General features: G+C 40.0%; 2 protein-coding genes across 8 annotated transcripts; both read right to left on the minus strand.

Moving 5' to 3' along the window:
- Window positions 1-19,537: 19,537 nt before the first annotated feature.
- LOC104090577 (rhodanese-like domain-containing protein 8, chloroplastic) lies at window positions 19,538-48,216 on the minus strand. 4 transcript variants are annotated; one of them, XM_009595704.4, is made up of 8 exons: window positions 47,701-48,216; window positions 25,475-25,528; window positions 24,409-24,558; window positions 23,231-23,393; window positions 22,039-22,130; window positions 21,461-21,564; window positions 20,447-20,722; window positions 19,538-19,987 (listed from the first exon to the last, which is right to left on the minus strand). In XM_009595704.4, exons 1-8 carry the CDS (start codon window positions 48,199-48,201, stop codon window positions 19,843-19,845), a joined length of 1,485 nt encoding a protein of 494 aa, XP_009593999.1. In that variant the 5' UTR covers window positions 48,202-48,216; the 3' UTR covers window positions 19,538-19,842. The 4 variants fall into 4 exon arrangements, with proteins under 4 accessions (XP_009593999.1, XP_009594000.1, XP_033510534.1 ...); XM_009595705.4 differs by lacking the exon at window positions 47,701-48,216 and adding an exon at window positions 27,154-27,620; XM_033654643.2 differs by lacking the exon at window positions 47,701-48,216 and adding an exon at window positions 25,622-26,604.
- LOC104090578 (uncharacterized) lies at window positions 27,376-46,753 on the minus strand. 4 transcript variants are annotated; one of them, XM_070187828.1, is made up of 6 exons: window positions 44,088-46,753; window positions 43,875-44,003; window positions 43,155-43,802; window positions 42,887-43,078; window positions 35,774-42,817; window positions 27,376-35,693 (listed from the first exon to the last, which is right to left on the minus strand). In XM_070187828.1, the coding sequence occupies exon 6, from the start codon at window positions 34,284-34,286 to the stop codon at window positions 33,693-33,695; it is 594 nt and encodes a 197-aa protein (XP_070043929.1). In that variant the 5' UTR covers window positions 34,287-35,693; window positions 35,774-42,817; window positions 42,887-43,078; window positions 43,155-43,802; window positions 43,875-44,003; window positions 44,088-46,753; the 3' UTR covers window positions 27,376-33,692. The 4 variants fall into 3 exon arrangements, with proteins under 4 accessions (XP_009594004.1, XP_070043929.1, XP_070043930.1 ...); XM_009595709.4 differs by having other exon boundaries at window positions 35,774-42,811; XM_009595707.4 differs by having other exon boundaries at window positions 44,088-46,751.
- Window positions 48,217-72,089: the final 23,873 nt, after the last annotated feature.

Raw genomic sequence — 72,089 nt, forward strand, 5'->3', positions numbered from 1 at the left:
GAGCTGGTGGAATCACCTCTTGGGAGTTAGAATCATCTATTTCTACATCTTTTCATCTTTACTCTGTATTTTAATTATGCAAAATATTTGGGATATTGTTACTATGAGTATGAGTAGCTAACTTCCTAATCTAGGGTTTTGATGGAACCTATTGAAGGATGATTTTCTTGTTACGTTAATATAGATTTGCCGTAGTATTTTCCCTATTTGTTCAACTATATTATTCTTGTGCTTGATTGAAGGGCCCTCAATTAGCTATGCCTATTTAGTATGTATTACTCGGGAAAGAGTACATATTTAGGTAGTTGTTGAACAACATCACTCTTAAATGTATATGATGGATCAATACGGAGGTTTAAAGGTGGGATTAGGGATAACGAAACCTTGGTGCGATCTGAGTGAGCTGTACTTTATGCCAGCTAGCGTAATTCGGGGGAATATGCCTAGTAAATTGTGGTAATTACTCGGGAGAGAGTTACGACAGTTAGAGTGCTCATGGTCGATAGAGAAGACTTAGGCAAATTTATAGGAAACGTAGCAGAAAGGATTTCGACAATTGGGTAAATCATAACTCTAGACCTCCTTAGTCTTGTCTATAATTTCATCCATGTTAATTGATAGTTTTACTGCTTTGTAATATTTGCTAGTTAATTAGATAAAAATAAATATTATAATCTTTATAATTAGGAAATTACTTGGACTTGTGTTTCTTAGCGATATTGAACAGCTGTAGCTAAGCCTTAGTTCTCTGTGGGATTCGACTCCGGACTTGTAAACCGGATTATATTTGCAACGACCGCTTAGTCCTTTTTATAAGGCATAGTTGGGCGTGATCAATATGCTCGATACCCAAAAGTCTTCTTGATCTGGTAAAGAAAGATTGCAATTGGGAAAACAAAAAGGTTGTGATACAGGCACCGAAGGAAGCGATCACTACCCACGTGGAAGGGTACCTGAGTGTTTACACTTATCCTTTCACGCTGGATCCCCTCGATCTGGTCATCGTTGATTTTTGCAAGAAATATCAGGTGACCCTCGGCCAAATTCACCCTTCTTTCTAGAGGATCGTGATACTGCTCTGTTTCTTTGTGAGCAAAATAGACGGGCTTCCCTTCACCCTCGACCACCTCATAAGATTATATAGCCCTCGACTCTACCGAGGTGGGCTGATAAAGCTTCAATGCCGGGCCACCAAGGCCTTCACCTCGAGTATAGATGAAGACAAAGATCGGGGCTGGATGGGCCGGTTTGTTCGGGTGAAGACCTCGTACCTAATCTCGGTTGAGAGTATGCCATTTCCTGAGAAATGGAATATGAAATGTAAGTATGATCCCGTTTTTATTTTTTTGTTGTTTTTACTTCTTCATCTTTTCTTATCATTGTTTTTCTCGACGCAGCCGTTGCTTGGATGCCGGGTGCGGTTCCTGTTATGCCCCAAAATCAGGTAGCGTGACCGGCGCTCAACCGAGTGAACCCGGCCGAGCAAGCCTATTAGATTTCCTTATACCCACACTCATCCTTGAATAAATAGGATACACATCTTCGTTAATTCTATAATAAGATATTCATGTCTACAATACCAATTCATTACCAATAATTCCATAATTTTACGGTCTTAAATAGAACAAGTAATACAACATAGTTTGACTTTTCCAGCACCAATACACAACCCACACTTATGTCTACAGAGCCTCTAAAATACCAAAGAGTACAGTGATAGTGCCGGCAACAAGGCTCCGACTATACCTCATAATATGATAACACATACAAATCAAAAGATGCACAACCCCGGAATGAGATGGGGCTCACCAAGTCAGCTAGGAAGAATGAGCACCGCTATCACTGATCGATATCTTCCGCTGTGGAACCACCTACATCTATTAAAGATGCAGCGCCCCGGCAAAAGAGACGTTAGTACTGTCGAATAGTACTAGTATGAAAACCAAACACCAATTTAAGAATTCGGAAATACAATATGAATATGATGAATCAGGGCGGCAATAGAATAATATAGATAACCGTTTAAACCAGAGCAAGCTTATTAAGAGCTATCAATAACATTTATAGGATTTAAGATAAGATCATCTGTAACCATCCTTACACAAAGCATCCCCGCCGCCTCACCCAATGTATGCAGGTGGAGGTGTAAGCACAATACCATAACTCTACTCAAGCGGCCCTGTCGCCTCACCCCAATGTATGCGGGTGGAGGTATAACCACAATACCAAGAACATATACAAAGCGGCTATGCTGCCTCACCCCAATGTATGCGGGTGGAAATGCATCAACGATACCAATACCTACACAAAGTGGCTATGTCGCCTCACCATAATATATATATATATGTGGGTGGTGGTGTAACAACAATACCAAAACTATACACAAAGCGGTCATACCGCCTCACCCCAATGTATGCGGGTGGAGGTGTAATCCCACAATACAAAAATCCCTACACAAAGCGGTCATGCCGCCTCACCCCAAAATATGCGGGTGGAGGTGTATCACAATCACCATATCTCCACAACTTTGTATAATATTTTCCTTATAAATCACGACTTGAATATAACATGTAGATACACAATCCATAGTTTGGAACACCTCCTCAATTTATATTACAATATGATAAGAGCATTTGAAACACGAATTGAACATATATCTTTATCACAGAACTTATCCGAATACTAGATTTGTAATCAACATCTTGGAACTTACAAGGATAATGGGAATTCCAATTCTTAAAGAAGAGTTTGGCCAACGTACCTCAATTGAGCTTTATTAAACTCTAAAATATTCTAGAATTCTTAGCAACTTCAATCTATTTTAGAAATATAACAAACTAAACCAAAATTAGGAAGATGATCATGGTTCTAGCTCGTTTGAGCACAAGTGCCCTCGTGAACTTCCCGTAGGATGTAGTGGTATCTCCCGGTCCCTAACATATTTCCAATGGTCCATCGAACGCCTTTCTAAACCGCGTTCTGTCTTCGGACAAAGTGAACAGTGCCGCCTTTGTGCGCAGAGCTCTCGAGTCCTTTGGATCTGATGGAAGTTTCCCGTTCTTTAAGTATTCAATGTACTTGTTTCTCCAATCCCAAGTTAAACTTGTGGAGTTTATCTCGGTGTGACCTTCTTTGATTACCAATATCATGAGTTGTACGACAGTTCCCGAGTTGAGTTCATCGTCTTTGACCGATGATCCTAAGTTTGCAAGAGCGTCGGCGTCGCTGTTCCGTTCTCGAGGTACATGTTGCAAGGTCCATTTCCTAAACCGATGTAGAGTCACCTGTAGTTTATCTAAGTACCTCTGCATTCGGTCTTCTCGGACTTCAAAAGTCTCGTTCATGGCCTCCACCCCCAAGCTTCTAGTTAGTTCGAGACCTGCAATCATGGCCTCATACTCGGCCTCATTGTTAGTCAATTTTGTAGTTCTGATAGACTGTCTAACTACATTACCTGTGGGTGATTTTAGTACAATGCCTAATCCGGACCCCTTCGCGTTCGAAGCACCGTCCGTAAAGAGGGTCCAGACTCCCGAAGATGTACCCGATTTTATCAGTAGTTCTTTTTCAACCTCGGGTACTAGGGACGGCGTAAAGTCAGCCACGAAGTCCGCCAAGATTTGAGACTTGATGGCGGTTCGGGGTCGATACTCAATATCGTACCCACTGATTTCTACGGCCCATTTGGCCAATCGACCCAAAAGCTCGGGTTTGTGCAAAATATTTCAAAGAGGATAAGTTGTTACAGCACATATTGGATGACATTGAAAATATGATTTTAGTTTCCTTGAGGCGATTATTAAAGCAAGCGCTAATTTTTCTAAGTGTGGATATCTAGTTTCGGCCTCACCTAAGGTCCGACTAACATAATAGACAGGGAATTGCGTACCTTGTCCTTCTCGGACCAGGACTCCACTTACATAATAGAAGAAGTCTCAATCCAGAATAAAGAAAAGAAAAGAAAAAAGAAGTGAATCAAAAATGATGAAGTGAATGAAAAGATGTGAACTGCTCAAGACATGACTGAAGTCACGAGCATTGCATTTCCCGTTTTTATCAGAAGAAGCCGTAGAAGAATGAACTAGCACCTGCAGCTAGCAATCATCAAGGTTCAAATCTAAAGTCTGCATGATTCTCCATTCAAGACTCAAGATCAAGTTTTAGAAGACTTAAAGATAGGAATCTTGTAACTCATAGCTGATAGGCTTATTTAGTTTTTTTATTTTTATTTTTATTTTGAATTTGATGTAATAACAGGACCACAGACCGGAGCCTCGACGGAACGTCACTCGACTCTCGAACCTCATTATTCCATTATTCTCCTTGAACTACAAGCGCCCTGATTCTCTTATAACTCGGGATATGTACGCTATCCAAAATCAGGACTCGGTTGCACCCTTATCTTTTATTTATTTTTCTTTTGAATAATAGTTTGATCAAAAATTAGTCACATGGCTCACCTTGTCTTTACCTGAAAACTCTTCATGTTTCCAAGCAAAGAGGGGCATGCTGTGAGCACCTAATTTTTGACCTTGCTCGATTTTTTCACCACCTCTTAGTGTTTAAATATTTATTTAGTTTAATCCTGATATTTTAGCCTTTATTTCACTTTTTACTAGGTTTATTTGACAATAATAAAAATCACACAAAAAGAGTCATATTTTAGATAATAGTTGTGTTTTATTTGCGAAAGAAAAGAAAATTCACAAAAAAATATGTTTCTTCTAATTTTGGTAAGACTAGTAATTTTATAACTTTTCTTTATAGTTTCTTCTATTTTTTCTAGTTTAAAATAATAGTGTCGTATTTTTAATTTTAGATTATCGTTTTTTTTAAAATAAAAAAAAACAAAAGAGAACCAATGCAAAAATGCCACTTGGCAAAGATTCCTTTTTATCTATATGTAACAAACCCACTTGCACATAGGGAGGGAGGGCACATTTTGGTATTTTTGGGGAATCATTTAGAAAGATTTTTATCTTACAAAATTCACAAGAAAAGGTACAACAAAAGTCACCAACGGAAAAATATTCCCTCACATCCTCTCCCTCATCCCTTTAGCTATATATATCACACACACAAAGGCCACATTAGAGGAAGAAGGGACGAAAAAAGAAAGCACAATAGCGCAGTCTCCCTCTCCACGAAATCAACCATCAAAGTTTCACCCTCTTTCCACCATCTTTACCCCCAAAAGCTCTGCTAAACAGTCCCGTCTCCTCCACCTAATCAGCAGCCTCAACACCATCCGAACACCTTTGTTTTTCTTCCTTAAAAATATACCAAGCTTTCACCAAAAATTACCCAAAATACTGCTGAAATTTCAGCTAAAAACCAATCCAAAACTATCCTGAAAACCAGCTTCAAAACATCCCCAAAACGTACCAGAAATCAGCCAAAACGCAGCTGAAATTACTCCCCAAAAGCAGCTCAATAACAGCCCGAAATTCCCTAAAAATATCCTGAAATCCAACCCCAAAACGCAGCTGAAATTACTCCCCAAAAGCAGCTCAATAACAGCCCAAAATTCCCTAAAAACATCCTGAAATCCAACCCCAAAAATCCTCAAATTCCAGCCCCAAAAATACCCATAAAACACCCCCCAAAACGACCTCAAAACAGCTCCAAAAACGAGCTGAAAATCCAATTTAAAACAAGCCACCATCTCCCATGAAAACTGACCTGAAACAGCCCCTTAAATCAATCCTAAAACCTGCTGAAATGACACCATTTTCTTCAGCTCAAAACCACAGTTAAAAGCTGTCGAACAACCTCCAAAATCAGCCGAAAACGCAGAAAAACAGCCTCTTTTTCGCACGAAAACAGCAACTCCAAAGTTGAGTTCGAGATCACCATCGAGGTCGCCATTCGATTCACTCCGGTTCGATGTTCCTTGTCCAACGAAAGCCACTCAGAAATTAAAGTTTCATTATTCATTCAAGGTCCATTTTTACTCCTCTGCCCATTTCTATATGTTCATCTGCCTTGTCTTTTGTTTTCTTTGCTAATTACTGTAAGCATGCTTATTTTAATGTGATGAGCTAATGATTGTATTTGTTTCCTTGCCTTTTCGTTAATTTGATATCTTAAATTGGTTGTAGCTGATAAGATTAATATAGGGAATTATTTGTTCCATTTAATTTATGGACTGTTCATCGAATTCTTGTAGGTTGGGTAATAATCATATTGGGCCATGTTAACGTAGTGTAGAAATATTAAAGCGGGTTGTGTGTTGGTTTAAGCCAGAAAAGGATTTGGGCCAAAAAGAATTCTGCCCGGCCCAAGAGTGATACAATTGAAGCTGGCGCAAATGTCAATAAGGCTACAAGATAGCCCACCTTTCTATAACTAATTTACTTCATCTTTTCCACAAATAATTTCATATCTATGGCCTTACAATAATCTCAAATTAGTTTTTTTGAAAAATGAATTATAAACACGTTAGTTGCTTTTAGGCACCTAAATAATTTAATTATCATGGTTATGGGTACGGCTCCCGTGGCATAACTATGATACCTAAATCCAAAATTCAAGTGTGCGTTCAAGCGACTTGACCAATCAACTTCGAATAATTAAAAATAAACATGTTGTGAATCACGGGTACATTTCATGTGGCGTGATTTGCGGTGTGTACAAAAATAACAAGTGCGCGACACTGCGACTTGTTTAAATTAATTTCATAATTGTTTTAAAATAATTAAAAACGGTATAAAAGCGGCAATACAAAAAGGTTCTAAAACATGTAATAATTCAGATATTTAAGCCAGGTATTAATTGTTAAGCGACCGTGCTAAAACCACGGAACTCGGGAGTGCCTCACACCTTTTTCCTGGTTAACAAAATTCTTTACCCGATCTTCTGTGTTCGTAGACCACAAATAGAGTCAAATTTTCTCGATTTGGGATTTTAAAATAAACTGGTGACTTGGGACACCATAATAATTATTCCAAGTGGCGACTCTAATTAAATAAATAATCCCATTTCGAATAATGTCACTTTAATTGGAAAAACTCCCATATCCCTCGGGAAAAAGGAGGTGTGACAATTACTATCTAATGATATATATAAAAAATTTGAGATAATCTTTTATTTAAAAAACCCTAAAATTTCTTTGGAAATTATAAAATAAAACCATCTATAATATAAAATAAAATAAAAAGTACGAAAAACACATTAAAAAGGTGAGAAGGTAACTCTCAATAATCATGATGGATAAATAATTGTGTAGAAAATGACCAATATAAATTTTAGGATTCACTCACTTAAGTAGAAAGAACAAAGAAACAAGTGAAAGAGAGTGCAAAAGTTTGTACAGATGCATTTTACTGAAAAAAATAAAATAATAATAATAATAATAATAATAATAATAATAATAATAATAATAATAATAATAATAATAAAAAGAAAGTGAAAAAGAGAAGAAATATTTTGGATAATTTTACTAGATAGAACAAAATTAAGAAAATAAAGAAATACTGTAAAATATAATTAAAAAAATTAAAACTAGAAAAAAATAAAGTAAAAAAGTGAGGGACTATTACTAGTTTATGGGAAAAAATAAAAGAAAGTGAAAAGGATAAAAACAAGAAAGTAAAAAATAAAAACAAAGAAAAAAGGGGGAATGGCCTTCGGTGGAGTCAGCATCAGAAGGGAGAGAGCAGGTAATAAAATCTTCAAAAAGGACATATCCTGTCATATTTTTAAAAGGGAAGTGTTTGGATCATAAAGTTTTTAGAGGGGGCTCTTAGCATTCTTTTCTCAATTAGGAGTACTTACTAATTCAGACAGTGAGTTTCTGTCAACAACAAACATATTTCAAAATTTTAAACTTATACGACGTTAAATTAGTTACTAACTTCATGACCCTTTTCTGAATTTGAAAACAACCTTCTTCTTTTTATAAGAAGTCAGTATCTTTAAAATAATCCACTATCATATAGCCTCAGCATATGGAACAATAAATAAGAAAGCAAATACTGAAGAGGCAGAACAATAAATAAATCAATTTACCCTTAAAATTTGATAACAATTAAACTTATAATGAAGTTCTAATGATACGCGATTTCACTTAACACCGATAGACAAATATGAAGATTAATAACAGAAATGAACTATAAAATAAAGCGAACCAGTATTGAAACGGAATTCAACCCTCGAGCTAGGGTGTCCTCGAACTGATTGATACCAAAATAGTTAAAAATAAAAGCAAGCTGATGAACAAGAAAGTATAAGCTAAAGAGAGAGCGTTATTGGCTTTTTAACGTGAGAACCATGTCTTACAAATAGTAAATACTCCCCTTTATATAGTAGAGGAGTTCCACTTATGGTATAACTCTAATTACAGAAGAAAATCCCATGATTAGCTAATTAACCGTTTCTGATTTGATCCGTTCCGAGATTTACGCTATGATCCTTGACCAGTCACCGAGATTTACGCCGTGATCCTCGACCAGTCACGAATATCTCGCATTTCTGTTATTGTGCTATCTTCGATCTTGCTCGATGTCTGTTTTGTTTGGCTTCTATCGCTACTAGCCTCGATCTTGACAGGTACCTCGGTTCTGAACTCGGTACCTTGTCCTCGTGATATGGCCTATTCCGTTACGAGGCCATCCTCCGATGCAAACTCCCGGTCTCGGTCAAATAGTAAAATCGAATGGGCCCGATTTTAACCGTATACAGATAGTCCCCTCGTATTTTTGGAGTATAATGACAAGAAACGAATTGAGCCTTCGATTTTCTATCTCGACTTGTCATGATGTTATCCTTGTGACGTAAGCGACGGAAGTGACTGAAACGTCCCGTCTGTACAATTACCAAGGCATTAAATGCACGTCAGTCGATGGTCGGCCACCGCCAATATTGAATCGTCGTTGTGAAATTTATAAATAGCCCCTCTCCACCATTTTGAACTTTTACTTTCAGATTTTCAATCTCCAAAACTTTTTATATCTTCTAATTTCTTCATCTGCAAATCTACGATTTTCACTGCTAACCTCTTCTCAAAACACCAAATCTTATCATCTCCATCTATTTTTAACTTCGAATCCATACAAAAATGGTAAGTCAAAAACTGTTCCTCAAAAGGAAAACGCTTCTTCATCGCGGTCTGCCGGCGACAAGACACCGACGGAGCCGCGCCCCGAGGAATGTGTTCCCGGGGGTTGTGTCCTCACTTCCGATTTTAAGACCGATAAAGCCTCGTCAGTTCCCGGTTGATACGAGCTAGTGTCGATGTATATATGCTCGATAACTGAGGGATACCTTAAGTAGGTAAAGAAAGATTGCAACTGGGAGGGCAAAGAGGTGGTGATCCCGACCCCCGAAGAGGACATCACTACCCATGTGGAAGAGTTTCTAAGTGTTTACACTTACCCTTTTACGCTGGGCCCCCTCGACTCCTCCGTCGTTGATTTTTGCCGTCAGTATCAAATAACCCTAGGCCAAATCCATCCTTCCTTTTGGCGAATTGTGATTCTGCTCCGATTCTTCGTGAGCAAAGTCGAGGGGATGCCTTTCACCCTCGACCACCTCATCAAGTTATACAGTTCCCGTTTCTATCGAGGCGGGTTAATAAAACTCCAACACCAGGCTACCAAAGTGTTGTTCTCGAGCATAGCCGAGGACAAGGATCGAGGCTGGATGGGCCGGTTCGTTCGAGTGAGGACTTCCGACCTAATCCCGGCCGAGAAGATGCCATTTCCCGAGAAATGGAATATGAAGCGTAAGTACAATCCCCATGTTAGCTCCTATTAATTGTTTTGCTCTTTTGCTTCTTCTCATTGATATCTTTTTTCCGTGATGTAGCGGTCGCTTAGATGCCTGATGCAATCCCTAACCTCAAGAGCTGGGTTCGGGACCTAGCCTCGACCTCTACGTATGCCGAGCGTTCATGGCGTGACTTATCAAAGGGCCTATGGGAAGCCAAAACTCATGGTAAGCCCCTTTTCCACGTCTTTAATGATTTTAATAAAGCATTTCTTACTTAATTCCCTTTTCATACAGGCCTTGGCAAAGATGCAGTTATGAGGGGCCCTATCTGGTGAGGCGGAGATTTCGATCCCGGCACCGAAACCGGCGAAGGACAAAAAGAGGAAAAAGTCCTCACCCTCCGAGGATCCAGAACCTAAGAAGAAGGCGGCTCGTAAGCCGAAGAAGAACATCATCCTCCTAACCGAAGAGTTTGTTCGGTGTCTAAGGGAGGAAGATGAAGAAGTGGAAGATGACGACTCCAGGCTGATGGCCCGAGTGGGAATGAGCACCGAGGTTCCAAAGGCCAATGAATCGGTGAAGGCTGCAGAGACTCCGTCTCGAGATGAGGGGGACTCGGGAAGAGACTTGGGCGAAGTCCCCGAGTCATCGAGGATCGAAGATGCCTCCCACCACACTAAGCCAACGGTGGGTACGGCTGTCGAGGCCCCTCGAGATAAGGAGAACGCCCCAAGTGATTCACTTGGGGCAATAGAAATTGGAGGCTCCCCGCTGCTCCCCTCGTTTTCTGAGGAGATGATTCAAGAGGCTCGGGCCTTGAAGACCCTCTCCATCGAAGGAGCCCACAGAAAGGAGAACCCCTTCCGTGATTACTTTACCGGTCTGAGTGACTTGGAGGTCTCGAGGAAGGACTCGGGCGAGGCATCGAGCCTTTTCAATGAAGTGCAGCAAGCTCTGAATCAGGTAAGCCTTAACTCCCCTTAATGGTGTTACACTTGTGTTCATTTTTCTCTTCCTGTCTAACTTCTTTTCTTCTTTCTGCGTAGGCCTCGGCGCTTCACCGGGAAGCATTTTCTCGGTCTCGAGCTAAGCTGAGTCGATGTGAGGCCGACCTCCGAGGACTCACGGAGGAGAGGAATGCCCTTAAACTTCTCTATGGGAAAAAAGAATAGGAGACCAAGGACCTCCGAGCCGAGTTGGCCAAGGCTCACTAAGATCAGACCGACCTGATCGAGTAGGTAATGAAAATCTTAAAAGCCCATGGGCTCGATTCGGGAATGGTGGCTAATATTTCAATCTCACAGCTGCAGCAGAAGGTCGAGAGGATCGAGCAGCTCCGCGAGGAGGTCAATATGATGAAGGCGGAGACCTTGGGGTGGAAAGAAGGCATGGACCGCTTCGCTACAGAAAAAGAGACTACTTTATCCAAATTGTCATCGGCCGAAAGTCAGCTTCGAGGCATGAGGGAGAAGAGCTCGGCTCAAGCAAGGAAAATAGAGGAGCTCGAGGCTCGGTTGGCTTCCGAACTTGCCAAGGCCAAATCTGAAGCTGAAAAGGCAAAGGCCGGGGCAGATGCGATCGTGGCCGTCTATCGGGCCGATGCTGAAGCCGCTCAAGTCCAAGCGAGAGAGGCATACGAGACCACTCAAACTCGAGCATATTGGATTGCCGAACTCGCCAAATGTCAATCTCGGAGGGAAACCCTCGAGGAGATCCACGTTCGAGGTTTCGATCTTACCGACGAGATAGTAAAGGCTAGAGAGCATGAAGCCGAAGCTGGAGCGTTGGCCACTTCCGATGATGATGATGATGATGGCAGCAAGAGCGGGTCCGAGAATGGGGAGGACCTCGATGGAGAAGAAGTTGTCCCCGGAGAAGATCAGGAACCTTAGGATTTTTCACTTTTGATCTTTTGTATAGGATCCTGATCGGATCTTATAAATATTCTCATATATATAAAGATCTCTTTCCTTTCCGACTTGTCTTTATTTCATTTATGCCTTGTGAAAATTTTGTTTTGTTTATGCCTTATGAAAATTTTGTTCATAAGTTCGAGGCTTAGGCAATTTGATCGAAGCCGAACTAGTGTAGTTTTTATAATCGAGTGAGTACTTGCTCGAACTCGTAGAAGGGTGACCCTTAGGTTTTAATTGAGTGAGGATAGTTTCTCAAAAATAAACAGGCCCTTTAGGCTCTTGAATTAGGCCGATACGGTCATAGCAAAAAGAATGGCTTTCTCCCCCTTTTCGGCTTGAAAAGTTTATTGTTTAATCATATAAATTCTGTTGTGCCTTAGCACGAAATAAAGGGTTTGCTCGAGAGTTCGAATGGTTCCGTACCCATTAGGATTTTCAAGGATCGATATTATCGAGACCTTTTGTTTCGTAATGCCTTAGCATAAAATAAAGAATTTGTTCGAGAGTTCGAACGACTTTGTACCCATTAGGGTTTTCGAGGGTCGATATTATCGAGACCCTTAGAAATATGGCCGAGGGTAGCCTTTTTAACCGGTTTGTAAAAATATTCGAAGGCCTGTTTAATAAAAGGAATCGGACGTCTCTGAACCGTGTTAATTTGGTCGTAGCCTTTAACTTGGAATTTTCCTTTTGGGCTTGTCCCCCTGTTATACTTCGAACTTGTTCGAAGTATCAGTCCCCGAGTGGGGTGGCCGTGGCCTATAAAATCGAGGATTGCCTTTTTAAGGTCTTACGATTTCGAGGTTTAGTAATTCGTTCATGTCGATTTTTTGGACGGCAGTCCCTGAGTATCGGGTAAATTGTTTGAACTTCAGTTGTGATCGGCCCTTAAGCTAGTTTCCACAATAGATCATAAGTATGAAATTGTAAAGTATAAATTTTTCTTAAGCATGGAACATCTGGTAAGGAAAAATACTTCTTTCAATAGATTATATATGCGTACGTGTTTTGCCATTAGAGTTCGAGTAATCTACATGGACACGGTTCATTTGACCGTTTGGTCCTCTACAAAATTTACCTATCGAGACCCTATCGACACGAAGTATTTTCCTTGTAAGTATCCGAAGGTGTTGCCCCCCAGTATTCGAGGTTGATTGTAAAGGAGCCTCGAATACTGTTGAATTGCTCTAAGTTAGCATGAACAATGGTTTCCTCGTTAAACACCTCGCCGGAAAAACCCATTTGGGACAAAAACCGGTTTAAGGGAAAAAGAGTGCAACGCGTGCTTTCAGACCTAAGGACTTTGTGCTTGAAGAATCCTCTGATGTCTTCGATCAAACATCTGCAAATGGCTAGTATAAAATATAAACGAAAATGGAGAAGGTCATACCTTAGCAGTAATATCGTTTGAGGAGTGATATGTTCCAATTGTTTGGTAATTATTCGCCGTTCATAGTGCCAAGTTTGTAGGATCCTTTTTCGACGATGCCGAGTACCTGATACGGTCCCTCCCAGTTCGGACCAAGTTTTCCTTCATTTGGGTCTCGAGTATTGAGGGTGACCTTTCTCAGAACCAAGTCCCCGATTTTGAAGTGTCGAAGATTGGTTCTTCGATTGTACTACCTTTCGATCCGTTGTTTCTGTGCGGCCATTCAAAAGGGGGCGGCTTTCCGTTTTTCATCTAGCAATTCGAGGCTTGTATTCATAGCCTCGTGATTTGAATCTTCCGTTGCATATCGAAACCTGACGCTGGGTTCCCCGACTTCAACCGCGATCAGAGCTTCGGCGCCGTATACTAAAGAAAACGGCGTTGCCCCCGTACTGGATTTTCACGTCGTTCGATACTCCCAAAGGACTTCGGGCAATATTTTCTCTCCATTTTCCCTTAGCATCGTTCAATCTTTTCTTTAGATTTTGAATGATGGTTTTGTTTGTTGATTCGGCCTGCCGTTCCCACTAGGATGATAAGGCGTCGACAGAATTCTTTTTATTTTGTGATCTTCGAGAAATTTTGTCACTTTGCTGCCGACGAACTGCTTTTCATTATCGCATACGATCTCGGCAGGCATCCCGAATCGACATATAATGTAGTCCCAGATGAAGTCTATGACTTCTTTCTCTCTAATTTTCTCGTAAGCATGCGCTTCAACCCATAGAGAGAAATAGTCAGTCATAAACAAAATAATTTTAGCTTTACCCGGGGCCGATGGCAGAGGGCCGACGATATCCATTCCCCACTTCATGAATGGCCATGGGGATAAGACTGAGTGGAGTTGCTCTCCGGGTTGGTGAATCATCGGCGTATACCTTTGACATTTGTCGCACTTTCGAACAAACTCTTTTGTATCTTTTTCCATATCGGCCCAATAGTATCCTGCTCTGATGACTTTGTGAACCAATGATTCGGCACCGGAATGATTTTCACAAGTGCCCTCGTGGATTTCTCGTAGGACGTAGTCGATATCTCCCGGTCCCAAACATATTGCCAATGGTCCATCGAACATCCTTCTATACAGTGTTCCGTCTTCGACCAATGTGAATCGTGTGGCCTTCGTACGTAGAGTCCTCGATTCCCTAGGGTCCGATGGAAGCTTCCCGTTTTTTAGGTATTCGATATATTTGTTCCTCCAATCCCAGGTCAGGCTTGTGGAGTTGATTTCGGTGTAGCCTTCTACGATTACTAACCTTGAAAGTTATACGACAGTCCCCGAGCTGATCTCGTCGTCTTCGACTGATGACCACAAATTTGCGAGGGCATCGGCCCCGCTGTTTTGTTCTTGAGGCACATGATGTAGAGTCCATTCTTTAAACCGATGTAGATTCACCTGTAGTTTGTCCAAGTATCTCTGCATTCAATCTTCTCGAACCTCGAAGGTTCTGTTGACTTGGTTTACCACAAGCAAGGAGTCACATTTTGCCTCGATGACTTCTGCTCCCAAACCTTTAGCTAGCTCGAGACCTGCAATCATGGCCTCATACTCGGCCTCATTGTTAGTTAACTTGGCAGTTTTGATAGCTTGTATAACTGTATTACCCGTGGGTGGCTTCAAAACGATGCCTAACTCGGACCCCTTCACGTTTGAAGCACCATCTGTGAAGAGGGTCCACACCCCCGATGATGTACCCGACTTTATTAATAGTTCCTTTTCAACCTCGGGTACGAGGGTTGGCGTAAAGTCGGCCACGAAGTCCGCTAAGCTTTGAGACTTGATGGTCGTTCGGGGTCGATACTCGATATCGTACCCACTGATCTCGACGACCCATAGCCAATCGGCCCGAAAGTTCGGGCTTATGCAAAATATTGCGAAGAGGATAAGTAGTCACCACGCCGATCGGGTGACTCTGTAAATATGGTTTTAATTTCCTAGAGGCACTTATTAGGGCAAGTGCTAATTTTTCTAAGTATGGGTACCGGGTCTCAACCTCGCCTAGAGTTCGACTAACATAATAAACAGGAAATTGCGTACCTTGCTCTTCTCGAACTAGGATACCACTTATCGCGATTTCCGAGACTGCTAAGTACAAGTATAGTTGCTCGTCCGCTTTCGGAGTATGAAGCAGTGGCGGGCTCGAGAGGTACCGCTTTAGTTCTTCCAATGCTTGTTGGCATTCCGGGGTCCATGCAAAATTGTTGTTCTTTTTGAGCAGTGAGAAGAACCTGTGACTTCTATCTGAAGACCTCGAGATGAATCGCCCTAGGGCGGCTATGCGCCCTGTTAATCTTTGTACGGCCTTAGCATTATCCACGACTGTGATGTCCTCGATTGCCTTGATCTTATCGGGATTGATTTCGATACCCCGATTTGATACCATAAAGCCGAGGAATTTTCCTGAGCCGACCCCTAATGCACATTTCTCCGGGTTGAGTTTCATGTTGTATTCCCTTAGTATATCGAAGGTCTCCTACAGATGTGTCAAATGGTCCTCTGCTCGCAGGGACTTAACTAGCATATTGTCAATATAAACTTCCATTGACTTACCTATTTGTTCTTCGAACATTCAATTTATTAAGCGTTGATAAGTGGCACCAGCATTTTTTAGTCCAAACGGCATTACATTATAACAATAGGTGCCATACTTAGTGATGAACGAAGTCTTTTCCTGATCCTCCGGGTTCATTTGTATTTGATTGTACCCGGAGTAAGCATCGAGAAAACTAAGGATCTCGTGGCCGGCCGTGGCATCGATCATGCGATCGATATTCAGCAGAGGAAAAGAGTCTTTACGACATGCTTTGTTTAAATCTTTATAGTCTACGCACATTCTAAGTTTATTTCCCTTTTTAGGGACTACAACTACGTTTGCTAACCATTCGGGATATTTTACCTCGCGAATGGATCTTATTTTGAGAAGTTCGGTTACCTCGTTCTTGATGAATGCATGTTTTACCTCGAACTGGGGTCTTCTCTTTTGTTTTACCGGGCGGAACTTCGGGTCCAAGCTTAGTAGATTTGTAGCGATTTTCGGCGGGATCCCTGTCATATCTAAATGGGACTAAGCAAAACAATCCATATTATTTATAAGAAAATTGATAAGTTTTCTCCTGAGCTCGGGGGTTAACTCTGTACCCAGGTATACATTTCGATCGGGTAGATGCTCGATCAGTACAACTTGTTCTAGCTCCTCGACCGTCGATTTGGTGGCGTCGGAATCCTCGGGGATTATGAAGGATCGAGGGATCCAATAGTCATCGTCATCGTCATCGTCCGTTCCCTGCTTCTCCGATTGAGTCGAGGCTGGTAGCTGTGGTTGCTATTTAGCTTCTTGTTTTCCTTTGGACTCCGATCCTTTTGTTGACGAAAGCGACGATATCGGTATCACTTCGTCGACCGCGAACATCTCTTTGGCAGCATGTTGTTCCCCATACACTGTTTTTACTCCATCCGGTGTTGGGAACTTCAGCATTTGGTGAAGGGTTGAGGGGACCACCCTCATATTGTGAATCCAGGGTCTTCAGAGCAGTGCGTTGTATCTCATATCGCCTTCGATCACATGGAACTTTGTTTCTTGAATAATTCCGGCTACATTTACTGGTAGGATGATTTCACCTTTAGTTGTTTCGCTTGCCATGTTAAAGTCATTGAGAATCCGAGTTGCGGGTACGATCTGATCTTATAGGCCGAGCTGCTCCACGACCCTCAATCGAATAATATTGGCCGAGCTTCCTGGATCAATTAAAACACGTTTAACCTGAATTTTATTCATAAGGATATAGATTACCAAAGCATCATTGTGGGGTTGTGAGATCCCTTCTGCTTCCTCATCATTGAATGATAAAGCGCTTTCTGGCACATAGTCTCGAGTTCGTTTTTCTCTGGTGATTGATACTTTAGTGGGTTTGAACACGGGTCCTTGTGGAATATCGACCCCACCAATGATCATGTGAATCACGTGTTGTGGTTCTTCCTACTTGTTTTTCCTGTTTGCGTCTCTATCTCTGAAATGGTTTTTAGTTCGGTCGCTCAAGAATTCTCGAAGGTGACCCTCGTTGAATAAACGGGTCACCTCCTCCCTTAGTTGTCTGCAGTCTTCGGTTTTATGACCATGTGTACCATGGTATTTGCATGTTTGATTGGGGTTCCTTTGGGATGGATCGATTTGTAGGGGTTTGGGCCATCTAGTATCTTTGATTATGGCTGACACAATACCTGATGCGTCGATGCTGAAGTTGCATTCTGACAATCGTGGTGCTTCTGTGGGATTGGCATGTTTATCGAAGCCACTTTTGCTCATGAGCCCTCGAGAGCTCGGTCTTCGATCGTTCCTTCGATCATTTCGGATGGGATTGCGTCCTGGGCCGTTGTTTCTACGAACTGCGTTGTATGATAGATACCGATCTCTGCTCGACCGGGGTTCTCTATCGATATCCCTTTGAGTTCTACCAACGGGCCTATTTGGATAAGCGGAATCGGAAGGGGTCCCCAATTGATCATCCTCGACCCTGATCTTCGACTGGTACCGATTATGTACATCGGCCCAGGTTTTCGCTGAATATTCAATTAAATTTTGCTTTAGTTGTCGTGATGCCACCGAACTTCGTTCGTTCAAACCTTGAGTAAAGGCATGAACAGCCCAATCGTCTGTGACCGGTGGTAGTTCCATGTGTTCCATCTGAAACCGAGATACGAATTCCCTCAACATTTCATTGTCTTTTTGTTTCACCTTGAAGAGGTCCGATTTTCTAATCGCAACCTTTATTGCTCCGGCATGTGCCTTTACGAAGGAGTCTGCAAGCATGGCGAATGAATCGATGGAACTAGGCGGCAAATTGTGGTACCATATCATTGCTCCTTTCGACAAGGTTTCTCCAAATTTCTTCAGTAGAGCAGATTCAATCTCATCGTCTTCTAAGTCATTTCCCTTTATTGCGCATGTATAAGAAGTGACATGTTCATTAGGGTCGGTGGTCCAATTGTACTTAGGAATTTCTGGCATTCGGAACTTCTTCGGAATGAGTTTCGGTGCCGCACTTGATGGGAAGGACTTCTGTACAAATTTCTTTGAATCCATACCTTTTAGAATCGACGGTGCCCCTGGTATTTGGTCAACCCGGAAGTTGTATGTCTCCACTTTCTTGTCATTTGCCTCAATATTTTTTCTCCCGATTCAATCCGTTTAGTGAGCTCCTCGAACATTTTCATAATGGCGGGGTCAGTCCCCGATTCGTTGGCATTCGACCTTTCTGGCACAGGCCCAGTCCTGCGAACGACTTCTGGTTCGAACCTACTCGGTGTTCGGTGCTGATTTTGTAGTTGTGCTATATCGGCTTGTTGAGCTTGTAACAATTCGAATATCAATTGGAGACTAACTCCACCATCTTCTCCGCCCTGCGTACCTCGACCACCTGATCGAACTTCCCTGCGTATACTACCTTCGGGCTCAACGCCCAAATTTGCATTTAGGGCGACATGTGAACTGACATCGACGGGATTTGCAATTGGTGCTCCCTCGAGGTCGGCCTGAGGCACCTCGATTCCTGGGGCGGTTATGTTGTCGTTTTTCCCATGAAATCCGAGGTTGTTGTCACCATGTGTAGGTTCTGCTTGCGAGTTTGACATATTTATCCTGAAAACAAAGATTCTTACGAGAACAAGTGTAAAGTAGTGTGTGTTATCGAAATTAGTATTAAGCAATCACTATTATCCTTAGCCCCACGGTAGGCGCCAAACTGTTTACCCTTAAAATTGAATAACAATTAAACTTATAATGAGATTCTAAGGATACGCGATTTCACTTAATACCTATAGACAAATATGAAGATTAATAACAGAAATGAATTATAAAATAAAGCGAACCAGTATTGAAACGAAATTCAACCCTCGAGCTAGGGTGCCCTCGAACTGATTGATACCAAAATAGTTAAAAATAAAGCAAGTTGATGAACAAGAAAGTATAAGCTAAAGAGAGCGTTATATTAGCTTTTTTACGTGAGAACCATGTCTTACAAATGGTTAATACTCCCCTTTATATAGTAGAGCAGTTCCACTTATGGTATAACTCTAATTACAGAAGGAAATCCCATGATTAGCAAATTAACCGTTTCTGATTTGATCCGTTCTGAGATTTACGCCATGATCCTTGACCAGTCACCGAGATTTACGCCATAATCCTCAACCAGTCACGGATATCTCGCCTTTCTGTTATTGTGCTATCTTCGATCTTGCTCGATGTCTGTTTTGTTTGGCTTCGATCGCTACTAGCCTCGATCTTGACAGGTACCTCGGTTCTAAACTCGGTACCTTATCCTCGTGATATGGCCTATTCCGTTACGAGGCCATCCTCCAATGCAAACTCCCGGTCTCGGCCAAATAGTAAAATCGGGTAGGCCCGATTTTAATCGTATACAAAATCAGCATATGGATGTTTGATTATGTCTTAAAAAATACTAATAACCTAAGTACACAAAGTGATACTTCCCAATTAAATTCAGCCTTCAATAATATCTAATTATCAGTAAAAGACAACGTTCTTCCAAGATTATATATGCCTAATATTTTCACCTAATAGGGGTACTTAACAACCTAATTTTGTGACTGATGGACATTCCTCCCGCATTAAATAAAATTAGACTAAACCAATAAAAGAGAAACTAGTCTTTTTGGAACCTGAATTTTGGAGTATGTAGAGAATAGAGGTCAGTTTTCTCTCTTAATTTTCCATTCGGTCTCCCCAATAATTGGAGATCTACATTTTCAACTTCCAACAGATCAAGATGTCACCGGCTTTGCAACTCGAAATCTCGATAATTATGCCATTTTTGGTATCTCTGGTTACCTGTCAGCACCGGCCTAAGTCGACGTGCAGATGTGCATTGAGAACAGCAGCATCCCCTTAGATCTTTCACGCAGCCTGCGCAGCATCTGAACAAAACCAATGAAGTATTAGAACGAATATAAGTACACACTTTCTTTCAATCTACTGTTTAGTGTTTATATAACTGATACAAACCACAGAGTAATATAAGAGCAGCCTTCGTTTCGCTGGAGATAGAAAAGTAAGACAAGTTTTAAACTGATGAATCCTTGCCTAGAGAAAAAAGTTCTTTCTTCTACCGTTTTGGAGGAAAGCACTTAAGAAAAAGTTTTATCTTAAGGATCCTTGGCTAGAGACATCAACTTCTTTCTCCTACTTACTTGGAGGAAAGTTGATACAAATAGGTAAGCTAAGTCATGGAAGTCTTTCGCCCAAAATGTCTCTCGTTAGCTGAATTTTGGAAGTAAAACAAATCATATACCAACTCCACAGGCTTGATGGTGCAAATATAAGTGATTAAAGTAGCATCCATCCATATGTTTATTTGGTGGAATGGTTAGTCTTACAGGAAAAGTAAGTTGCAGTCAAGGTTTGCACAATTGCGGTGCCTCAGCTCACAGACTTGTGAACCACAGATGTAGCATTTGGCAAACGAGTTATCCAGGGAGCCTTTTAGCTTTGTGCTTGCTTCGATCCCCACTTCAGGCTTGTAAGTAGAAGGCGGCAGAGAAAGACGGGCATCAAATACAAATAGATTTCCAACCCAACCTACAGAACCTTCTCTCTCAAGATAATGAGAAACACCCCCCTTCAAGGTGTACAATCGTTTAAAACCTTGCTTTCTGTTGCGAAAATAAAATAAGTTGTCAGCCGTGAACACACACAACATTTTCACGTAAGACACAAAGGTAAAACTGAACAACAGATAGTGCAAAGCATTAATTAAGATCCCAATTCTAGTGATGGTGAAATCACATGCACCTGAATATTGAGATGAATAATTTATGTTGAGCAACTGAATAGCCATATGATAGCTGACAAAGTTTAGGCACATACTCCTCAAACCTAATCTTAGTTTCCAGAAGTATATAACAGAAGTATTTAGCCCAACAGAATTTATAAATTGCATTTGAGAGATCCTACTGATGTTGGCTACTGAAGAAACTTATATACTAATGCAATTTCCTACAGGTAAAAGCTTGAATAATTTCCACGTATGCATGCAGCAGAGCAGCCTGATTCATAAATTGACTTCCAATGAGGGTTATGTAGCTCATTTAACCAACAGATGATCTATGTAGAAGAGCAGTATGAAATGTACAAACACCAGCAAAGTAGCTATTCTCACCCCTCAACAGTATGATTTGGGGGAGAAATTATGGGAAGATAATTGCTTTGTGGAGCGTAGATGACAACAAATTCTATATTTGAAGTACTTTAACCAGGAAAAGCCGAAAAGGGGATATTCTTATGGTGTCTCTTAAGAGACTGCTCAAAGTTCCACTATCTCACACATCTATGCTATAGCACTTAAGTACATGATAGAACATAAACGCATACAAAAAGAACACACAGCTTACCGTAGTATAGCAGAATATACATCACAGCGGATACCTCCAGTGCAGTACATCAATATATCAGTTCTCTCCTTATCAACAGCTGCTAAAGGATCTGAAGCAATCACCTGCATAACAGGATGGCAAGATATTAGTTATATTTACAGACAAAAGCACGTTCCACGATATTGTCTTGTGCAGGAGGTGACAATCTTTAAGTTTCATATTAAGCATACATCGGACATACAACCAAGGAAAATAGCAGCATGCAGCAGTGCAACTATGAACGAGAATACAACGGTAACAAATACCAGGATATTATGCAAGCAAGTACCAGATTTCACATCATCCCAATAGGTTGATTCTAGCCAGATACATTACTCATTAACGTAGAGATGAAACAAGAGAAGCCCTGAGACGGGAAGTGTTTTCCTGCATTATACTATGGTCGACATGGAAAACTAATACTTACGGCTTTTGGTCAAGTAATGGGATCAGAAAGAAAGCAAGCACTTCAAATTATGTAAAAGTAACAACAAATTAAATTTACTAGCATTAGCTTGGACGACAAGACAGAAAATTGGGTAACAAATAGCTAAAACCTCTGAGTCAGATTGCCCAAATGAAGTGGACCGAAAACAATCAACATCCGGTCGCTGAGCGCCTTGAAAATGCCCAACATCCCATTCATAACCTTCCGGAAAATCAAACCAGAATCTATTAGCACAAAGGCACTTGAAATATTAAATTATGCAAAAGAAATAGCAAAGACGATAGCTGACTTTTACAGAGAGCATAATAAGATGTTTCACTTTAAGTGGCCTTTTGGTTTATATACAAGACATGGAATGGGACCTAAGTTGCTCGGACACGGGCGCGGGTGTCCGACATGGGTGCGGATCTAGAGGTCGGATCCTTTGAGATGTAAATTCTAAGATTCGGTGATACGGATCCTAGTACACGGGTGCGGGGATATGGCTAAAAATAATTTAACAAAATAAAAATATAAAAATATATCTAAATTTTGTGGAATACTTATGTATAGCTTGTAAAGTGTGAATTTCTTTTTTACTTTCAAGTTGTAGATAAGTAAAGGATTGATTTCCTAGATAAGGTATGCTATTTTCTTCAAATTTACCCTAGTTTTGGTTCTGATTTCGAGAATCAAATTGTATCTCATCTCGAATTTTTCCGTCCGTCGCGGTCAAAGTACCCAAATTGTTTGACCAGATCCGGTACGGATCCCATACCCACCCCCATACTAGTGTCGTATCGACACGGGTACGGCACCTAAACTGCCATGCCGGAGCAACTTAGAATGGGACTAGACTGGTCCAATCATAGATTTAAAACGTAGAGCATGAAGCTGTAGACAATTACAAGTGTTAGCATGTTAGAATGTTAGAATCACTGTTTAAGTGTTGATATTAAGTTAGTGATTGACGAATTAAATATAAGATGAATGGTGTCTTATATTCCATATTCACCACGTCATCAATATCTCCTCTTCTCTTATTTATCGCGTGGTATCGCAGCTAAACATTGTGATAGAGACTTAAGTAGCTTCCGGATATCCCTCAATTGTGGGATAAAACAATCCCATGAGGGGGCTGGGAATATATGTACTTCTACAAGAATAACAGGTTTATTTACCTTGAGCAGGGTGAAACTTAAACAACCAGCATCAAGAGTTGGCCACATTGTTTAATCAGGCCAACCCCATAAATATAACACCTCCAGAGCATTCGAAGAAACACTAAAAATGTCAGTAACAAGCAACAGAAGAATACTTACCATTTCTCACATCAAGAAGTATACAACTGGGATTGATGTTTTCATGTGATGAACTATTAGTGTTATTTACAGCTTCCAATCTATTCCTCCATTCAGATGGTGCCAAAGGTTCCGCTCTCATAGATGGATCAAGCAAAGGAAGGTGAGAAATCCCTCCTTCCAACTGTTGACAAAATGTTAAAAGTATCAATATAAGCTTTAAACAACAGAGAAAGGATATATTAATATATACATTGGTCCTCTATAAATGGATAAACTTTCCCCCTTGAACCTCAGAAAAGCACTACTTATGCAGATGCTTCTTTTATAAGGAAATTGTAAGCCTACCTTACCGTCAATGGGAGCTACTTATGCAGATGCTAAGACATGCCCATATGAACCATCAATCCCAACTTCTTTTCCAATATCTTTGCTGACCTTCAAGTTTCATTCAACATCTAAGATTTCCACAAATTAAGAAATATGCGGTAATTTGAAAATACGGACGCTATAGGTTTTTATTGTTTTAAGAACATTTGAATTGTTAATTGATTGTGCAAACCTCTCTAAGAGCAATCTGTATGTACTGCATCCACTATCTACTTCCTCTATAGTCAATCTTAAATTGAAATCCTTTTCTGAGCTTACCTCTCATAAGATCAGTCTTAAAGTGGGTTATTCTGCTGAGCCACTTTGACTTTGGTACTGACAATTGATCACTTGAGAAAACAAATCTTGGGAAAGCTAAACAGAAATACTATACTACTAAATCCATTACTTCATTTTGCTCTTTTTTATCTTTTCCTTTAGCTGGCCGAAGGGTATAAAATAATATGACAGTTTTAAACCAAAAGATGTTGACCAAATAGTCATATTTGCATTAGTCTTGTAATTGTCAGGAAGAAAGAACACAGAAGCTGATGAGTTAGTTGCCTGCCCGCAAGAAGACATAATACTGGGCCAAAGAGGCTGCTATATCAAACAGAACAAAGCGCAAATCTAAAGTAATAAGCATGTCTTTACGATATACATAATCTGACAATTGCAGTTATTGGGTGGGAGTAATAAAAGCAAAATTTAAACTCTATCAATTCACATGTCATGAAGAAAAGATATCCCTTAAGTTATTACCCATGAAGTAGCTGGTGAGCCAGACAAGCAGGAAACAGCATGCAGGAATGAGACAGTGCGAGACTTGCCTGTACAAGAGAGGGCTTATAACGCAACTTCAATCTTGGAAAGGTATGCCCGTTTGATGCTGGCGAGATCTGGACCAGTACATCAGAAAATCTGAGGTCTTCCCTCACCCAACTAACATAAGCAAGAGCATCCTTTTTTGGTCCACTGTACTGCACCAACAGGAAGTATTAGAAGACAGAATAACTTTGTTTGACTTATAGCTGGCAAGGAGGATTTAGAGTGGCCTGTAGCAACACTGAGCTGGTGATCTAAAGAATTTTCAGTTCAGAACCACAGGAATATGATTTCTTAGGAAAAGATATACTTTGAGGACCATGAGGCATGCTAATCATTAACCTATCCTTTCTGCGTTCATTTAAGGATAAAATAAAAGTAAAAAAAAGACTAACTTTTTACATTTTTTTAACAGGTACGCCCTATCTTGCTTCATATCGCTCTTTCTATCCTAAATTGGATGTCTAGCTTTCTTTTTATCTCTGTCCTAAAATTATGTTCACTTTACTCGAAGAAAGAGTTCAAAACATATTATACTACACAAATTCCATGGATCCTATTCCTACACTTACCAGTACATCATTTTTCCTAGTCTAAAAGAAAAACTCAAGACCTAATTAATGGCCTCCAAATATTTTTTTTTAATAATTGTGATATCCAGATCAGCTTGCGTGCAGCTCGACTAATTCCACGAGGTACCTGCTACCTCCCACCAGCACAGGTACTGGGTGTCTGTCCACTAACGCTTGGACAGATGGAAAAAAATCACGCAGTGTGTTTGCCTCCGCTAGGATTTGAACCAGAGACCGCGTGGTTCTCAATCCACTTCATTTACCACTAGGCCACACCCTTAAGTGCAAAACATAAATAAAAATTAAAAAATCAAATAATGGCCTCCACATATTCCCTCCCACCAAATATTAAACAATCAAAGTTTTGAGCTCTCAGCTGAATATTGAATAAAAATACCAAGTAGAACCATGATATTCAAATTTTTGGTTAAACAATAGCAACGCCCAAAGCAGAAAACAAAAGGCTAAGAACAGTGTGATAGTAACAAAACAGTCCTACCTGTGCATTAATTCCCTGTTGGTTTAAGTATATGCGGCCATGTACATCTCGTCCCTGCATCAAAGAGAAATATGTTATATTAATCTGACTGAGCACTTAACACATAATCAAGAATTGCACTGATATACATGCAGTAGTATGTAGTACCAAAAAGCTATCAACGTTTTGGAGCCAAGGAGTTTTTATAAAATACATGATCTGAAGTAAAATGATCTCAATTGAAAAGAGCAAGTTGCCTTCAACCACCACAGAGCTTGAAATCCAAGCCAGTAATAATTGATAAACTCTGTATGCAGCATAATCCATGATCCTTTAAACTGCTTCTCCGGGTTAGAGAAAATAACTGTAATCCTTGTTTTGGAATACATATGGCAAGATCTAGATTCAAAACATCAAATATTTAAAATAAAAATATAACATGCAAAGTTAAGTAAAAATCTTCCTCTTCCTCAAGGTGAATGAAACTATAACTATGTCCTCCACCAAAATTGGATGACATCTTAAATGAACACCAACTCTATCCTCTTTCACCAGTATTATAGAATTCAAACCAAATAAAATGAAAAGCATATCTTAGAAAAGTCAGGAGAGTTGGACTACTTTCCAATCCAGGTGATGTTAATTGTTAGCACTAAAAACCTCTTGTTGTTCGAGAATGCTTGAAACATTCCAAGACTAGAGATTTTGCCCATTCTGTAGTTCATACAACCATACATATAAATGCAATTGATATGTCAAAACCAACTCAAGAGATGAGTGAAAACTCGAGGAGAAGTCTAATAACATATGTTACACTAGATAACTGTTCAAAGTATATCACCCATAAGGTTGTCAACTATTTATTCTGTTCTTATGTGTTGGCAGCTGGAACTCACGGGGAGACTGAGCATTGTGCATGGTATAATGCAGACGCATTAGGTATAATATAGAGCAACCTACTCCCCTTGTTGGGCACCAAATATTCTGTGTTTCTGCCAGTTTAATTATTAAGTTATTTCACTATGTTGCAGCTCTAAAATAAATGAGTAAAAGTGTTCCTCTTCATTTATTTTAGGTGTTATTACGAGTCGGTTGAAACAACTCAATATGGTATTATAGCAGACTAGGTCCTAGGTTCAAGTCTCACCACCCATGAACAAAAATATTATGTGCCCAATAAATAAAAAGAATTAGACTCGTACTTAAAGGGTGTAGCCTAGCAGTTCTAGGACTTGGAGAGAGAGTAACCTTGTACCTATATTGGTGGGAGATAGCAGGTATATGGAGTAGTCGAGGAAGTTGGCAATTTTTGTTAAAAATGTAAAAAGAATAAGACTCGCAAGTGCTTGTTGTAGACCTAAAATGAATTGTTCCTCTTTAATAGTTTAAACTTTTAAATGATACGGTGCACACAATTCAGCTAATGAGCTAAAAAAAGTACTCTCTCTATCCCAATAATTTTATATGACATTATTTCCTTTTTAGTCGGTCCAAAAGAATGATTTCTTTCTATATTTAGTAATAATTTAATTAAAATAATATCTAATTTATCCTTAATGAGAAGAATTATGGCCACACAAATATGTATGCTTATTTTCAACTACAAATTTCAAAAGTTTTTTATTTTCTCTTAAACCTTCGCGCAAGTCCAAAACAATCACATACATTGGGATAGAGGGAGCATAAGAATAAACAATTACCTCCATAAAGGAAAGGTGTTTGGTGACCTCCTCTTCAGGGTCCTTAATGAAAACAAAGCGGTAGAAATTTACCACTATAAACTCTTCCTCATCAATATCAGCTAGTATTTCTTTTGAATATGAGGAGGATAACGCAGCATAAGTAGTACATACATTTTTACACTTCAGTTGCCACACAAATGGCAAAATACTGTTCCTACTATTGAAACTAGTAGCGGCAAGTTTTGGGTTTGGGAGAAAAGCAGTAAGATTTTTGGGGAAAGATGTAGTGGGTTCGTTAGAAGCAAGTATAAATGGCTTTGCCACGTTCATCACTGTAAACGAGCTCATTGCCCAAATTCACAGAAATAATCTGTTTTGCCAAAATAATAAAAGCCCTCAAAGATTTGAGGCTAAGGAACGGAACATTTTATGGATAACATATGAACTGACCAAGAAATTTCTTTTTCTTTTTTCCTCTTGTTGTATAATTTCGAAAGACTCCTTGCTACTTACAATAATGGTAGTAGTGGGCCCCCCAGAGTTACAGAAAATGCTCCTCCTATTTCATGAATAAGTTATTACTCTATATCTCATATTTTTGTACATGGTGAAATATGATATGACACGTGATAGTCTAAAGGGAGGACACGTGGAGCCCAAGACAGGGATGGCCGAAAACCGAACGCAGTCATTCCACTTGTCACCGAAAAGGATAACGTTCATAAAGGTGTGTTAAATGCTCTGCGCCCGGTAGCATTTAATAGGGAATATTCTGTAGCATTAAGAGCAACGGTCCGTTACAGGAATTCGGCATTTATGTTCACCGTTACGTCTTCATCAATGACTCTCATAATTGACATTAAAGGAGGGCACGATCCTAGGATCTCCTTCCCTAGACATAACTATAAATAGTGAGATCAGTTATCATGGTAAAAGACACGAATTTTCTGGCAAAACTTATACTATATTTTATACGAAGCTTAAATAGTTTGCGCCCACCGTGGGGCCTAGACAGCCATGCAATTAAATTGATCCTCGCCTTTTTTACTAACGCGATTTGATTATTTTGTCTTAGAAAAAATTATTAAAAATGACAGATAACACTGTTAACGACACGCACGCCCCTGAAATTCGAGGGGATCGGCCTCATTTCGAGGATTCAATCAATGACACCCGCAATGAGGAGAATGACGCCACGCCGGTGCATGACAGACAGTATCCTCGACAGGTTCGGGATATAACTCCTAATGATGCTGATGAGGAACATGTTGTGGATGCGATGAGGGTCTTGCGAGAACAACAAGCAATCATTCTAGGCCATCTCACGCGGCAGGACCAGGTTATGACGAAACTGAAGCAGGTACTATCGGGGGCTTCAAATAACGCAAACAGACAAGATCCAATTCCTCCTGGTGTTCCCGCAAACCAAACGACACAGAGAGTCGACAACAACACTCCCAGGGGCGAAGTTGGCTCCGACGGGGCTGGGGGAGCAGATCCGGTCTGAACAACGAGAACGACCCGTTCAAGAATGAACTTTTACGGTTTATGAGGGAAGTAAATGCCTGCATGGACCAAATCGCGGGGCGCGCCACCAGTATTAAAAGGCCCAGACTCGAAGAAGTATACTCAATCGTCGTACAAGCCGAGTGCGGCACCAGAACTAATCCCGAAGCGATTCAAAATGCTTGAAATGCCAAAGTATTATGAGACTTTAGACCCACAAGAGCATATTACCACCTACACAACGGCGGTAAAAGGAAATGATCTAGCTCCTCACGAAATTGAATTTGTGCTGCTAAAGAAATTTGGAGAAACTCTCACGAAGGGAGCCCTAACGTGGTATTCATTATTACCCGAGCATTCCATAGATTCCTTTGAGATGCTCACGGATTCTTTCATCAAGGCTCATGCCGGGGCCAAAAAATTATAATCCCGGAAGGCCGACATATTCAGGATCGCACAGGGAGAATCCGAATTATTACGAGAATTCATTACCCGATTCCAGAAAGAAAGAATATTGCTCCCGGCTGTCCCTGATGAATGGGAAGTTGAAGCATTCACCAAAGGATTGAACCCGAGAAGCTTAGACGCTTCCCGGATGTTGAAGGAGAGCATGCTTGAGTTCCAAGCAACAACTTGGGCAGATGTCCATAACCGGTAGGAGTCAAAGATAAGGATTGAAGATGATCAGGTCGGTTCCACATCATCGGCTAAAGGATAGGAGAAGAACAGAGAAAAATCAAAGGATGACTACGACATGGACAGACGGACTTCGAGGGGCCGATTTCTGCCCTACGAGTGGACCGAATGACGTGGCAGAAACTTCCGGGCAACAAATAAGTTTATCGCTGACAGAGGGATTGATCGTGGTCGAAATAATAGATCACTCCAGGATAAGGAGACGTCCGGTTCTCGGGATCCTTCTTACCCCAAGTTATCGGAATATAACTTCAATGTCAGTACAGTGGAGCTGGTGTAAGCCATGAGAAACATTAAAGATGCACGATTCCCGAGACCTATGAGATCCGATTCCAGCCAGAGAGATCCCAACTTATGGTGCGAGTACCATGGGACGAACGGTCACCGGACAGGGGACTGCGGACACCTCCGAGAGGAGGTGGCAACATTATTGAAGAATGGTCACCTCAGAGAATTCTTGAGTGACCGAGCTAAGAACAATTATGGTCGTAACAGAGACAACGCGGAACTTCCGAAAGCAAGAGAAGAACCCCCATGCCAAACGATCAATATGATCTTCGGGGGGAATGAGATTAACGGGGTCACCTTTTCGGCAGCGAAGAAGATGAAAATATCAATAACTCATAGTAAAAGACTCCGGAAAGACGATATCACTTTCACGGAGGAGGATGCAAACGGATTACTGTTAGCACACAACGACGCACTGGTAATTTCTTTAAATGTGTTAGATTTTAAGATTAAACGTGTTTTAGTGGATCCAGGAAGTTCGGCTAATATCATACAATGGAGAGTATTGGAGCAAACTAAACTCACCTGAAGCATTATTCCAGCAACAAAGCTCCTCGCTGGATTCAACCTTGCAAGTGTGATGACCCGGGGAGAGATTTTGCTGCTCACAAACACTGAAGGAGTAATGAAAACAACTTTCTTCGAAGTAGCAGATGGTGACATAGGATACAACATTATCCTGAGAAGGCCATGGTTACACGAGATGAAAGTTGTACCATCAACATATCACCAATTGCTAAAGTTTCCAACGCCCGAAGGAACCAAGCATATAAGAGGTGATCAACCGGCAGCAAGGGAGATGAATGCAATCTCAGTTTCTAGTAGAAAAGGGAAGGAACGCATGGCATAGCAATTACAAGAACCGACACCTATTTCCGAACTAGAAGGAGTTAGTCTGGAAATAGAGTTATCAGAACAATATCAGGTGCCAAGATATTTCCAAGTTCTAGAAGAGACGGATACAACGAAGTCCACGGCGGAGGAATTGGAGCAAGTTACATTGTTTGAGGAATTCCTAGAAAGAAAATTCCATTTGGGGACAGGACTGCACCTGGAGCTCAGGTCTGATTTTATTGAATTTCTTAAATTTAATGCTGACTTTTTTGCATGGTCGCATGAGGATATGACAGGTATCCCGACGAAAATAGCCGTGCACAAGCTGAGTTTGGATCCCAACATACCTCCGGCAAGGTAGAAGAAACGCCCTATTGTCGAGGCCAGGAATAAATTCGTCAAAGAAGAGGTAACATGCTTGCTTAAAATCAGTTCATTCTGTGAGGTAAGATATCCAGGCTGGCTAGCCAATGTAGTAGTAATTCCTAAGAAGAACAATAAATTTTGCATGTGACTATAAAAACCTTAATAAGGCGTGCCCGAAAGACTCGTTCCCACTGCCAAATATCGATCAAATGATTGATGCCACGGCCGGACAAGAGTTGATGAATTTCCCCAATGCTTATTCCGGGTACAACCAAATCAAGATGAACCCGGAATATCAGGAAAAAACTTCGTTTATAACGAATTTCGGTACATATTGTTACAATGTAATGCCCTTCGGGTTGAAAAACATCGGAGCAACTTATCAACGGCTCGTAAATAAGATGTTCAAAAAGCAAATAGGATAGACTATGGAAGTTTATATAGATGATATTCTTGTTAAGTATTTGAATGCAGGTGACCATCTTAAACATTTGCAAGAAACATTCGACATCCTGAGGAAGCATAACATGAAACTTAATCCCGAGAAGTGCTCGTTCGGGGTCAGTTCTGGTAAGTTTTTGGGATTTCTGGTCTCATAAAGGAGAATTAAGGTAAACCCTAACAAAATCAAGGCCATAGAGGATATCCCGGATCAATTGTCAAACGTAAAGGAAGTTCAAAGGATCACAGGAAGATTAGTAGCTTTGAGTAGGTTCATTTTCCGGTCATCGAAAAAATGTCATCTCTTCTTCACACTGCTCAAAAAGAAGAATAATTTCGAATGGACACCGGAGTGCCAGTAGGCTTTGAGGGATATGAAGAAGTACTTATCGAGCCCTCCATTACTCTTAAAACCAAAAGAAGGTGAAACACTGCTAATCTACCTCGCGGTTTCAGAAGTTGCGGTAAGTGCGGTTTTAGTCCGGGAGGACGAAGGTATGCAATTTCCCATTTATTACGTAGTCGAGCAGAAACTCGCTACCCACATTTGAAAAAACTGGCCTTAGCTCTCGTAGTCGCCGCTCGGAAGCTGAGTCCCTACTTCCAATATCACCTGATAGCCGTGGTGACTACTTTTCCTTTGCAGAACATCCTCCATAAATTCGAGCTCTCGGGTAGATTGGACAAATAGGCCGTCGAAATGAGTGAGTTCGACATAGAATATAAATCGAGGACTGCAATTAAGTCACAAGTCTTGGCTGACTTTGTGGCCGATTTCAGCCTAGGACTACTGCCTCTGGCAATAAGGAGGCGGTAATGGTGTCGGAATTGGCATCGGGGGTCTGGACCTTATTTACGGACGGATCTTCCAACATAAAGGAGTCTGGACTCGGAATAGTCTTAATCATGCCTTCGAGGGAAACCTTAAGGCAAGCCATCAGAACGATCCCTTTAACTAACAATAAAGCAGAGTATGAAGCTTTGATTGCAGGGCTCGAATTGGCCCGGGGACTTGATTGCGAGGTTATCGAAATTAAATGTGACTCGCAGCTGGTGGTAAATCAGGTATATGGGATCTTTGATACCAAAGAAGAACATATGCAACAATACATGGTAGGTCCAACGTGGGAAGGTCCCTACCGGATTTCAGCTATCACTGGAAAGGTTCATACGAGTTGGAGAACCATAATAGAGACAAGTTGCATAGCAACTGGAATATGGCTCACCTCAAAAGATATTATTGCTGATAAACATTATTCAAGCGGAAAGTATGTGCTGCACTCTTTTTCCCTTCGTTCAATTTTTGTCCCAATTGGGTTTTTCAGGCAAGGTTTTTAACGAGGCAGCAACAGAAAGCATAATACGAAGACAATAGCGATAAGACATTTGATAGCAAGGCAAACAAACAAGCTTCCACTCGGGGACGGTTAGATAATCTTTGGTTCGATAGCAAATTTCCACTGGGAAGTTAAGTTTGCTATCGAGCAGAGGTTACCCAATCATTCACGAGCACAAACCACTAGAGGGTTGTTAGATATTCCTTCACTCGATAGCATAAATTCCCAAGGAGAAGTAAAGTTGTTTACCAAGTTGAGGATTATCTAGCAATTCATTAGTGGAATCTTCGAAGATACAAGACTTCCAGTGTTCCAATTCGCAATCTGCGCATTCGAACACTGGGGGGGATGATATGAGGATACGGCAACAATGACTGCCACATCAACCGGGGAATGAAAATCCGGAACTAAACGCATCATCAGGACCGGGGACTGTGCAACCAGCCCATTAGATACAGAAGGAATAAAATGAAATCCTTTTGCTTTTTATCTTGTTTCTTGTCTGAACGATGAGCTAACTTTGTCATTTGAAAATTAAACAAGTACTTCAAATGTTAGTGTCGTAATAAACAGGAGACGTTCTTTTCAAGAGCATCGTAAACATAAGAGGGCCCTCTTTTATAAAAACCATCACGTTAAAGGGTTGGTTCCAGAAGAATCTATGCTCGGAATCTAAAATGCCATTGGGGAAAAATACACCCGAAGTTGTATTTGAAAAGGACGCAAAAAGTAAACTTGTGCAAATACTTATAGAAACACTCACGTAAAAGGGATAATGCTTGGAACCAAAATGTTTTGAGGAGAATGCATCTGAGACTACACATAGTAAAGCACGAACAGAAAAACGTGCGCAAAATTCTTGAGCAAGTGCAAAGGTTAAAGACTTGAATGGATATTCAAACAAAAGTAAGACTCAAACAATACTTGAGCAAAAATTATGTCTGTATTTACAAGAATGTGCCAAAAAGGTAAAAATACAAAATGGGAAAAAGAAAATAAAAGCTAAACTGCAGCGCCTCCGGAACCAGGAGGAAGAGAAGTGTCCGCATTCTCGAGAGATGTAGGTGGGTCCACCGATGGCTCGACATTTTACCCAGTTTGATCTTCAGCATCATCGCCTTCCAATCCCTCTTCAGTTCCCAAAAATTCGGAACCGGAACCAGAAGAACCAAGAGCATCAGACTGCGCCGAGAGTCTATTTTTAGCAGCCAACTCAAGCTCTCGAGCCTTAGCAATTTCGACATCAAAATCAATGATATCAGCTTTGGCCTCTTCCAAGGTTTTTCTCCTCATGTTGTACATGGAATAAGTTTTTTCAACCACGAGGGAAGCCTCTCGGTGCTTAAGTTCTTCTTTGAGTTGGGAAACCTCGACAGAAAGGCTTTCCCGGGTGGACCTAGCAAACTTGAGACTGACGTCAAGGTCGCGAACAATTGAACTAAAGAGCCTGTTATGCTTAATAGTTTTCCTATACTTCTCTTCTAGTTGGGCGTGTTTCGCCCCCACGGCAGCAAGCTCTTTGATTTTGGAGTTCAAGGCTGCTTCTAAGTTGGTTACGTTATCAGCAGTAGCAGCCTCGCGCTCGGTTGCAGCAAGAACGACGTCCTGGACTTCAGCCCATTTGGCCTTAGTTTCATCAAATCTAACCCTCAGCGGGCCAATTTCTTGGCTAAGGGTTACCATTTCTTGCTCGTTTTGCTGTAAACGAGCCTCCAAAACAACAACCTCAGTAGCTTTGGTTTCTAGTTCCGAGAGGCGGAGAACAATTTGGTCTCGTTCCACCAAAAGTCGATTCCGTTCAGAAGTAAGTTCTTTCTTTTCATGAATCAACCTTTGAAGACCCTCAGTAGCAAGAAAGTTGGCCTACAAGACAAGAAGAAGTAAAACTTAGAATACATTCATACAAAAGTAGAAGAAGTAATGAAGGAAGAGAAGGATGTACCGTTGTGACGTTGTGCATGGAATTGTTCAACAAGAACTCTCTCGAGAGTGCCTGAATCTTTTCCCAATCTTTTTCTGAAGCCAAAGGCTTCAGATAATTAGCAAGCTCTACCGGTCGGGATAGCAAGTTGCATACGATAGAGATCGAAAGAGTAACGTTTCTCCTCCTTTGTGAATCTTCAGAAGGGGCAGCATAATTTACCCCAAATTCCCATGAACTGGAGACTATGGAAGAGGAACACCTTCTTCATGGTCATGTACGGCCGATGGAGGTGATATAGAAACTACTGGTGAAAGAGTGTATGAAGATGGAAGTGATATAGCAGTTGCTGGTGTTGGTGAAGGTGGAAATTAAGGTAATGGAGTTGAAGAATGAGAGGCAACTATATCAAATACAGTGCTTGCTGTTGGATGCTCGCCAACCAAAGACGGCAAAGACCCGGTACTCAAACTCGCAGTACCAGTTACAGCAATTGGGGCCCGAAAATGGGAGTTGGCATTTTCTACCAAATTAGATTCTCCCCAAAGTACCGAGACATCATCTTCAGTTGGTGTAACTATCCCAGCAGGTCGAGCATCTTGTTGAGATGATGAGGATCATTGTCTTCTATGAAGAGAAGCTCCCTCATCACTAGCCTTTCGTCATCATCAATCTTCACGATGTCTATGACCGGCCCGGAAGGTGGACCAGTCGTCATTTCCACCGGAGATGACTCGGGGGCATCAGTCTTTGCCCTCTTATTCTTTTCCCCGTCCATGGAGGAACGTCTTCTCTTTGGTTGCTTATCCTCCGACCAAGGACTCTGTAAAGAAGTGTTTGCACCCAAAACTGGCTCGAAGATACCTGTTCGAGTAAGTGCTTCCTGAAGTAGCCTCGCTGCATCAGTATGATCAGCCAAAACGTCCTCCTCGGGGACAACAACACAGCCCGCAGGTAGACCTAATTTCATGAACAAGTCAGAAGGGTTCAACCAAGTTTTCCATATAAAAAAAACTGGAAGCAAGATAAATTAAAATTATGATTTTTTGCCTTCCACCCGTATTTAAGGGCCAGTTCTTTCCACAAATGAGCTTCGGGCGTCGTGACATCCAAGATCTTCTGAACCCACTGGTCCAAACCTTTCACGACTAGTGGGATCCATCGAGTTTCTGAAACATGTGAAGGGTTAAAAGTTGATACGACCACAAAGGAATATCTAGTAAAAAGAAATACAAAACAAAAAACTTACGAGTGCGGTTCCAAGCAACCGGAAAGGATGAAGCCATTGTCGGAATGATGTCGTTGGTGGTAACTACAACGAACCGTTCTATCTACCCACGGTCATTGTCATCATCCATGCTAGACAGCAAAGCATGGTGGCCACGCTTGTAGAGGTTTATCATTCCCCTGCGGAAGATTTTGGGGGAATAGAGATTCATCATATGAGCTAAGGTTATATCCTCTCCAGTTTCCCGTCACAAGTGTCGAAGATAGGTGACCGTACTCCAGACTGAAGGACTTACCTGTGCCAAACACACTTGGTAGCAAAGTCAAAACTCCACAATCACGGAATCAAGCTCTCCACTCAAAGAAAACACACCCAAAGTAAAGGGATACGTGTAAAAGTATGTAAAACCTTCCTTGGGAAGGGTCACTCACTTCGATAGATCAGGAGCGATGATATCCAACTCATGGCAGTGACAGTCTTCCTTTAAAGCAGGAATACTGGAAGGACATACTTACTAACAGCCTATGTACGAGGGTTAGCAGTAGGAAATTTCTCTTCAAGGTCCTTTGTGGTACTGAGTTTTCTTGGGATGATGGAACTCACCATTGGAGGAACAGAGTCCTGGTTTTGTTCTTGTTCTTTGTAGAACCAGCACGCTTAGAGGAAGAAGCCATTGAAAAAGAAGAAGGAAAAGGTTTTGTGTTTGAAGAGAACTAGAGAAAGAATGGAAAACAAAGATGCAAATCAGGAGTTCGAGAAATTATGAAACGCAAAGGAAAAGAATGTGGAATATAAGTAAAATTTTGGCGGCTAAATTCATGACCATGATTACCTCGATAATCGGGAAAAGTTGTGCTGAATCATGGGATAATGCGCGTTCAGGGCATTAAATGCGGAAAGACGTGCATCTAATCAACTGTCAGGGACCTTAAGAGGGAGTTATAGTAATTCCCGCCAAAAAGGTATTTCTACCAACTTCTCGGTAACACAAAGTTATGTCACCGGAAAGTACGGGACTATCTGCATAGGGTGAAATATGATATGACACGTGGTCATCTAAAGGGAGGACACGTGGAGCCCAAGACAGGGATGACCGAAGGCCGAACGCAGCCATTCCACTTGTCACCATAAAGGATAACGTTCATAAAGGTGTGTTAAATTCTTTGCGCCCGGTAGCATTTAATAGGGAATATTCTGCAGCATTAAGAGTGACGGTCCGTTACAGAGAATTTGGCATTTATGTTCACCATTACGTCTTCATCAATGACTCTCATAATTGACATTAAAGGAGGGCACGATCCTTGGACCTCCTTCCCTAGACATAGCTATAAATAGTGAGCTCAGTTATCATTGTAAAATATACGAATTTTCTGGCAAAACTTATATTATATTCTATACGAAGCTTAATACAATCTTACTTTCTTACTTTTTTTTTCTTACTTTCTTACTTTAAAATATAAGAAAAAGGCGACCCGTAAGCTGAGGAAGAACATCATCCTCCTGACCGAAGAGTCTGTTTGGCGTCTAAGGGAGGAGGATGAAGAAAAGGAAGAAGACGACTCCAGGCTGGTGGCCCGAGCGAGAATGAGCACCGAGGCCCCAAAGGCCACTGAATCGGTGAAGGCTGCAGAGACTCCGTCTCGAGATGAGGGGGTCTCGGGAAAAGACTTGGGCGAAGTCCCCGAGTCATCGAGGATCAAAGATGCTTCCCACCACACTTAGCCAATGGTGGGTACGGCTATCGAGGCCCCTCGAGATGAGGAGAACGCCCCAAGTGATCCACTCGGAGCAATAGAAATTGGAGGCTCCTCACTGCTCCCCTCGTTTTTTGAGGAGATTATTCAAGAGGCTCGGGCCTTGAAGACCCTCTCCATCAAAGGAGCCCACGGAAGGGAGCATCCCTTCCACAATTACTTTACTGGGGTCGAAGATATTATTGGCCTGAGTGACTTGGAAGCCTCGAGGAAGGACTCGGGTGAGGCATCGAGCCTTTTCAATGAAGCGCAACAAACTCTAAATAGGGTAAGCCTTGACTCCCCTTGTTGGTATTACCTTTGTGTTTATTTTTCTCTTTCTAACTTCTTTTTTGTTTTTGGCATAGGCCTCAGTGCTTCATCGGGAAGCATTTTCTCGTTCTCGAGCCGAGCTGAGTCGGTACGAGGCCGACATTCAAAGGCTTACTGATGAAAGGAATGCCCTCAACCTTCTCGGGAAGCAAAAAGAAGAACAGATCAAGGACCTCCGAGCCGAGTTGGCCACGGCTCACAAACATCAGACATACCTAATCGAGCAGGTAATAAAATTCTTAAAAGCTCATGGGCTCGATTCAGGAACGGTGGCTAACATTTCAATCTCACAGCTATAGTAGAATATCGAGAGGATCGAGCAATTTTGCGAGGAGGAAGATACAATAAAGACGGAGTCCTTAGGGTGAAAAAAAGGTATGGACCGCTTTGCTGCAGAAAAAGAAACTGCTCGAGCCCAATTATCATCGGTCGAAAGTCAGCTTCAAGGTATGAAGGAGAAGATCTTGACTCAAGCAAGGAAAATATAGGACTCGAGGCTCAGTTGGATTCCGAACTTGCCAAGGCTAAATCTGAAGACGAAAAGGCAAAGGCCGAGGCAGATGCGATCGTGGCTGTCTACCGAGCCGATGCTGAAGCCGCTTAAGTCCAAGCATGAGAGGCAGCCGAGACCGCTCAAACTCGAGCATATTGGATTACCGAACTTGCCAAATACCAATCTCGGAGGGAAACCCTCGAGGAAATCCACGCTCGAGGTTTCGATCTTACCAACGAGATAGTAAAGGCTAGAGAGCACGAAGCCGAAGCTGGAGTGCTGACCACTTTAGATGAAGATGATGATGATGGCAGCAAAAGCGGGTCCGAGAATGGAGAGGACCTTGATGGAGAAGGAGCTGCCCCCGGAGAAGATCAGGAACCTTAGGATTTTTCACTTTTTCACTTTTGTATAGGATCTTGATCGGACCTTGTAAATATTCTCATATATATAAAGATCTTTTTCCTTTCTGACTTGTCTTTATTTCATTTATGCCTTGTGAAACTTCTGTTCATAAGTTCGAGGCTTTGGCAATTTGATCGAAGCCGAACTAGTGTAGGTTTTATAATCAAGTGAGAACTTGCTCGAACTCGGAGTAGGTGACCCTTAGGTTTTAATTGAGTGAGGATGATTTTTCAAAAATAAATTGGCCCTTTAGGCTTTTGAATTAAGCCGATATGGCCATAGCAAAAAGAATGGCTCTCTCCCCCTTTTCGGCTTGAAACGTTCATTGTTTAATCATATAAATTCTGTTGTGCCTTAGTACGAAATAAAGGATTTGCTCGAGAGTTCGAACTGTTTCGTACCCATTAGGATTTTCAAGGGTCGATGTAATCGAGACCCTTTGTTTCGTAATGCCTTAGAATAAAATTAAGAATTTGTTCGAGAGTTCGAACGACTTTGTACCCATTAGGGTTTTTGAGGGTCGATATTATCGAGAGCCTTAGAAATTTAGCCGAGGGTAGCCTTTTTAACCGGTTTGTGAAAATATTAGAAGGCCTATTTAATAACGGAAATCGGACGTCTCCGAACCGTGTTAATTTGGCCGTAGCCTTTAACTTGGGATTTGCCTTTTGAGCTTGTTCCCCTGTCATACTTTGAACTTGTTCAAAGTATCAGTCCCCGAGTAGGGTGGTCGTGGCCTATAAAATCAAGGATTTCCTTTTTAAGGTCTTACAATTTTGAGGTTTAGTAATTCGATCATGTCGATTGTTTGGACGGCTGTCCCCGAGTATCGGGTAAATTGTTTGAACTTCAATTGTGCTCGACCCTTAAGCCAGTTTCCACAATAGATCATAAATATAAAATTGTAAATTATAAATTTTTCTAAAGCATGGAATATCTGGTAAGGAAAAATACTTCTTTCAATAGATCATACATGCTTACATGTTTTGCCATTAAGATTCGAGTAATCTACATGGACACGGTTCATTTGAGTGTTTGGTCCTCTACAAAATTTACCTATCGAGACCCTGTCGACACAAAGTATTTTTCTTGTAACTATCCGAAGGTGATGCCCCCCAGTATTCGAGGTTGATTGTAAAGGATCCTCGGATACTGTTGAATTACTCTAAGTTAGCACGAACAATGGTTGCCACATTAAAAACCTCGCTGAAAAAAACCCGTTTAGGACAAAAATCGGTCTAAGGGGAAAAAGAGTACAACGCTTGCTTTCCGACCTAAGGATTCCGCATTTGAAGAATCCTTTAATGTCTCTGATTAAACACCTGCAAATGGTTAGTATAAAATATAAATAAAAATGGAGAAGGTCGTACCTTAGCAGTAATATCGTTTGAGGAGTGATATGTTCCAATTGTATGGTAATTATTCGTTGTTCACCATACCAAGTTTGTAGGATCTTTTTCTGATTATATCGAGGACCTGGTATGGTCCCTCCCAGTTTGGGCCAAGTTTTCCTTTGTTTGGGTCTCGAGTATTGAGGGTGACCTTCCTCAGAACCAAGTCCCTGATTTTGAAGTGTCGAAGATTGGCTCTTCGATTGTACTACCTTTCGATCCGTTGTTTCTGTGCGGCCATTCGAAAGGGGGCGGCTTCCCGTTTTTCATCTAGCAATTCGAGGCTTGTATTCATAGCCTCGTGATTTGAATCTTCCGTTGCATATCGAAACCTGACGCTGGATTCCCCGACTTTAACCGCGATCAGAGCTTCGGCGCCGTATACTAAAGAAAACGGCGTTGCCCCCTACTGGATTTTTACGTTGTTCGATACGCCCAAAGAACTTCGTGCAATATTTTCTCTCCATTTTCCTTTAGCGTCGTTCAATCTTTTCTTTAGATTTTGAATGATGGTTTTGTTTGTTGATTCGGCTTGCCGTTCCCACTAGGATGATATGGCGTCGACAAGATTCTTTTTATTTTGTGATCTTCGAGAAATTTTGTCACTTTGCTGCCGACGAACTGCTTTTCATTATCGCATACGATCTCGGCAGGCATCGCGAATCGACATATAATGTGGTCCCAGATGAAGTCTATGACTTCTTTCTCTCTAATTTTCTCGAAAGCATGTGCTTCAACCCACTTAGAGAAATAGTCAGTCATAAACAAAATAAATTTAGTTTTACTTGGGGTCGATGACAGAGGGCCGACGATATCCATTCCCCCTTCATGAATGGCCATGGGGATAATACTAAGTGGAGTTGCTCTCCGGGTTGGTGAATCATCGGCGCGTACCTTTGACATTTGTCACACTTTCAAACAAACTCTTTTGTATCTTTTTCCATATCGGCCCAATAGTATCCTACTCTGATGACTTTGTGAACCAATGATTCGGCACCGGAATGATTTCCACAAGTGCCCTCATGGATTTATCGTAGGACGTAGTCGGTATCTCCTGGTCTCAAACATATTGCCAATGGTCCATCGAACATCCTTCTATACAATATTCCGTCTTCGGCCAATGTAAATCGTGCGGCCTTTGTACATAGAGCCCTCAATTCCCTAGGGTCCGATTGAAGCTTCCCGTTCTTTAGGTATTCGATATATTTGTTCCTCCAATCCCAGGTCAGGTTTGTGGAGTTGATTTCGGTGTGGCCATCTTCGATTACTGACCTTAAAAGTTGTACGACAGTCCCCGAGCTGATCTCATCGTCTTCGACTGATGACCCCAAATTTGCGAGGGCATCGGCCTCGCTTTTTGGTTCTCGAGGCACATGTTGTAGAGTCCATTCTTTAAACCGATGCAAAGTCACCTATAGTTTGTCCAAGTATCTCTGCATTCGATCTTCTCGAACCTCGAAGGTTCTGTTGACTTGGTTTACCACAAGCAAGTAGTCACATTTGCCCTCGATGACTTCTGCTCCCAAACCTTTAGCTAGCTCGAATGGGTAAAGAATACGTGTTAAGGCATAAAGAAATTTTTTACTAAGTCTTCTAAGCCGAAAAAGGGAAAAAATAGCCATCTTTTAGAGGCCATATCGCCCCAATCTAAAGAGCCTAAGGGCCAATACACTTAGATTTTGAGATTTTGTTCTCACTCAATTCAGACCTAAGGGTTCCACTATTCCGAGCTCAAATAAAACTGACTTGAATATAGCTCGAGAATTCATCATTATTTGATATAAAACCTTAAGGGGTCTGTTACTGTGAGTTCAAAACTTACTCGAACTCGGCTATAAAAATAGTACAATTATGGCTTCGATCAAGCCATCCGAAATCAAAATCCCGAACATATTGTTGAGCTTGGAGACTCGCCCTCGCTTAACTAAAAAACCTAAGGGTTTATTCTACTCTGAGTTCGAGTTATTGCTCACTCGATTATAGAGGCTACAGCAACCCGATTGCAACAAAGTTTTCAAAAGCAAAGGCAAAACAGAATTTATCATAAATCAGAAATCGGAGACGAAACGGAAAGAAAATGAATCTTTCATATATGCAAATTATTTACAAAGACCACACATGGTCTTACAAAAAAAAAAGGAGAATAAATCCTAAGTGCCTAGTCCGCCTCAGGAGCAGCATCTTCGGGAGCTTCATCTTCATCTCCTCCGTTCTCGGATCCACTCGTAGAGTCTTCATCATCGGAAAGTAAAGCTCCGACCTCGTCCTCCAAAACCTTCTCACTCTCGATATCAGTTGTGAGGTCGAAGCCATGAGCATGTACCTCCTCAAGAGTCTGTCTTCGAGACAGGGGCCTAGCATGCTCGGCAACACGGGACAATCTAACCTCCGCAGCGTCAGAAATTTCCTTAACCTGAGTGTTAGCGGCTTCAGCGTCGGCACGGTAGGAGGCCACGAGCGCCTCTGCCTCGGATGTGGCCCTTGCAAGCTCAACGGCCAACCGAGTCTCAAGCTCTTCAACCTTCTGGGCTCGGGCCAAGTTCTCCTCCTCCACACTTTGGAGTTGACGCTCAACCGAAGACAGTTAGGCCCGAACCACATGTTTCTCCGAGGCGAGACGGTCCATGTTCTACTTCTACCCCAAAGTCTCTGCATCTTTCATCTTGGCCTCCTCACGAAGCTGCTCAACTAATTCGGCCTTCTGCTGAACCTACAGGATCAAAGTGTTAGTCACCAATATCAAGTTAATACATAACAAGCTCCCAAAAATTTACATTACCCATTCAATGAGCTTGGTCTGATCTTGATGAGCTCTTGTCAGCTCGGTTTGAATACTCATGATCTCCTCTTCTTTTTGCACATAGAGGAGTTTGAGGGCGTCTCTCTCCTCCGTAAGCTTTTTGAGATCAGCCTCACATCGGGCCAGCTCAGCTCGGTATTTGGAGGACGCTTCTCGATGGAGCGCTGTAGCCTGTACAAAAAGGAAGGAAATCAGACTTAGAGAAATAAGAACAAACATAAACATGGTAACATGGGCTAAACCTCACTTGGTTCAGAAGCCGTTGAGCCTCATAAAAAATGAGTGATGCGTTCAGGTCGGGAACATCATCGACTCCCGTAAAGCAGCCGTAGAATATATCATACCCTTCAGGGGCTGTCCCCACATCGGGGGTCCCCATGGACCGGGCATCCCAAAACTGCCCCTCAAAGAACGTGGGGCCGGGCGGCGAATCATCAATGTTAATTGCATCGAGCGATTCACTTGGGGCATTCTCTTCTCTTTGAAGGGCTTCAGAACTAGACCCTTTGGGCCGGTTGCTCATCACGGTAGGAGGCATCATCAACACTCGATGACTCGGGGACTCTGCTCGGACCTTCCTCCGAGATTATCTCGGTCTGCGGCTGAACCTCCTCGACTGTCATAGGCTCAGTAGTTCTCGAAGCTTCGATGCCTCCCCTCTTCCAAGCCACCAGTAGGTAGTCGGCATCTTCTCCCTCCTCATCTTCATCTCATAGTGTTTGGACTACATCAGCAGACAGAACGGCGGGATCAGTCTTCGACTTTCGAGCCCTACTTTTCTTGGGCTTTGGGGTATCTGGAGGTGAGGCCCTTCTCCTTTTGTTGTCTTTGGTTGGCTTCAGGACCTCCTCTTCCCCGGGGGGAGGCGGCCTCATGACGACATTGTCTCCAGGACCTGTATGAGAAGTAATCAAGTTAAAAAGAAGTATTTCACAGAAAAGCATCAAACACGGACAGAGAAACTTACCATGATTTTTGGCGTCCCATCGACCCTTAGCCAAATCGCGCCACGAGCGCTCAGCATACGAAGAGGTTGAAACCAGTTGTCGAACCCAACCTGCAAGGTCCGGGACTACAACAGGAAACCAGAGGGAAGCTGCACCATAAAGAAGAATATAGATGAGAAGAGGTAAAGGAAACATAACAAGTAATCAAACGATATCGGTGAGGTTCTACTTACGCTTCATGTTCCATTCTTCGGGGAATGGCATCTTCTCGGCGGGGATTAAGTCGGAGGTCCTGACTCGGACAAACCGGTCCATCCATCCTCGGTCCTTGTCCTCATCTATGCTCGAGAACAACATCTTCGTGGCCCAGCGCTGAAGCCTTATCAGTCTGCCCCGATAAAGGCGGGGGATGTATAGCCTAATGAGATGATCGAGGGTGAAAGAAATCCCCTCGACCTTGCTTGAGAAGAATCTGAGCAAAATGACAATACGCCAAAAGAGGGGTAGATTTGGCCTAGGGTTACCCGGTATTGGCGGCAGAAGTCGATTATGACAGGATCGACAGAACCCAATGTGAAAGGGTAAGTATACATACTTAAGAACCCTTTCACATGAGTGGTGATGTCCTCCTCGGGGGCAGGAATCACCACCTCTTTATTCTCCAAGTGGCAGTCTTTTTTCACCTGCTCGAGATCGCCTTCGGATATCGAACAGATGTATCTAGACATGGGCTCGCATCGGCCAGGAACCGAAGAGAGTTTTTCGACTTTAAAGTCGGAAGTAAGTTCACATGGCCCGGGGATACACTCTTCGATACGTGGCTCCACCAATATTTTGTCATCGGCCGGCTGCGATGAGAAGGCCTTTTTCTCTTGAGGAACGGTCTTTTAATAAGAGATTGGCAAACTAAAACTGGCAAAGTTGATGAACTTGAAGAGAATAGAAGAGATTTTGAAGATTAGAAGAAGTTTGAAACTAAAGTTTGAGAAGATTATGAAGGTGGTCTATTTATAATAGCCACTTTGATGGTTTGAAAGCACTGGTGGCCGACCATCAACTGGCGTTAATTAATGACCTTGAAAACTGTGCAGACACGATGCTTCAATCGCTTCTATCACTTACGTCACGATGTTGACATCATAATTGATCGAGGTATTAAATCGAAGTCTCAAATTCGTTTCTTCTCGTTACATTCCAAAAGACGAGGGGACTATCTGTATACGGTCGAAATCAGGCATACCCGATTTCGTTGGCAGGGAAGTTTTTCCGAGGGTAACCTCATAATAGATCGAGATCGAGCTCGAAGATAGAACATCAAACCTGGAGATCGAAGTGTTCATTGAGATTGAGGCCAGCAACAATCGAGATCAAGCATGACTGACGTCGAGTAAGGCATAATAACGGAATGGCGAGATATCAGTAACCGGTCGAAGATTACGGTAAAAATCCCGGAACAGATCAAATCAAAGCGGTTATTAGTGCCAATCATGGGATCTACTTCCGTTATTAGAGTTGTATCTTATTTAGGATTTCTCTATTATATAAAGAGGGATCCCATTCACTTGTAAGGGGAAGAATCATTATTCACTGATAAGAATATACATATACGCAGCTTTCTTTGTTTTACTTATTGTTCATCACTGTTTGTTCCATCCTCTACTGTTCTTATTAACTAACCTCGAGACTATCTCGAATTGAGGTCGAGGCATTGTTTGCAGACCGGTTTGATTTATTTTATTGTACAATTTATCTATTTAATTCGTTGTTTATCAATTGGTACTGGGTTAAATCACATATCCTTAAAACCACAATATAAGTTTAATTGTTACTCAATTTTTAGGGTAAACAAAAACCATAAAGTCTCATGTTCAAGTCCTAGTGAAGGTAAAAAATACTAGGTTATTTTTTCCCATTTATCCAAGACTTGGTGGATAGAATTATCTGATACTGTTGCTAGTGGGAGGTAGCAGATGCCTCATAAAATTAGTCGAGATGCATACAAATTGGTCCGGACACTACAATTATAAAAAATATATATATATCTCAGCTGGCATAGGTGAGATTTGATATTTTTCAATGCAATAGTTTTGAGAAAAGAAAAAGCAGATTCCATTCTTTGATTAAGCATCTACATAAAATTAGAAGGAGACAATAACAAAAACTACTTTGACCAATAACAACAAAAGAAGCAAGGTACTTTCTTTTTACTCGCCAATCACACAATATATATCTGTCAGAGCCAAGTACCTTGTTTGCTACAATGGAGAATATACTTATGCTAAAAATGCTACATTTTATTCACAGAGCGAACAACAATAACCTTCTGGATCAAATTTAACTTGTTAGCTGTAATGGGGATAATTCCTCTAACAAAATAGCTTTTTTTTAACTCATGAATCAAACACAATAGCTGAGAGAAAGCAAATTGACCTTGTCTGCTAAAACAAGGATAATTCCTACTATAAAATACTATTTTCTTTGCACCACGGATGATGAACTTCCCATCTACCTAAGCCTAAGCCTTTAAGTATTTGGTGGAATAATGAAGGTGCGCGAAAGTAGGCCCGACACCATCAATAAAAATAGGCCAAATACATAAGGGGTCACCTGAAGTTGGCATGACTTTTCAGTTTAGCACTTCAACTTAGACTTGTTCCTATTAGACACTCAAACATCAATAAATATGTATCTATTAAACACAAAATGTTGACATGTCATATTGCGTGAATAATTTCCCTTGAGCGCCTGAAGACACAAATAAATTTTTATTTTTTATAAAAAATTTAGTTTTTAGATTTTCTTCACCAAAAATCCACCATAAACAGCCACTACTTAATATCTCCAATTCCGCTTTTTTACCGACACTCAGGAGAACAATTACAAAGACTCACTTTAAAAAAAAAAACTTTCAACTTACTCTTAAATCTTCTTGGTCATTGGCGCTGTCAAAGCTCTCATTGTCATTGATGAAACTGGAACCGTTGGCTATATTTTTCGATCAAACTCGGTAGTTATCTGATTTAATTTTTGAAGGAGCATAAAATTTTTAAGGTGATTCTGAAATGAGGAAATAAGAGTTGAAGAAAATGAGACAAAGTGTCGGAGGTGGTAGTGCATGATCGCCAAAGAATAAATTTTCCGACCAAGCTCGACGTTTTCCGGTGGTCGCTGTTGGTCGATTTTTTTTTTTGCTGCTCGCTGACTACTGGTGGTTCTTCTCTAATTGTAAGGGATATTTATATTGGGCCTTTTAAATTTGTCTATTGAATCAATACGAGAGATGAAGAGCTAAGGTTATAACAAATTTAAGATTTTTGTTTAGGTGAGTAAGTGGAATGGTGGCGGTGCTGATGCTCTGTGGAGGGGGGGGGGGGAGGGTTTGGTTGTGTAACAACAATGGTGAAGGAGGGAAAATTGGGATGCAACTGGGTGTAGCTGGGCGAAGAAGAAAATAGAGGGGGGAGAGGGGGTATTTTTTTGTCTCAAGACATTTAGTTAATAATTATTTTGGGTCCAAAAAAAATACATCGGGATATTTTAATTCCTTGTCCACTCTTTCCAGTATTTTTTGAAAAACAATAACACATGTTTTCACTCTATTCGTCGATTTGCCATGTCATCCACAAGTAGACTACACTCGCTTTATTTTTTCTACTGATAGTAAGTGAGGTGTTCAATAGATACATTATGAATATATTTTAAGTGTCTAATTGGAATAAGCCTATGTTGAAGTGCTAAACTGAAAAGTCATGCCAACTTTAGGTGCTATTTGGCCATAAAAATACCCTATTTTTACTCACCAATCAAACAAAATAAAAAATAACTTTGGAGGAATAAAAAATCTACCTTGTTAGAAGCAATAGGAACAATCTTGAGAGCTTGGGTTTCCTTATCAGCACCCCAAGCGAGTAAGTGCATAACTGTGCGGACGCTGCCTCGCCGGAGTAATTGGTTCCCAGAAAATCCACCTCCCCCCCCGTTCGGGCTCACCACAAGCTGTAACCGGTCGTTCTTTTTCACATACCTATATAACTGAGCGTTGCTGTTGTTGTTCCTTAACGGGTCATAAGCTGACGAGAAATAACCAACAATCGGAGATGCTTTATTAGGGTTTTCAGTGATGATTTCCATTGTCACATCAAAATGCTTTTCTTTCTTTTTCTTCTTCTTATCGGATTTTACTTTGTCAATTTCTTGATGTTGGGAGTACTGTGTAGTATCATATTTGCTTTCTGCTTCTTCATTGGGGGGTTTGCAAGGGCTAGAGTTTTGGTACTCTGGCCATGGTTGTTCAGGGAAACTGGAATGAGAGGAATGTAAGCATAAACCATTAACATGGGTGTGCATTATTGGATTAAACCATAAACCCAATGAAACTTTATTACTCCCTGTTATACATAGGGGTAGGGAAGAGAAATTTATTTAAGCTCAAATGTGATAATAGGCTAAATCAATTAAATTTATATGATAGAGGTCCACAAGCAATTGATTCAATCCAATTAAGTTAATTTTTACCAATAAGAACAAAGCAATGCAAAAAAGAAGTCAAGAGATTTTTCTTGATAAAAGGAAATCTGTAGTTTATCGTGATGTTTAGAACAATTGAATCAGTAGTAATTTTAATAAAGTAATAATATGAATGAGTTATAATCTTAGGGGTAAGGGAGTATTAATAGTGTCAACCTAGTGTAATCACTCCTCATATCTCGCCTAGTTGTTATGCCTATTATCTGAAATAAGTATAAATTTTGTCAATTACGATTATTTGGGGCGTAAGTGAGGTCGTGTTTAATGAGAATCCCGCTTTCCTCGAAGTTAGTTCATGGTGGACGCTCGTGTTCACTCGGAAGGTGGTTCTGGATCTTCCTTGGTTCAATTTGTGCTATGCAACTTCAGGGGTAACTTTTCGGATATACAATCAACTCTTCGGATCTTCAATCTTTGACGGAAGTAACCATGACTGAAGTGATGTTGACTAAAGAATTCATGCCAGGTGACGCTTTCTTTACTAGTATCACGATCCAAAATCCCACCAACAATAATATGATATAATTATTAAGCCATTAACTGATTCATAACTTAAATAATAAGGCGAAATAAGTCTCACATCAATATCATAAATACATGAATTCCCGACAAGTTCTAAATATCACCATAACTGTCTCACAAACTCTCCCCAAGACCTAGTGTCAAAACAACATCATGAGAATCTATCAAGAGTAAGCAATCTCATTCGAATAACAACATCTGTCCGAAAAAGAGAATACATAGACAGATACAAATACGTACGGAAGGGAGACTTATGTGTTGCGGATCAGATCAAGTAAAGCATCTCACCACAAAATCTCTAACAAATACTCCTACTCAGCTCAACGGGTACCCCTAGTACCAGCCTCAGATCATGCACAAAATTATGCAGAAGTGTAATATGAGTACAAAATTATTGTAGTCAGTAAATATCAAGTCTAGCCTCTAAGAAGTAGTGACGAGGGGTCGATACTGACATTTAATAACAATCTAATAAGTAAGTGAAAACATAACCTGATAATGGAATAAAGCATGATATCATCAATCAAATCCACCAGTAAAACACATTAAATCTAGAATGTAGACATGCTTTTTAGACAAGAGATAGAATACAATATCAGTTATCTCAATTCTTTTAATAATCTTGAGGTGAGTCAGTCAACCATATATATATATATATATATATATATATATATGAGCCATTGCATGAGTCTAGGATGCGAATGCATGCCCACGATCCGATACCAACATATATAAGAGCCACTACATGAGTCTAGGCTGCAAATGCATGCTCATAATCCATTCTTAATACCTCACTGCACAAACCATATACTGACACTGGACAAGTGTCCAAACTAGCACTAATTTGGGTTCCTGCACTCACAGGGCCCAAAGTAACATGGGTAATCACCTAACTCCGGAGGGACGGAACCGTATCTAAGTACTGTTGCAGCGTGCAACTCGATCCACTAATAATAATACCGTTGCGGCGTGCAACCCGATCTACTCACAATACTATTACAGCGTACAACTCGATCCAAATATAATACGGGTGCGGCATGCAAGTAGTTCAATCCTATCCCTAGGTAGAATCTATAAAGTGAGGGTTAACGCCTCAAGTTCTTGTTAATTAATCTTTCCCAATCCCAAATTATCTTTTCCAAAATTAATTCGAAGTTAATGAGCAAGTCCTAGGGTTAGCTAATCCCTTGGAAATATTAAAGAACACGAATAATTAAAGAAACAATAACTCACTTCATAATAAATAAAAATCGTTCAATACATAAGCACAACAAGATATTTAATCCACACTGTAAATATAAATATTCCCATAAACAAGATTCAAGTATTGAAAAAAATACTACACACTTAGATATTCAGTACAAAGCAAGAAAATGAAGAAATGAACATAAATGGGTAAGAAGTTCTCAATCAAAAGCTTCAAATCTTCAAGACCTAAGTGTGTGTGTAAGAACCCTAGCTCCCAAACTTGTGTTCTCTAATCAAGAGACTGAAAAATAAGCCAAAGATGTGCCAAAGATGTGTTTCCAATAAGCTAGATCGTGTATTTGTGGGTTTGGAAAGGAGAAAATGTGAAATGCCTAAGTTGCCCAGGTTTGAAGCCTGTTGGCCGCACCTGCGGAAGGATCATCGCAGGTGCGGCTCCGCAGATGCGCAATTCTGCGTGCAGATGCGATATTTGGTGGAAAGTGGCTACTCCGCAAAAGCGGATAAGTGGCCGCAGAAGCGTGTCCACAGAAGCGCGACCTCAGATGCGGTTCATCAATCGTAGATGCGATTCCTGCCTCGCAAGTATTCTTCCGCAGATGCGCACCTTTTCTCACAGATGCGGACCATTCTGCGCATATGCGATTCCACTGGAAATATTTGCACTTCTTTTACTCTTTTTGCACAAATCCACTTCATTTAATCTCAACTCTCTTGAAGACATCATTTACGTGAAAATCAAGCAATACATACCATAAACAGCCTCATATTATAATGAACGGATACAAAAACTAAAGCAAAAGGGACCAAAATAAGTTATAAAATCACCACTCATCAATACCCCCAATTTAAAGTTTTTGCTTATCCTCAAGCAAATCAAAACCAAAAATTCAATGAAGCTCTACCATTTAAAGCACAATTAGCATCGCCATCATTTCCAAATCATATTTTCCAATTAAGCATAATACTTATGGCTTTGGTTTGCACTAATAATTAGGCTCAAGCATGTGAATCTCAAAAAATAACTCCCTCATTTAAAACTCAATCTCAAGAATGCAATGGAGTTTCAAATTTATTAAGTGACAACAACCAAGCCTCAAAAGGTGACTCAAAAGTACTAGTCTACTACATATGCTCAATTTACTCAATTCGGAATATATCATTGTCACCAATCTATCATAATTCATGTGCCCTCACAAGAAATAAAGTCCCAAAATCACCATATTTACAATAACAATACAAGGGACAAATTGCACAAAGACACTCACTCTCAACAAAGAATTTCAAGTGTTACAAAATATTATGTCATAAGCTTGCCCTTATTTTAATTCGTCACATATTCAAGAACATTCGGTTGGAGATCCCATAAGGACTTTTTAAGCTTGTGCTTGTGCTGTTGGAGATCCCATTCATCACCTTTTTGCACTTTGCTTCTTTTTAAACCACATTGCCCTTATTGACCTCTAGTTACCAACATAGAACCACCTTAAAATACCTCTCTAACTTTCTCAAGACTTCATTATTTTTTTTATATATATACAAATATTTTCTTTTGCTTTTCTTTTGGAGCTTGAGTATCTTTATATAAACAACTTTGAGGTATATGCTTCTACACACAATGTACATCTTTACCATTTTCTAATTAATACCAATACCCCAACTTAGGCTTTTAGCCTCATTTTTAACATTCAAAGAGGGACGAGTTCAAAAGAGGGAATTATTTCACAAACGGGGTAAAGGTTGTAATGTGTTAGCCAAAGAAAATGTTAAAGGCTCAAATGGGGTTAACTAGTGATAATATTTATGCAATGGTAGGCTCGAAAGGCTAAAGAGGTTTTTTCAAAGATCACAAAGAATGCCTAAGGTCATCCCTCCAACCAAACATAATTAACATTAGCATTGAAAGACCAATCAGGCAAGTTCTAGATGATAAAAGTAAACACAAGAATTATTTTTAACAAAAACTAACACACATGGCACATGAACTAATCAAGACATAACAATTTCACTTCTTAATAAGAACAATTAGAGCAATATCATGCCAACTAGTGGGCAAAGAGCCACAAAATGAGTCAAAAAGTTATCACAAAAAATATTTTTTTCCATGCAACTTACTTTTTTAATTTACAACCAAAATTCGAAGGGGTATTCATAATTTACACTTCACATACCAAGACTAATTTTATTAGTACTAAAAAATCCAAAAGTCTCCACATAATAAAACAAGACTAATTCCCTTAAGAAAGTTGTCACGCCATCCATCATAGTCACTCGATTCAACACAAAAATATTCCTCGGGAAAGAATCGTAGCATAAATTAAACCCAAGGAAATTTATTGAAAAGTATATTATTACTAAAGAGATAAAGATAATATAAACTAAAAACTACTAAAGAAAATAAATAAACACTAAAGGAATAAAAATAAAATAACTAAAAACTACTAAAAAAATAAAATAACAAAAGCAACTAATACTAAAGAAATAAAAATAACATAAACTAAAAACTACTAAAGAAAATAAATAAATAAATAAAAATAAAATAGAATAACAAAAGCGACTAATCCGCAAATATATCACCAATCACAAACTACGCCCGACAAAGGCACATGATAAACAATAGTAAAACAAGCCCGGCAAAGGCACACAATATCCATACAAAAGCATAAGTTCGGCAAGGGCACAAGTTAAGCATCAATGTACAACTAAAGTATACTCCCTAAAGCCACCCCAACTAAAAACACTGCAGTGTCCTCACTGCACAATATCAAGATAAAATAAGAGTAGTTTGAGGGTCTCCCAGAGATCTGCATCAGACTGGCAGACTGCGGGAAAAGGTTCATCACTGCCGTGTAGATCTCTAGGCCTCATCATCATCGGTATCATCAGTATCAACATCAGCAACATTCGACAAGAAGGAATACTCTTCACTATCATCTTTGTCCTCGACCAGTATCTTCATGTTCGACTGCCCCCATTTGAAGATGGCATTGATGCCTCTCCACATCTTTATCATGAGCTTGCCCTTCTTCTTATTTCTATCTTTCTCCTTTTGGAAGTGTGCCTGAAGATCTACATGTGCCTTGGCCATATTTCCATAGGTTGCCTCGAGTCTGCTAACAGAAGCTGCTAACTTCTCATGAGACTCTGCCTACTTTTTCTGGGCCTCCGGGTATGTCTTCATTTCTTCTTTAGTACAATACTTAGGACTAGGCTAGGAGTGTGAAGGTCCTCTAGGGAGATGTGACACTAAGTCACGAATGGAGACAAGCTGGGTGTTCAGCATCCCAAATGGTCCCTCAGGTAGTGCTGCCTGTGAAGAGGACTCTTGTCCGACAACTATGGTGATTTTCCTCTTCTTACTCTTTACTTCACTACCCTCACCCGTTACTTTCAACGGATGAAAGGGCTTGTCTGCCGGTAACCAACGATCGGTGCTAAGCACATCAACATTTGCCCGCCGGCACAATTCTATAATCAATGAAGGGAACATCAAGCATGGACTGTCGTCTAGCAAGTACTCTTACAGCTCCTGAATGATATAATAGCCAACATTCACATGAATTCCATCAAGTATGCATGTGATCATCATATGAAACATCTGAAACATTGCCACAAGGTGAGACTCTGTTGCAGGTGATGTAAAGCCACATCTTGGCCTCGGCTGTGAAGTCGATGGACTTCAAACCCTTTCTCTTGTTGGCCCACTTTTCTCTCTTGTCTATAGGATAAAGATTAGAAACTAGCCAATCTACGTTTGAGCAATGATCTTTTTCTCGTACCGGCTCAAGTGGATGGTCAGGAAGCCCTAAAATATCATTGATCTGTTCAGTTCCAAACCTCACTGTTTTGCCTTTTATGGTGAGTTGTGGGTCATCGAAGTTTGTACGTTTAAGGTTTGTGTAAAACTCACGAACCCACTCCTCATTGGCCTCACATGGAGTAGGCATGAAACAAGACCAACCGGTGGTCTGTAGATGGCCAAATAATCTGGAAGTAGCTCGGCCAATTTATCCTCGGAGATTCCCTTTTCAAGTACGACCTTCTTTGTAAGAAGGTTGTCATAATATCGGCGATGACAATCAGCAGACATAAATCGATTGGTGTCGAATTGTTTTTCCACAGCCTCTTGCTCAATTTCATGATTAAGCTCCACATTTTCGTTCATGTTCGGTTTCATTTTAAGCTCAAAGTACCTAGAAAAATCAAAACAATGTTAGTCGGGCATTAGAGTTGTGTTAAGCAATTAAAAGCACATAAACTAGGCCAAAGAACCGAGCCAAACAAGCTCCGGAAGCTCCAGTTCCAAAGCTACTGGAATTGCACAATTCTGCTAGTCATCGCACCTACGGAATATTCATCGCAGGTGCGGCTACGCTTCTGCGAAAGATGTGTCGCTTCTGCAAACTATCACTTTTGAACAAAAATTGCACCTGCAGAAGAGGCATTGCAGGTGCGAGGCCGCATCTGCGGTCCTTTTTCCGCTTCTGCGGTGTTCATCAGAGGGTTCAAAAGCCAGAAACTGCCTACTTTTTTCAATTCCAAACATGATTTTGGCACACAATTTATACTCAAGACTTCTAAATTTGTGCACTACATGATTAGGAGACTCAATTACACATGATTTCAAGTCCAATGGCAAGATTATTTCACTTGGACAATTCGTCGAACACATGATAAGCATCGAGTGTATTGACTTTTTTTAAAATAATTTGGGTAATTCAGACTTCCCCAATTTCTTTTCAACATCACCAGCACACACACTACATTCAACCAATTTCCCTCACCCCTAAGGCTTACTTGATCGAGAAGGGAAAACAAGGGTTGTAGGAAAATGGCCATGGAAACTCAATCAGAAAGAAGAAGAAGAAGAAGAAGAAGAAGAAGAAGAAGAAGAAGAAGAAGAGAAGTAGAATAGAGATAAAGATTATACCTTAGTTGTCTTGTGTGAGAGCAATAGAGTGCACGAGCAGTGGATATGAATGTGAGAGATGAGAGGAATTAGATTTTGGGGAAGGAGGGTTTTGAATTTTACCTGCTGAAAAACATATGAAATCTTTAAAATTACCCGACGAGTCGCATCTGCGGATTTTAGACCCCTTCTGTGACCACGCTTTTGCGGCGTATGAATCGCTTCTGTGATATAACCACATCTGCAGTGTCCTGGGCGCTTCTGTGAAGCCACATCTGTGAAAATTTTTATGCAGGTGTGGTTGCACCAAGGTTCTGCTTGGCAGATCTGGGCATCCACTGTTTTGGCTTGTTCCAATACCTCAAACTCCTCAATTCAAGTCCAAAAAATCTGAAACTTTGTAGATCAGTCAAAATAATATAATAAACTATTCTAAAAAAGAAAATTTCAAAAATGATTAAATATTTTAAAAATAATGGGTTGCCTTCCACCAAGCGTCGCATTTAACGTCATGGCACGACTCGAATCAATTTCACCACTTTTCTCTCCACTTGGAGGATATGAACTGGACACCTAACTTGGAATAAATTTTGTGACCACGAGCGACGGGGGAGGGGGGGGAGGGGGGTAAGTAGATGATCTAGCCACATGCCATTTGCTTCATTTTGCATTTCTTGGCTTTCATGTGAGAAATGTCATTTTGCCTTCTTGCACCTTCAAATTGTAAGATGTATGGCCCTGGCCTCTCCTCTTCGTAATCCCTCATTGTCTCGTGTAGTTCAATTTCCATATCACCACACAATTCCAATGTTGATAAATTCTTGGAATGTGACATCAAGCCTCCACATTGCAATTCTTTCCGGATTTTGACATCCTCTTGGTCCCCCGAACTAGAGTCAAATTCAACCATTTTTTCAAGTACATCGGTTGACTCTAATTCCATATTTTTCTTGGCATCACTAACAAGCATGGAGTCGGTTGGCGGATGTTCAATTCTTGATTCCTCAAAATAAAGCTCACTTTCTTCCTCGAAGTTGGACTTTCCTTGAACTCTTTCCACACTCTCAAGTTGGTGGGCATAATGAGCCTCAACCAAAATTTTCAATTAATTTTCCAAGGTGCGGATATTCTCATCATTTTGAGTTAGTACTTCTTTCAAGTCGTTGAGTGCCAAGTTGCGCTTCTCCTCATTTTCAACCTCCAACATGAGCATCATCCTCTCAGTTTGAGCATTTGAGATTTCTTCTTGGTTTTGATCAAGTGCCAAAGAAGTATTTTCGGCTTCAACCTCTAAGGAAGGTTCTTGGCTATCATCCACTTCCGAGACTTTTTGGACCTCTAAAGCTTCAAGCATTTTTCCCATTTGTGAATTCAACCTTTCAAGCGCCAAATCCTTTTGGAGACTATTTTTCAAAAGCTCCTCCAAGGAATTTTGCTCTTTGTTTCTTCCTTCAAGTAGGCATTCCATCATGAGTTTGAACTCTCCATTTTGACCATGCTCAATTTCTTCCACTTCCATATCCCTATACTTGTCATCACAAAAAGTAGAATCATCATAGTGGGGGTTCGGGGATGGGAAGGACAAATAATCACAATTAGTCCAATGACCATTTTGACCACCACACTTATCACAAATACTCCACTCATGGATTTGAGATTGTGCGCACAATCCGTCCCCGGGAGAATTTAAATAATTTTGCCACGAGTGTGGTTCTCCACAATAAGGACAAGGGTCATCAAAGTATGAAACTCTACCATCCGACCAATTTTCATTACATGATGCCATTTACATAAACTAGGAAATTAACAAGAAAAAACAAGAAAATAAACACAATAAATAAATAAATATAGAAAAATAATTACATAAATATTCATACGTTGGGACCAAATCATGTACTCTTACTTCTCAAACAACCTAAATACGCCAAATTGTTTAAATTCTCCCCTGTAACGGCGCCAATTTTGATTACATCAAAACCCACTACTAAAAAGTAAATGGGCACAGTCGCATGCAATAATATAGCCAACTACGAGTCGAGATCAAATCCCACAGAGAACAATATGTAGGTGATTAGGCGTGTAAGAGAATTATCACTTATTATACTAAGCCAAACACTTAAAAGGGTTTAGAGAAAATATTTATTTCTAAATGAAAAATATAAAGTAACCTAGAAAGCAAGTAAAATGATCAATGGCAACAAGCATGGATGCAATGGGAATTACACTCAAATAATGATCTAATGTATTTCACGATTTTATAAATATGAGCGAGTTTATGTTAATTAGCCTCGGGTAATAATTCTATATTAGCTTCTTCCAAAGACTAACAAGACTTCTTAATTGATTTATCCCTAAAATAATTAAGAGATTAAGCACACCCGAATATGGCTACAAGTAGTTCAATCCTATCCGTAGGTAGAATTTATAAAGTGAGGGTTAACGCCTCAAGTTCTTGTTAATTAATCTTTCCCAACCCCAAATTATCTTTTTCAAAATTAATTCGAAGTTAATGGGCTAGTCCTAGGGTTAGATAATCCCTTTGAAAACATTAAAGAACATGAATAATTAAATAAATAATAACTCACTTCATAATAAATAAAAATAATTCAATACATAAGTATAACAAGATGTTTAATCCACACTTTAAATATGAATATTCCCATAAACAAGATTCAAGTATTGGAAAAAATACTACACACTTAGATATTCAATACAAAGCAAGAAAATGAAGAAATAAACATAAATGGGTAAGAAATTCTCAATCAAAAGCTTCAAATCTTCAAAACCCAAGTATGTGTGCAAGAACCCTAGCTCCCAAACTTGAGTTCTCTAGTCAAGAGACTGAAAAATAAGCCAGAGATGTGCCGAAGATGGACAAGATATGTTTCCAATAAGCTAGGTCGTGTATTTGTGGGTTTAGAATGGAGTAAATATGAAATATGTAAGTTGCCAAGGTCTGAAGCCCATTGGCCACACTTGCGGAAGAATCATCATAGGTGCGGCTCTGCAGATGCGATATTTGGTGGAAAATGGATACTCCGCAAAAGCGGTCAAGTGGACGTAGAAGCACGTACGCAGAAGCGGACTCCAAGCGCAAATGCGGTTCATCAATCGCAGATGCGATTCCTGCCTCGCAAGTCTTCTTTCACAGATGCGAACCTTTTCTCGCAGATGCAAACCATTCTGTGCAGATGTGATTCCACTGGAAATATTTTCACTTCTTTTACTCTTTTTGCACAAATTCACGTTATTTAATCTCAACTCTCTTCAAGACATCATTTACGTGAAAATCAAGAAGTACACACTATAAACAACCTCATATTATAATGAACGAATACAAAAACTAAAGCAAAAGGGACCAAAATAAGTTATAAAATCACCACTCATCGATAAGGCAATCATATGACTATGGCAAAACTAGTAAGCTCAACCCGGTGAAAGAGGTCTGTCATGTCCAAATCAACAAGTCATAGCCCTAACATGGCTTCTACTCATGATTTAGTTTCATCATGTAGTCATAGAATCAAAGAAATATGGATAAATAATTCATAAAATCAAAATAAGGCATATCATGATTCCAACTTTATCTGGATATGGTCACAATTGAACCACGCATACACGTTCGTCATCTCGTATATTCATGGCACCTAAATATTTCAACAAATAGCAAATAGATTATCTATGGGGAGAATTTCTGTCACGCCCCAAACCCGGGGAGGCGTAGCTGGCACCCAGTGCCATGCTGGCCCGAGCGAACCACTGTGCAACTCATTTGTTTTTCTTCTGTAACTATCATGGGCCAACATGGCCACAACTTATAATGTATAACTATAAGTGGGTAACACTATATCACTGAATCACTTTTCTTAAAACATGAATACATATGGGCCGTCAAGGCCTCTAACATACTGTACAAAATGAACCTCTGTCTACAAAGCCTCTAGGATTATTTGACATAAAATGGGACAGGGTACCGGCCTACCCATTAGTCTTTAGCACAATTCTAATGCGATGACTCATAGACTCGGCTGCACTCCAAATGAGGTGGAGTCTTACTGATCGTTCGCTGAAGCCAATCTTGTCTACTATGAGGGCTCGTCAAACTGATTATCTATACCTGCAGGCATGGATGCAGCGTCCCCATTAAAAGGACGTCAGTACGAATAATGTACTGAGTATGTAAGGCGGAACTGAAACATAACAGTAAGTCAACATTAATTAAAGACATATAAAAGTCAACCTGAATCTCTGAAGTGCCACCGTATATGCATACTTATTGTACTTACATATATAATGCTTCTCTTTGAGACTATTTCAATTATCCATATCTTATGATGCATGACTGCCCAACTGATCAGTGGTAACTGCCCGACCGGCCGTAGCTTGGCGGTAATTGTATAACTGCCCAATCGGTGGTAAATAATAATACATAACTGCCCAACCGGTGGTAACTACCCGACCGACCATAGCTCGGTGGTAAATGCATGACTGCCCGACTGACCGTAGCTCGATGGTAAATGCATGACTGCCCGACCGGCCATAGCTCGATGGTAAATGAAGATACATGACTGCCCAATCGGTCGTAGTACGGTGGTAAATATGTAACTGTCCAATCGGCCGTAAATAATGATGCATAACAAAAGAGTTCATAACGGTCAACTAAAACCTCTTCCTTTTCCTTTGTGTATATCCTCTTTTGAGTACTTTCATATTATATTAATGGACTATTTTTCTTGTGAGAAAATAATTTCTATCTTTAAAATAAAGAAAATCTCATAAACTTTCTTATATTATGTGTATAATGTATCATATTCAAAAATAGTAATAATGGTAACTATCCAAAATTATACTTATAAAACCTTTACTAAAATACTCCACTTAAAAGAAAATACCTCATTAACATAATATCTAACGGTATCAATGTTGTTAAACTTACGGGGTGTATCAATTTCCTCTTACAAGGATAGACAAGAGATTTACCTCCACCCGGAAAGCTTCTATCAACAACAACCACCTTTTATTTCAAATCCAATTCCAAACGACTCGAATCTAGTCAAATATTTACTCAAACGAGCCCACATGGTGACAACCAAATCTTGAAATAGATTCCGACTATCTATAACTCAACAAGTCCAAATATATGATTAGATTCTAAATTCGGGTCCAAAATGACCCTCAAATCCCCAAAATATACCCTCTTAAGTTGTAGACAAAAACCTCAATTTTGCTCTTTGGAATTTCATGTTTTAGGTGTAAAAATCTATGGGGAATCAAGATAAAATCCAAGTAAAAATTACTTACCCTCAAAGTACTAGTAAAAATCTCCTAAAGAAAATCGACTCTTCTCGAGCTCCAAATCTCAAAAATGATGAAAATATGAGCCTAAGTCGTAATAAGGGTCTGCCATGTCTATTGCACCTGCGTCCGAAATCACGTATTTACGGCCCAGTACTCGCTTTTACGAGCCTCCAACTGAGCCACTTTCGCATCTGCGCTAATCCATTACATAAATGGATTTCGCATCTATGCAACCATATCACAGGTGTGACCAGTCTCTAGGTTCAAGCCCTTTGCAAATGCAGATAACCCCATCGCAGGTGCAACCTCTGTACATGCGCAACTCCCGGTACTAGAAACACCAAACCACTCCTTAAAAGTGCGAAATCATCCCGAAACACACCCGAGCCCTCCAAAACCTCGTCCAATCATACCAACAAGTCCGTATATTCAAACTTATTCAAAGGCTCAAAACGCCACAAACAAAGTTAAAACTAAGAATCGAAGATCAAATTCATCTCTTAACTTTCAAACCTTCCAACCTCATCGAATATGTCTAAATCATATTTACACATTTCAGATTACAACCAAACTTTGCGCACAAGTTCAATACAACACAACCCATGCCTATTCCAAGTTTCGGAGCAGCAAGTTCTTAACTTCCGGTCAAACTTAAGAACTCTCCAATTTTACAAATTACCAATTTTTAACAAATATAGTCAAAATCTTCTAAGAACATCCAAATCTAAATATGAACATACGCTCAAGTTCAATATTACCATACGAATCTATTGGAGCTATCAAATCACTACCCAAAGTCGTTTATATAAAAGTCAAACTTTGGACAACTCTTCCAACTTAAAACTTCCAAATTAAGAATTGTTCTTCCAAAACACTCCCGAACCTCTCAAAGATCAAAACCAACCATACACGCAAGTCGTAATATGTCATATGAAGATACTCAAGATCTCAAATCAAAGAACAGAATGATAGATCTCAAAATGACCGACCAGGTCATTATATTTTTCCCACTTATTATATGTTCATCCTCGAACATGCAAAAAGTCATACCAAAGCTGGCAAATAACTTTACAAACTCATCATACACACACCCATGAGTGATTCCTTGACACCTCAATCCATATGAATCTTTTAGCACAATTCTGACTAAAGGTTCTTCCTCCAACCATAGCCTATAAGTCTTTGGACCCAATTTTAATATCCGGAACTCCCTCTAAGGTCCGTCTCTTGCATATATATACACTATATCAATCTTAACAAGCTGTATCAAACTATAAATATACCTCCAATATGTAATCACATGATACATCCCATATCTCATATACCCAAGGTATATCTTCTGGCTGCAATAACTGCTCATTCCTAAACTCGGTACCGGTAGCATATCTCATACCTAATAAATCCTTGTTCCAAACCTTTGAAGCACTGTTAATGATGAAAGAAACCTATAGAAACTCATAACCACTCACCATATCAATAGATCATAGATTTCTTTTGCCCGATAAGTACCATTGCATGTTCTAGGCTGCCAAAAAGTATTATCTTCCAAATATACCTTGTCCAAATTTGATCGTGCTAATTCCATGTCCATAAACGTTTCCTCATGTAGTTCAAGCTGTTCGATCAACTAGTCATGCCAAAATCCATGTAGAGCCTCAAACAACATGGTTTGCACTATATAAGCAATAACTCAAATATAATAAATTTGTAGAAAACAACTAATTATCCAATAACTTCCTGAACCCATGGTGCTCTATCTCGATAATATATGAATAACTGTACAACTTATTCCATCTACCCATCATGTAACAATCAAGCAAACTCAATGAAACTCAAATTGAAATATTTGCCAAAACCACCACAATCACATAGTAGGCTGCCTCGCTAATGAATCCAATGGTACAAAGTATCCTATATAACTATAACTCTTTACGGATGATGCACATATATAACACCTCATGTTGTATGACCCGCCTTAGAATGCACACCATCAACAGTCCTACTAGTAGACACCTATACTGATTACACATCCTTTTAAAGTAGAAATAAGCCTTCCACAAGCCAATAGGGACCAATTGTAACTCTTACTCATGAACATACAAGAAATCTCTAAACCACTGGCTCCAACTATGAATATATACATACAACCATTATCAATCCAATCACCAAATATACCACTCGCAATCAGCTATAACCTCATGGAGCCCAATACACCAAATATACAAATCCTTGAGCCTCTAAAATTCTGACTTCACTTGTTCAATATCCCAACACACTAAAAATAAAGCCAACCTATTGAACCATACTCCTAAACCAAGACCTCCAAGAAGGATATATCCCCATACTTAGGTAGATCATGACGTATCACATACCATAAATCACAAGCTCTATCAAGCTTACATGTACTCAAGCCACCCACCACAGACATACATACGATCAACTATCTAGCTATTAGCACAATTTCATTGTTCACAACTCCAAGTGATAGTCTCACCTCTAAAATTCCAACCTCCATACCTCCAAAGTGCAAGAATACTTATCCTAATAACTTCTTCATGCCTACTCAAGCACAACTATGAAGAGACACATGTAAGCATCTCAAAATGTGAATTTCATTGCCCTTTCCATATTAAGTAACCGAAATCTAAACCTCAACAACTGACTATCATACAAATATTGTAGCGCATAGTCGACTTGCTCTTAGACCTCATTAGTAAGCATACTCTACAATATATTCTCTTTCTTGGTTATGCTGAAATCAATACTACTATACCTCTCAAACAACCAAAATCAAATGTGCTATCTCTGATCTCAATCCGTTTGTCTGAAGACAAACCACGACTTACAAAGCAACCCAAACCGCACACAAGTCACCACAGCCATCATGATGCCATATCTAAGCACAAAAATCACATTATCTACTCCAAATCATAAGCAGAATAGTCCTCAAACTCCTAGAAACCCACTTACATGATAATCTACTATTAAATTTAAAGCTCTTCAAGTCAACTAAGTCACGCAAATTGCCAAACCTCAAAAGTCTTACCACAAAAGCACCTGTAATGCCATATCCTACAAAGGAAACTGATTATTGCCATTATTATACTGATCTAAGTTGCTTCTATGGTGATCCAACATCCTCGGATTATTGTTGACCTGCCTTCAAAGCAACACTTTTATTTCCCAATACACTATGGTGCTTAACCAAACTCAACCCAAGTGATCCCCAACGTGAAGCTACGTCATCCTAAGATCATTAAGCCACTTGTTCCCTCTCATGCATCTAATAGCACCTCAAGCCAATATGTTTGATCTTAAGAGCCCATAAATGAATCTGAAATTATTCCTTTTATCTCTATACACTGTATTGTAGAACCAACAACAACACATAAATACTTCAAGTCTCGATCATAATGCTATGCAAAATCTCAAATCCTTAGGCGCACTATGAATCCGGTAAATCCTTAAGTACTACATTTTGGAACTTAAACCCACTGGAAACATCCTCGAGATTCATCCACTCTACTCTAGTCCCCGATACATAGCCATCACTCATCGAACAACTTTCACTCTGTTAGCACATAGATACTCTAAGAAGCAACCTTATCCTAAGGCAACCGAGTGAATCATATCTCCTTGCATATTATTCCCACAAGAAATATTAAGCATGAGTCTCTCCACAATCCTCATATATCAATAGAATGAACTACATCACACATCCAAATAATTCCTTGCCTGAATCATCCTCGAGGTCTTCCTCCTCAAGTTATAACGAATCAACAAGCATACCTCGGCCCAGTAACTATAACATCATATGCCCATGTGATCTAATCGTGGATGGTAAACTCTTCCACTTAGCTCTAAGACACTATTACATCACCCAAGAACTAAAAATGACTTTCCCTCCTTAACTACCTTGATCTCGTACTATTACTCGGATGAATTTCTTATAAGCTCATGTAGCACCAATCTTAAAACATTCTGGATTACATGCCAAAAGCATACTCATCGTCGTGACAGTCGTGACATCTTTCTCATGTGATCCAAACTCCTATCTTAGTACATACGCCCCACTTGATAAAAAGAAAACTCTTCATAGGAACCTCATAAGAATTTATACAACCTCAAACCTTCTCACAGAAGATAGACCACCTATTTAGCCTCATATCGACATCTTTCTATCACCTTGCCATGGATACAACCACTATGTAATCAATTGATCCACCTGATTCTACACTCGTCTGCAAGCTATAAGAATCTGTTTTATTCCACCAATGAAAGACTGATAAGGTCCATCAACTCATCCAAAAGTCAAGACTTTGTTGCACATAAGATGATAATCAAGCATCTATATTCCCTATATATCGCAAGCGAATCCTTATCGTCACTAAAAATGCTGCTTGAATTCATGATACATATTTGTAGCACTTGGATGAATAGAGTACTTCAAACTATGAGCCTCCTCAAGAAACAACTCCCTCAAACCATCCATATTAGGAACACAAATCTGACTCTGGAGTTGCAATACACCATCATCTCCAAGGACAATTTCCTTAGCACTACCTTGCAACACTGTACCTTCAAGGAAAAGTAATGGGAACCATCATATTGGCGAGCCCTAATGTGCTCAAACAAGGGTGATTGTGCAACAACACAAGAAAGAACTCTACTAGGCTATGAAATATCCAATCTCAAAATCTTTAGCTAAAAGTCTAGACATTCATAGCCAAAGGTCTCGCATCAGCTAGAATGAATTCAAACTACCCAAACTCTCTGCCTTTATACTCAAGGCATCTTTTACCACGTTTCCCTTACCCGGATACAAAATTCAAATCATTTTGCTTGAACAAGTGCTGAAGACTTCAATGATCAGTATGAACCTCATGTGACGCACTATACAAATAATACCTCCAAATCTTAAGTGCATGTACAATAGCGGATAGCTCCTAAATTATGAACTGGATAATTTCCTCTTACGGGGCTTCAATTACCGTGACACATAATCAATCACCCTACTATCCTATATCAACACTCTGCCAAGAACAACGTGTGAAGCATCACAATGCACTGTGCATGACCCTAAACCTATGGCAACACTAATACTGGAGCTATAGTCAAAGTACTCTTGAGCTCCTAATCAGACTACGTAAAAAGGAAGACCTTTCTGAGTCAACTTGGTCAATGGAGTTGAAATAGATGAAAACACCTCCACAAAGTGATAATAGTAGTCTGCCCTCATAACATAGGGAAAAGTATTCCACACCATATCTGCAATATCATCTCAAGTTGTCGGTGCTCAGTCGGTATCAGGTACATCAACATTGCAAACAAATAAGTAGGAAAAAATTGATGATGTAGGCTTCGAGCTGAAATAAAGTCGCACGACAAGGAATCATGAAAGGAAAAGTTCCTAAAGCCTTATATCCTCTCTTAGATAAATACTAACGTCTATGTATCGATCCACAAAACTCTACTAGACCTGATAGTGACTTGTGAGCCCCTTAGTACCTGGAGCTCTGATACCAACTTGTCATGACCCAAAATCTCACCAATGGTCGTGATGGCACCTAACCTACTTACTATGAAAGCCAACACTCAACAACAACAATATGATTCAATTATTAAGCCATTACTGATTTAGGATATAAATAATAAGGCGGAATAAGTCTCAAATTAATATCATAAATACATGACTCATAGATAAGGTCTAAACATCACCAAAACTATCTCACAAACTCTCCCCAAAACCCAGTGTCACAACATCGTCACGAGCATATATCATTAGTAAGCTATGTCAACTACAACAACATCTATCCAAAAAAGAAAATACATAGACACATAGAAAAAAGTAGGAAAGAGAGTCTCCATGTATTGCGGATCAGATCAAGTAAACAATCTCACTATGAAATCTCCAACAAATACTTTGACTTAGCTCAATGGGTACTGCTATTATCTGTCGCAGATCCTGCACAAAAATGTACAAAAGTATACTATGAGTAAAAACCTACGGTACTTAGTAAGTATCAAGTCTAGCCTCAAAGAAGTAGTAACGAGGGATCGATACTAAAACTTACTAAAAGTCCAATAAGTAAGTGAAAACATAACCTAAACATGGAATAAAACATGATATCATCAATCAAATCCACCAGCTGAATATAGTAAATCTAGAATTTAGACATGTTTTGTAGACAGGAGATAGAATACATCATCAATTATCTCAATATTTTTTGTAATCTTAATGGGAGTCAGTAAACCATTTATATATATATATATATATATATATATATATATATATATATATATATATATATATATATATATATATATATAAAAAGACACTGCATGAGTTTAGGATGCAAATGTATGCTCATGATCCAATATCAATATATATAAGAGCCATTGCATGAGTCTAGGATATAAATGCATGGTCATGATCCAATCTCAATACCTCACTGTACAAACCATATACGTGACACTGACCAAGTGTCCAAACTAGCACCAACCTAGGTGTCTGCGCTCATAGGGCCTAAAGTAACATGGTTAATCACCTAACTTCGGAGGTACAGATCCATATTTAAGTGTCGTTGCAGTGTGCAACCTGATTCATTAATAATATTATTGCATCATGCAATCTGATCCATTCACAATACTTTTGTAGCGTGCAACCCGATCCAAGCATAATACCGTTGCAGCATGCGGCCCGATACAATCATATTTTCGTTGTAGAGTACAACCCTATCCAATCATATTATCATCAATAATCAATATCTACTCACAATGTCCTTAGTGACAAAATTCTCAACTTTTCTTAATATCCAACTTTCTAACTCATGAATAGTGTATGAAATAATATAATAAAGACGCACCGGGACGTAATAATAAAATGTGGATGAATATTTATATGAATAAGAGATGGCTATGATTAATCACGTATTTTAAGCCAATAATCAGTAAATCATAAATCAAGTAAGGCAATTGTATGACTACGACTAACTAGCAAGTTCAACATGGTGAAAGAAGTCCGTCATGTCCAAATCAACAAGTCATAGACCTTGCATGGTTTCTAATCATGATTTAGTTTCATCACATAGTCATAGAATCAAAGAAACATGGATAAACAATTTATAAAGTCCAAAGAAGGCATATCATGATCCCAACTCTATCTAGCTATGGTCACAACATAACTACGCATATACGCTCGTCACCTCGCATATATGTGGTATCTAAATTATACAACAAATAGCAAATGGATTGCCTATTGGGTGAATTCAATCTTACAAGGATAGACCGGAGACTTACCTCCACTTAGTAAGCTTCAATCAACAACTGCCTTTCCTTTCAAATTCAACTCCAAACGACTCAAATATAGTCAAATATTACTCAAACAAGTCAAATAATGCTATAAAAATCCATCCCAAATAATAAAGCTTTAATCTTTAATCAATTTTTCAAAAGTCAACAAAATTCAACCCAGACTCACTTTGTCACAACTTGAATCTTGGGGTAGATCCTGACTATTCATAACCCCATGAGTCTAAATATATGATTAGATTCCAAATTCGGGTCCAAATCGACCCTCAAATTCCCAATAAATACTCTCTTAAATTGTAGACAAAAATCCTAATTTTGCTCTTTGAAATTCCATATTTTATGTATAGAAATTCAAGGGGAATCAAGATATATAATCAAATCCAAATAGGAATTACTTACCCTCAAAGTAGTAGTGAAAGTCTCCTCAAAAGTCGCCTCTTCCGGAGCTCCAAATCTAAAAAAGTGAATAAATTAGCCAAACTCATAATATAAAGGGTCTGGCAGACGAGTATTGCTTTTGTGGCCCAATACTCGCTTTTATGAGCTTCCAACTGATCCACCTTTGCATCTGCGCTAATCCATCACATAAGCAGATATCGCATATGTGCAAGCACATCGCAGGTGCATCCAATCTTTAGGATCATGCCGTTTGCCAATGCAGACAATCGCATTGCAGATGCGACCTCCGCACCTGCGCAACTCCCTTCGCAGGTGCGACGCACAGTACTAGAAATACCAAATCACTCCTAAAAAGTTTGAAACCATCCTAAAACATACTCGATCCCCTCGGGACCCCATACAATCATACCAATAAGCCCGTATACATAATTCAGACTTATAAAGGCTCAAAATCCCACAAACAACATCAGAACCAATAGTCGATATTCATCTCTTTTCAAACCTTCCAACCTTGCCAAATACGTCTGAATTATAGTACACATTTTGGATTACAACCAAACTTTGCACGCAAGTTTAGTACAACAACACAAACCTATCCTAACTCTCGGAGCAACAACCAAAGTCCAATAACCTCAAAGCCAACTATCAGTCAAACTTAAGAACTCTCAACTTCTATAAATTACCAACTTTCTATAAATATATTTAAAATCTTCTAGCAACATCCAAATCCAAATTCCAACATACGCCCAAGTCTAATATCACCATACAAATCTCTTGGAGCCATCATATCACCAACCCAAAGTCGTTTCATATGAAGTTACTCAAGGTCTCAAATCACAGAACAAAAAGCTAGAGCACAAACGACCAATTGGGTCATTACAGCTAGCCACACTTAACATTCGAATTTCACCAAACAGATAGTCCCTTATTTTTAGGATAATTCATGAGAAGTGTCCGCAAATTGAAAAAAGTTTTAATCGGGAAACAGGACCCTCTAACACTACCACTGCAAAATTGAAAAACTTCCATTTACTGCTTGAGACATGTTCCACATTCTGATTGGAGTTGATGTCATCACCATTTGCCAAGGGAATGATGACTCTCATGCCTATAAGAAACCTTCATTTTCTTTGTTCATTACATATCCTCTGATTTTCTCAACTCTTTTAGATTTCACCAATCACAATCTTCTTTCAAATCCTTGAATATTTTCAAAATCTCTATGTTTCATCTTTCATTTTAGTTTACTTCATATGGTTACTCAGAACCATAACTTTTAAGTGGCTAAAACCTCTACCTTTCACAGTCCTGATGCCAGTCCTGATGCCATTAGATGTATTTTGTCGGCTATCATTGATGTTGTTGATGAAGTTGAAGAAGAAGAAGTAGTTCTATTGACAAGAAAGGTTCCCAAAACCTTTTTGTCGCAGATAATTCCAAAGAAATTCAAACCCCAAACTGGATTGCATGCTTCAGAGAAAAATTGAGAAGCAGTCTGGAAAAAAGAACACTCTAGTAGAAGAATATCCTAGTGTGATTCGGTTAGAGCATTTTCCTATTATCCGGGAAGATAATAAATGGAAAGAAGATATGTAAATATTTCTTGCCCAGGAAAACAATCGAATCACCACTCACTATTCCAGCATGTCTTTCGTGTATATGTATCTGTTCACTCTTGGGTTCAAACCTTAGATTGATTTTCTAATCGAAGCTTTATGCTAGAGATACAATATTTATTTGTCCTAGGTGGATCTGAGGGTGTGGATATTAGTCGTATACCTTCGGTTCTTATATTCGAATGTCGGAGAAGCATTCACTCTTAACCATTTCTTGCATCTGCTCTCCCTAAAACTCTACCAAGGTGAGGTATTCACAATGGACACTCGAAGAAAATGATCTCTCATCTCCGGTACGGAAGATGAACATGACCGAGGGTGGTATGAAAGATTTATTTTCAACCGAGAGTCTAGTTCATTTGTATACTCTCCCTCCTTTCCTGGAAACTTGAAATGACAAGCATAACTTTCTTTCTTCGTTTCAGTTTGCTTGTCTTTTCCTGGATACTTCTCATCATCATTTCATTTGACTTGTAGCTTCTATAGGAGTTTCGAGGCATTCCTCGAGATTGAGGAGTGGGTTGAAAAGATCTTAGTTGATTCCATAATGGAATTGAGGTCTTGGAAATCCATCTCTAATGTAACTGGCTAGAAAGCCAAGAGTCATGGTATGGAACCCTTTCCTTGTTTCTGTGTCACGACACAAAATCCAACTAGTCGTGATGGCACCTAACCCAAAACCGCTAGGTAAGCCAATTAGCAACAATCTAATTCAAATCAGATTTACTGAGATAATAAATGATGAAATAACTGCACTTTTATACAACTTCCCAAGGACTTATAGTACAAATCATGAGCTTATAAGATTTAGAGTTTATAAAGCTGGTACAAAATAAATACATCATCTGTTCGAAACATACATAAACAGATTTATAAATCTAAAGCTACCAAGAATAAGAGGCAGCTATAACTTGAATACAGGTACATCTCCAATGCGATCTATCACCATACGTAGCAACGTCAGCTCCAAAATTTGCATGCAAGGTGCAAAAGTGTAGTATGAGTATAACCAACCCCATGTACTCAATAAGTAACAAACCTAACCTTAGGTTTAAAGTAGTGATGAGCATGGACAACGGTCAGAGTCCAACACCAATAGCCAAGAACAACTCGTAACAATATAATTAAAGCAGTATAAGTAATAACTCAAAGATATGAAGCTCAAGTCGTTCACAGTTACAGAAAATAGGCATATTTTTCAAGTATATCAGTAAAACTCAAATCTTTCACCGAAATCATCAAAATGTGAACATATCAGAAAAACTATGATTTTTCCCAAAAACCTTCAATAATAAGATAAGATATTTCATTATCAAATATCATGAGGAAAGTACATGTCTATGCCTACATGTCAATGTGCATGTGAAGTCATGAATGTCATAATACCGTTTAGCATGAGAAAATGCATCTCTATGCCTACATGCCAAGTATGCATGTCAAATGTAATGCATCACAGTGATAACTCATGTACTCACACACTCAGAGTACTTAATCACACAGCACTCGGTACACTCAATCACTCGGCACTCGACACTCGACACTCGGTACCTGCGCTCACTACTAGTATGTTAGACCCTAGAGGGGCGGATCCTGTCCAAGCGCTAATATAATCCAACATGGCTTGCTGCAGTGGGCAGCCCGATCCCTTCATGAATCAACAAAACCTGTTGCAGCGTGCAGCTCGATCCCATCATGAATAAATAAAACATGTTGCGGCGCGCAACTCAATTGTAGCGACCCAATCGGTCATTCTGAGTTACAGCACATTGCTTGGCAGTTTGAGGACTTGAGTAGCTTCACTTTATGCATTATTACTTATAGGTGTGGTCGGAATTGAATTTTGGGAAGTTCAGAGTTGTTTCGAAAGGAAAATTTTCAATTCAGAAGCTTTAAGTTGGAAGAGTTGACTAAGGTTTGACTTTTGAGTAAACAACCTCGGAATCGAGATTTGAAGGTTCCAATATGTTCGTATGATGATTTATGACTTGGGCGTATATTCTAGTTGAGTGTCGGGTGACACGGGAGCATTTCAGCGCTTAATATGGAATGTTGACATTTTGAAGGTTTAACAATTTTTTAAGTTTGGTTTGAAGTGGAATTTGATGTTATCAATGTCCGTTTGGGGTTTTGAGACTTAGAATAGGTTCGTATCGTGATTTGTGACTTGTGCTTAAAGTTTGGCGTCATTCCGGGATGTTTATGTATGAATCGAACGCGTTCATCGATGTTTGAACGTTTGAAAGTTTGGAATTTTTCCTAATTTTGACCATGGTTTGACTTTAAGGCTATCTGGTTTGGATTTTAGGTTCGGGACTTGGAATAGGTCCATTTCATCATTTGGAACTTGCCTGCAAAATTTGGTGTCATTCAGAGTTGATTTGATGTGGTTTGAAGTGTGACAAACTACCCACAATTTTGTATGAAGACTATGCAGCATGCATAGCCCA

Source organism: Nicotiana tomentosiformis, chromosome 10 (assembly GCF_000390325.3).
Source record: "Nicotiana tomentosiformis chromosome 10, ASM39032v3, whole genome shotgun sequence".
Lineage (NCBI taxonomy): Eukaryota > Viridiplantae > Streptophyta > Magnoliopsida > Solanales > Solanaceae > Nicotiana > Nicotiana tomentosiformis.

Bases quoted from the DNA above. Each gene is read 5' to 3' on its own strand.
- LOC104090577 (XM_009595704.4), bottom strand. From the start codon at position 48,201: ATGCACACCCATGTTAATGGTTTATGCTTACATTCCTCTCATTCCAGT. The intron at 23,394-24,408 runs GCAAGTCTCGCA...TTTTGTCAACAG, and splicing joins ATAAGCCCTCTCTTGTACAG to TTGGAAGGAGGGATTTCTCA. The intron at 21,565-22,038 runs GTTTTAGCTATT...CCTGTTATGCAG, and splicing joins TTGGGCAATCTGACTCAGAG to GTGATTGCTTCAGATCCTTT.
- LOC104090578 (XM_070187828.1), bottom strand. From the start codon at position 34,286: ATGGTAACCCTTAGCCAAGAAATTGGCCCGCTGAGGGTTAGATTTGAT.